The sequence below is a fragment of the Calliopsis andreniformis genome, chromosome 9, assembly GCF_051401765.1.
Source record: "Calliopsis andreniformis isolate RMS-2024a chromosome 9, iyCalAndr_principal, whole genome shotgun sequence".
Classification (NCBI taxonomy): Eukaryota; Metazoa; Arthropoda; class Insecta; order Hymenoptera; family Andrenidae; genus Calliopsis; species Calliopsis andreniformis.
In genome coordinates this window covers 15,699,430-15,760,377 of record NC_135070.1, presented here as the reverse complement: position 1 = coordinate 15,760,377, position 60,948 = coordinate 15,699,430, and the positions used below count along the sequence as shown (strand labels likewise).

Below are 60,948 nucleotides of genomic sequence, written 5' to 3'. Positions count from 1 at the left end.
TTCGAGTACACGTTGGATGGGATTCTGGGCAAAAGTTGTAACGTGGAAACCTGCTGACAGAATGATGAAGAAATTGTTGGTAAATTGTGTTTTTTGAGAGTCGTGCATAATTAAATGTGAGGACGTGTGTAAACTGAAAATTAACACGGAAGGTGTGATGTTTCTCGGAACGCGTTTCTTTGAGGGAGTAATCAAGAAGGTAATCAAGGAGCGATAAATCATAATTTCTTTGAAAAAGAACGAATTGCATCTCAGAAACTATATCCACGAGGCGAATGAAGTGAAATTTATATGCTTATAAATTCAATGCTATCTGTGCGCGCAATCAACTACAATAAAATTACGTGCTACTAAACACAATCTAGCGTGAGGAATTAACAGCCTCTTCGGCGCGATTGTGAATCGGCGGTGGTACGTGTAATAAATTAAATTAAAAACAGACACTAAGGATTCACGCCCATGCCACGCCTCCGTGACACGAGACGGTAATGCAAATAAATCACGGGGAAAACGATGATTTATGCTTGGGGAACGATCGTTAAAAAAGCCTTGGAAATCTGGCTTCTCCTTCTTCTGGCTCAAACAGATCAATAAATCTCGTGTGCCCTACATGTAGAAATGTAGCCACGAAGGACAACATTTTTCGCATGTCTTTTTTTTTTGTCGCACAAAAATTCAAATCTTTTATATAACAATAGATTAAATCATATATTTGTTTACGTGAATTTATTTTCAGATATGATAATTTCTTAAGATGAAAAAAGCTCTCAGATTCATAAATTGTCAAAGTAGTTAGTCATATGAAAATTAGGAACGATGAAAATTAATAGTAAACACGTATTTCAAACTAATTGCACGATTTTCGGAGGGAAAATCGTGAGTTGTCGGAATACTTTATAAAAACATGTGCAACAGGACGCGTGTCTACATCAAAGACGCAAATATTAGCTTTGCTTAGCGTGCATGTAACTCTGAAGAAGAAACTTGAAAAGTTACTGGCTTTTTACACTCGACGTCACGCCTTTGATAGCATTACTGAACTTTTTTACGATTTTTAAACTACATTCATACATACTTGTTCCAGATTATAGTTCACAAATATCTCTACATTCTTACACTATAGAAGGTACATGTTTCGTGTCATAAAACATTTGCACTTCATACAAAATTTGATTTAGTAACTGAATTTTTCACTCTTCTATATGAGCACTTACTCTACTCTAACTTGATCCCTTTTTCACATGATATCAAAGCTTTCGACAGAACTGATATACAATACCATTAACGTAAAACAAAAGTCATATCTCAAGTCACACTTCACAAGGTTCGAATATTTTTAAAAAAATCCAGTCCATCAAACGTTGTCATTTTTTCACAGACTTATCCATACATATTTCCAAACGTTATCTTTCATGTACTCCACAAATTAACAAGACACCTTCCCATAGAATTCCTCATCAAAAATTAGATTACGCGAGGCCTTAAAACTGCAGGAGGATTTCGATACCAGCGCCCCATTAGTCCTCAGAAATCGCTCCTGTTGTCACTGGCTTCCCAGTACTTCCATTTGGGCTCCGATTTCGGCCGAGGAATGTGCGAGATAAAAAACGGAGCCGTTCGACCAATTAACTCGAATATAATCGCTTGCATAAGACAGTGGTACGCGCGAGCCATTTAAAAGATTGGAAATCCCTGGGAAGGCCAAGCAAAGGGGCGTCCTCGGAGAAGCAGGAAAATTAAATGCAGATGGAATTTAAAGGTACAAGAAACACGGGTCGCTCGTGTACACGGGGGGAATCACGCAGAAGGCGCACGTGACTTCTATTGGCAGGCTGTGCCCGCTAAGGCAACCAACAGGAACAAGTTTTAATTCCTGGCGTCCGCGGCTCATGACCCCGGGGAGAACCGCCGAGAGACTTTTTTCTTTTCTTGCCGTGATTGAAGTAGGTCAAGCCTACTTCCGCCTACTATGCGGCAACGCGCTTGGCCTGCCACCATCCTCGGCGTCGCTATCGTGATACACGTTGCCTCGTCAACGGAACCAACTGTCTTTGTGACGGGAAAATCGGTGTCGGCGAAGTTTTATGGTTATGGCTATCGTAGTCACTGCGGAGGTTTAATGTATTTTAGAAAAGGCATTGATCAGGACTTCCTGCATATTTGGATAGGAAGATGAAAGATCAATTGCAATGTGTGTGAGTTGAATTGAAACGTTCAGAGTTTAAGAGCCTACTGAAGTAAATAGGTACTGTATATACCTAGGGTCATTACTGTGGTATTTTCGCGGTGATTTATATTGTTAACAGTCTTTCCCCATGGCAGAAAAATGATGATTGTGATTCTTGAATGCTTGCTCAGGTTTCTCTCCGTAAATATCTTTAGACCATGAAGCAATAAGGCCATTAAGTGTTAATTAGAAATATCTCTTTATTTCGTTTCTAACAGGCCACAGTTTCGCAAATAATTCTGCTGATTTATTTCACTCTCTTGCGAAGTCGTCGATATTTCATTCCTATCACTTTTTGGTTTTAAAGACTGAGACACACCCACGTGTACCAGTTGTAAAATTGTAATTAGAGCGGCATTTAATAACATGCATATCACAGTTGCAAATCAGGTAATGGTTTAATCGTATATCTGTGTTAGTGATATTAATTACTGCTGATGAAACGTATAGTTAGGATATCGAAATCTCTGGTTTGTCGATACAAGCAGAGTGCCATATATCAGTTCCAAGATCAAAACCCTGCATTATATTACCTCTTCGACGCCATTATGGTACGCAAATGTGAACCTCAGCGGATGCTGTTTGATCAGTGTTATTGGCCTGATGATATCATAACGTGGCGATTTTGAATTTAATTGAGCATTTGATTTGATTAACATTCAAGATATTTTCCAATTAGATTCAGTAACTCTGATATCAATTGCATCGTGCTCAATTATTTGAGTAGGTAAAGTTGTATCATTGATCGCCTCTGTAAGCTTTCGCTTCACATCTAGTACTTTTTACCACCTACTAATATAATTTTAAACAAAATTCCACGTTTCTAAAAATAGTTAGACTAGAATGATGTTTCCTAGATTTTTCGATGAACCTATTTGTTAGTTCCGAAGTGAAATAAATACAAGAGATATACCTGCTTTATCTGCTTTTTATGGTATCTCTATGGACATCGACCTCCTTTTTTCCCCCAAGAGATCCATTAAGCTATAGATGCAGGAAGTAGTTGGCCAGAGTGCTAAAACAAATAAAACAAAGTGTTTTCTTTAAAAACTTCTCTTTTACGGCAATCAATTACATGAATAAATATTTTATTGGATCTTTCATTGAAGATCAATATCGCAGTCGATCACATATTTGTAATTTGTAATTTTGAATGCTGCAACCACGAGACCATTAAAAAATGAACTCCTCAATTATAGCATCGTCTGGAACACCGAAATATTTCGTTTTGGCCAGCGCTACCCTCATAAATCACCACAGTAACATGGAGTTGAGCGCTTGCCACGCGGTAGACACAATGCACGCCGAAGAAATGGTTCTCGATTTTTTTTCAAACGAGCCTCGTATTCTTACCCAGCGAACTCATTTGTTATTTCCGATGCCGCACGAAATCGTGGACGTAACACGCGTTACGCTTCTACACAGTGCAATAATGCGTCCATTATTTTCCGTTCAGATGCGCAGCCGAGGATAGATAAGAAGACAGCAGGACAAAACGAGAACGGAGGGCGACGTGTAAATTTTAAGTACTTCCCACCCACCAAAGTGGATTCAAACTTATCTCTCACCATTCACCCTCCTCTATCTTTCTCTCGACTTCACCTCTCATCTCCCTTCCCACCTACATTTGCATTTTCGATTCTTCACCTGCCACAGAACTTCAGAAATATTTAAATAGGTCTCGAAACAGTCAAATGAATCAATGCATAAATATACTAAACATTTATTAAAAATAGTCGAAGTCATTTCCTTTCGCAATAGAACTTTAATTATTTGAATCTCACACAAAAAATTTCCCTATATACCACAACGTAGTAGAAGACTTCTCGGTTCCCTTCAATCCCCAAATTCACGAACATTCAACCTGTCCAGCATTTCAGAACACTCTCCATATTTCACACCGAAGGGAGCCATTTCACCCACTTTTACTTCATGAAAAATTCGCCCGCTAAGAAGTCTGAGCCGATGGAACGGAATCGTCATCTTTAAAACGCGAACTGGGCAGACACGCTCGCTCCGTCTTCCGAAACAACATTTTATTACCCTCGCGCGTTCGCAGCTCCCGCGGGGCATTATTCCCGAATGTTCCCGCTTTCCCTAGGCGCTGGGAAATTTTTACAATGACAAACGGGGCGTTAAAGAAGCATACGGATTTAAATTGCGTCGGCACTTCGTCACTGTTGCGCGATGGAAATTTCTTCCGGTCCGCCGCGAATATCTTCCGACCTGGAAGAGGGGGGGTGGAGCACCCCGAGAGAAAAGGGGGCGAGTCGGGAGAAGTTTTTCGCGCAGCTTAATTCTAATTTAAACGAGAAACGGCTTAAGAGAAAATAATTCAACGGATATTTTCGAATAAAGTTCCCCGCCCGCGACGCAGCCCCGTGGCAAAGGGCCTGGGAGGAGGGAGGGGGTAGAAAAAAAGGAACAGTGTTAAGCAGCGCGCCAGTTTTTCGCACGGGGTGTAAATTATACTCTTCTTACAGACAACTCCACGCCGGTTTTCACTCTATCCGAACCCGACCGCCCTGGGTATTTATGTTGCGAGTTATTAAGAGAAAGTTTCAGGTTTTATGCCGGCTAACGTCCCACACGATGTGTTCCTGACTCGCGAGAGGCACAGTCGACGACGTCCTAAATGATATTAAAATCTGCCGCGGAACAGGGACGCGGGAACTTTTGTTCGAACAGCGCAACGTGAACGGAGGGTAAAAATGGGTGCTCGCTTTTTCACTCGAACGAAACTTTAGATTAGGCGGATGGTCGAGCAACTTTTTATTTATACCGGGTAGACTGAAATGTATGTTACGAGGTTCAGGTACTGTGCTTCGGGGAAGATGGGCGATAGATTAAATTATTTTAGCTGGAGAGTTGCGGGTTCGCTGGAGTAGGGAATTAAAATGTTTCAATTTGAGTCGGGTAGGTCTAAAGGTATATTTTTGAAAATTTTTTAAACCATGATCTTTCACTGATATTTGAAAAAGTCTCATGTTTCTAATATTTTTTGAATCAACAGTCTCGCAAGTAAATGAATTCCGTAGTCCTTTTCTGAACTCATAACTCAGCGAGTTCGAGAGCAGCGTGCTAGATTAAATTCAGCAAATATATTTACAAGGCTGGTACGTGGCGTTTAGCGCGTTCAGAATTCGTTTGCTTTACGGAAATCGTATTTCCTCGATCGCGTCGGCCTACAGATTGCTTTTGAAAATCGATAGGACGCGGTTATCCCGCGTGAAATGGATTTCACGTGTTTCACAGTTACACAGAGCTGATTGTACGTGTAACGAGCTACGGCGGGGAGGAATTTCGCGGTATTAAAGTATTAAAGTATTAACCTTTATGCCTGTAGAAATTTCAATTGTTCTTTGACATTTACTCGCGCTTGAGCCTACTACAAGTGTTCCGACGAAGCCAACTACTGTCCACTAAATTACGTCTATTAACCCCTTGATTCTCAGATTGGTCCCTCGTAGAGTTTCGCAAAGAGTGTCGTATGAACTTTATTTCAAGCATAATCGCTATTTAAAAATCAATTTATTTTCGTTATTTACAGGAAAAATTGAAGATACTATTCGTCTAGAATCAAAATTAATTGAGTTTTGAAAGCAATTCACATATTTTTCCCAAATTATGCATGGACTCGATTTTCCATTTAACGCGAGATGTATGTGCAAGGTCGCGGAAGGTCGTTTAGCACAGAGATTAGAATTCCTCGAAGAACCTCAGGGGTCAGCACACTACGAAAAAGTTGCCGAATCGTTTTAAATCGCGAACAAATTGCAGCCATAGCAAAGAGGCAGGGAAGATAAGAACGATCCGAGCTACGGTGGTAGTTCATCAGGAGCCACTCCAAAAACGAGACTTCAGAGCCACCCCGTCGTCACTTCCCTTCCCTCACCACTGTCCCGAAACCGATATCGAATGTCTTCGAGTGACTCAGCTCTTTCGATCCCCCTCGCTTTTGGCAAAATCGATCGATCTCCCGACAGATAGGATTAAAGGGTGGAACGATCGTAAAGGAATACCGCAAACGCCTCGGTGCTCCACCTCCGGATTCTTTTACGCCTCTGCTGCTGCCGATAACAATGATCGAGCGATACGTAAGAAGCCCTACGTGTAAAAGGAATACACAGGAAGAAGGGGGAAAGGGGAGAGGGGCAGGAAAAGGGTGGCGCAGTGTAAACTTAGTGTGCATTGAAAAGCGACTGACTGGGAGTATTTCCTAAGTGTCTGGAATCGATTTTTCCTATCTTTGAAATTCCTCGGGCATTGGAAAGCGTCTCTTTTTATTTATATTTCATTTTTCAAGTGGCAAAATTTTGCAATATCAAAGGAGAAAATTACTTAGTTTCAATAGGATAAATTAACTCATTTAACCCAACTGAATTGGTTTTACTCTGCATGGATAGAGATGTTTCGAATCGAAAAATTTTTTTAGAAAAGTGAAATATGTAATCCTTGATTGACACTCAAAGTCTTTGGGTACTGAAATCCCACTAAATCTCTCTCACTACTAAGAACTCAAGCGACAAAGTGAAGAACCAATGGAGTAACTTCGAGTAAAGGCGAACGCATCGCCGAGGAAGCGGAGTCAACATCCTGTTTCAATATATTTCCGGAAGGTTACGGCTATCAAATCGCACGAGCCTGCGGTTTCGACGCTCCGCTGCCTTCGTGCTCCTTACCGCCATCGTTGTCATCCACTTTTTCTTTTCTCCTTTATTTCCCTCCTTTTTTAACGGCATTTTACTTGGGAAACGAGCCACCATTTTTTCCCATCCTTTTCGCTTTTCTTCCTTTTGACTCTCCCACCTGGCTGAAGATAAGTGTTTCCATTTCACTAGCGAATCGTGTCCCCGAGACTCGACTAGGACGTTTGTTTTTGCCACTGCAGCCCGCCGTGGCAAAGTACCGTGGCCTTACAGCGTTTGCTGGAACTAATGCGGTGTCGTCTGGGACGAGTGCAACAGTTTTCTTTGCCCCATTCCCTGGAAATTATTCCTGGATCGTGGATTACGGAGGCAAGCACTCTTTCTGTGGCCTTTTTCGGCCCACCTTGCACGATACGCGATTGCGAGGCCAATTTACTGAGGGTCGAGTATGCAAACGTTGAGAGTCTGAAATATTAATGGAAAATACACAGAACTATTGTGCAACATATGTGTTTGAGTAAGGGAACTTCTAAGCGATACTACTTGGTATAAAATCGGGTCAAAAGTTTGTAGACCTACTGTCCTCATGAGTTGAGTAAAAAGTGTTAAAGTGCCTTAACTATCTTTCTTCGTTAATTGCGTAGTAAGCTAGTTCATCTATGATCATTTAACGAGGGAACTATTTTTATTACTTTCAGGCTTGTTAAAATATTGAAACTACCACTTTTTTCGTGTTAATTACTGTTTCTCGTGCAAAGTAAGAAAATCTCCAATTACTCAACAACTGATTCTCACAGGAATAACATCGAGGAGGCTAATAAACAAACTTAAAAGATTAATTACAATTAGCCAAAGATTCTTGAACCGAGATCTCTGCCGGTAGCATCTGCGAGAGTAAAAGTTTAAAGTTCATGGTTTATGGAACAATTTCCTCGAGTAGAAAAGGCTAAAGTATTTGCGTATGACTTGGAAAGGACGCGACTTGTTCACGAAACGCCGTAGAACTTTCTTTCTGGCTGCGTCAACTTGTAAACTTTATCCTCCCTCCTATTTTAGTTCGCCTTAAACCTCGGCTGACCGAAACTCTCTGGAGATGGTATCAGCTCTTAATTAAAATGCAACCGTCGTACAAATATCGTTGGGCAACCTTTCCTTATAGAAGAAAAAAAAAAGATGGCCAGATAGACCACGGTTCGCTCGAAACGTAGGGCTTGAAAAACAAGGAAACGATCGTACGTCTGATTTCGGGTACATGAAGGGAAAACGGAGGTTATCATGACCAGCATGACAAATGACGATCACAAAATTCTTTCTCTTTTGTGCGGTGAACGGGCTGCCTTTCATCTTTTCGGCGATCTTGGCCTCTTTACTTTTGGGATGCTAATGAAACCAGAGCTGAGGACTCCATCAACATGGCATATGTACACACTTTTCTGAGGAATAGTTGAAAATCTGGGGAAAATTTTACGCGAGTGCCTTTTCAACTTTATCAGATGTGACAAAAGGGGATACTATTCTTTTGGTACTAATGTTTCATATTTTTACAGGTTGTACTACTCGGTGGACGCGAAGAAAGGAAATCATTCAACTTGGTCTTTAGTTTGTCATCAGTGGTCAGGACAGATAGGTAAGTCCTATTAAAAAAATCTTAAAAACTTAGTATAGATTAAGCTTCCGTCTCTTAAAAATCGCAACTATAATATCAGAGTTAAAAAACATGGATACAACTTAAAGAAATAACCAAAACAGTGTATACGTCTTCCTCTCCAAAATCTGCATTGCAGACCAATAAATCAATATGCATGTAACATCTGCAAAAAACGAACATTCCATCTTCAGACTAATTCGAATAATCTCTGCTGCATCAAGCAACCACGACCTCGTCCCCAGTACTAAAACAGAATAATCCCATCGTGCTCTCAAGTAACCGAGTAGGAATACATTACCAAAAGCTGAACAATTTCCAAGCAGGTGCAGCGGCAGCGGAACGAAGAAAAAATTAACGCGGAGGATCATGCATGCGATTGAAAAGCGTACTCTACGCGGAGTGGAGGGGGAGGCAGAATCGTGAAACAGCGTTGAATCGAATGGGGACGAACGAAACCTCGTTACCGGGTCGCAATTAAAAGAATCGCTTCTATCCCTTCTTTAAAAGTCAATAGCAGAGCAAATCCTGAGCCGGCCTAAAGAAACCTTTCGATTGGAGAAGCCTCTTTACGACAGACAGACGGTTGGCCTTTCACGTTATTCTTGTGCCAGCGCTACCTTCATAAATGACAAATTTCTTTGAGCTATGCGGGCACGAGTTTACCACTGTCTGTATGCGTCGTTACGCGGTTGTACGGAAGAAAACGTTTCGAGTAAACTCGAGGGCAAGAGGGGAAAGAGAGAGAGAGAGAGAGAGAGAGAGAAAGAGAGAAAGAAAGAGAAGCTATGAAGAACAGAAGAGAGAAAGTGGGTGGAAGAAAAGTAAACGAACGTGCAAGAAAGAAAATTCTCAAGTTGAACATTTTTCCGTTCCGCATTCGACTCGAGGACCGAGTGGCACTCGACGTTCAATTTCACGTGAACACGGGCAGCGTAGTTTTTCAACGTTAAACAGATTCCCGTGGTATCGTAATCGTACTTCAGAAAGTGCGGTAGCGAGCGAGGCAGAGGAGTAGCCGGATGAAACCGAGCCGAGCGGAGCCGAGACGAGTCACGTCTGTTCAGATTTTTCCTGCGGAGGAGTTAGTCAGTTTCGAACTGAAACTAATACCGATGACGGTAGTTGCGGCGAGAAGGAAGCGGCCGCGCCTCCCTCGAAAGAGGGAAAAGGAGAGGGACAGAGAGCCAGCGGATTTAAAGTGGCGGTCGTGAAGGAGAAAGAGGAAGCCCACGACTCGACGCGTATATGGGGTGTCGCGAACGGAGTAGATCGCCTCAAATGCTGGGGACATTTAAACGATCAGACGTAGGGAGACCATGATGCTTGTGACCTTTAATATGCACTTACAGAGGAGTCTTATTTATTGCATTTTGTTGGTAAATGACACAGGTAGTAGTAATGAGAGTAAGTGACTCGATGGGTAGCAGAAGAGGAACTAGATGCAGTAAATTGGTTACCTTGATACTTGCTCGCATTTTGAGCTCCATGTTGCGTAACAATCAAGGACACATTTTATTCCGAACATGTATTACAGGCTCCTTTGAGTCAAAGTGGTTAATGAAATTGAATAATTCTGAAATCACGACGAGACTACGATACCATCGCATCGTAAACAAAAAGCTCGAAAATCCCCGCCCACAACTCGGCAAACCAAAGGGGAACAAAAGACAAGCACACAAGTTGAAAAAGCTGAAAACCAAGAGGGGACATCACGGGGTGAAGCCATCGAGATAAACGAACAGAGGAAGAATGGAGATAGCTGGCGGAACGAGTAGAATTTGAAAAACGAATTTTTGGAAAACGCGAGAATTGGATAAGGGTCGTTAGACGAGACACCCTGTATACCCGCGGTAATACCGCAGAAGGTCTATATCGTGTATAAAGCCAGGCAGGGAGAAAGAGGAAGAGGAGAGATGAAAAGGGAGCCAGGAGGAAGGGGCGAAGAGGGTAAGAGAGAAAGAGGTGAGAAAAAGGGGGAGAACGGGCAGAGAGGGAGGGAGGGAGGGAGGTAGAGATGGGTAGGTGGGGAAGGGTAGGGGGAAAAGGAGGAAAGGGGAAAGAGAGAGCAGACTATGCCCGATAAAAAGCCCTGATTCCCACGAGCGTGGATAGCCTACGATGAAAACCTCTCAGCTCGCCGACCACGGCACGGCATTAGAACGTCCACGAGCACCATGTCGGATTTTTCGTCCGCAGACACTATACCTAGCGCACGGACGAGCCAGCAGGCATTCACGTAACGATTCGTTCTCATTCTACGTGTTTACTAGGCTATGATTATGCAATCACCAGCAGCTTCTATGATTCGAGCATTGTACCACCGACCATTGTCTTGGCCGTCGGAGATTTTTCGCTCGAACGTTCGCTCTACCCTTTTTCCTTTACGGCGCCTTCTATTCCTACGGCTGCTCCGCTTTGACAGCTTTTTGCTGCCTGTCGTTCTGGAGATGTTTAGAGACCAGGAAGGAAATCGTGTGTTAAGTATCGGCACCCTCGTTGCTGGCAAAAGAGTCTGTATTTATTTCCTCGAGGATACTATGTACGTATGCTGGATCAACGAAACTGTGTATAATTGAAAAACACATAACTATGAGTAACAAGAGTAGGTGGAAGTCGCTAAGGCTAAATTCCACTTAATTTGCTATTTAAATAGCAAACAACTGAACTAGATTTTCCTCAAACTTATCCACCCTTTCGCTGTATCGTTTAAATCTTCCGCTTATCGCGTCGATTCCCTCCGAATATTTTTCCCACGACAGTTTTCGCGTTAACGCGCTCCTAGCCGCGTTCCCCGTCCGCTGGGCCTTCGAACTCTGGGTGGCCTTTTATTTTATCCCATCGGAGTCGAAACCGAGAAACAGTCGTGTATCGATTTCACGGATCATTCCGTACAGGTATATTGTTGTTCGAGTATCGGCTTAAAGGGACTACAACTCGACGAGACAAAGCGATTGATTGTAACGCGATAGTAAAGGGAGATACGGTAGGAGGAGGAATGGTATCTTCCTCTCGGAGTGTAGCTCAACAGAAAGAAATCCACAAAAGAAATCCGGCGCAGTGATTACCGGGCAGACGCACTCGAGGAATTGGAATAACGCTCGAGAACGATATTTTCTTTCCCTTTTCTTTTTTATCCCTCCCTCCCCGTCTCGTTCCTTTTCCTTAATTCCCGACGAGGCTGGGACCGATCGGAACGAGCGTATTTTCTTCGACAGGGAACGGAGCTCTCTCGTTCTGATCATTTTTCGATGCTTGCAGAAAAAGCGGAGTGAACGCGCACGTTTGATGTGGTAATGATCGGCTCTCTGCACGATTGATTCGCGAGCATAAAATTACACAGTATCACGCATCGTGAGTGACTAGGTGGCGGGGACTCTGGTCTGGAAACGGGTGGAGTTTCAATCGCGCGTCAAGATTGTTAATTTTATTGTGGGAGTGGCGAATGAAACGGATATTTTGTAGTTTTAATCATTGTAAGTTTGGGGTATAGGATTGTTAGTGAATTGAAATTTACTTATTTTTAGATACTGGCAAAGAGTGTAGATTTGAAAATTTGAAGATTCGAAATTTGAAAAATTTCAAAATTTAAAGATTTGAAAATTTGAAATTTGAAAATTTGAAAATTTGAATCTTTGAAATCGCTCGCAGTCTCTTCAAACTCGATACATGCACTAGGTGTAAAAAAGTATCGTGAAAAGGGTTAAATAGAGCAAACGCCTGCAGATTTCTCCCTTCTACCTTCGGCCCTTTCGGCTTTCTCATCTCGTCGGTGCACTTGGTGTCTGATATATAGCGCGTTTATCGACCGGTTCTTGTCTCGTCGCGGATTAGAAAGAACGGCCCTACCGTGTTTAAGCGTGATTCCAATTCCTCGATCGTGTCTGCTATAGTAATCACGATACCAGATTTCTTTCCGTGGCGAAACTCGCTCGCGCCGCGCTGTCTGTTCTTCCTTTTGTGGTTCCTCGAGTATCGCGTCACGATTGATTGCTTTCTCTAGGACCTCTAATCCTTAACATCGCTTAGCCTTCTACGAAACTTGGTTCAAGTCACAGTCTCGATCTTGTCGCGTACTTTTGGCCCACGAAAAAGAATAATTCTCATTACTCACCGCCTGATTTAAAATTTTCAAATTATACCTAAGCGCCACGGTAAAAACTTAGACCAAGTGTAACATCTCTCAGAACATTAACCTTTCTTCCCGAATCGCCCTGTCTATTTATCCGCAAAAGGTCTGCAAGAATTTCGCAATCGTAGCCTCTGCTTTCGTATCTCCAGCGATCCATGGAAGGAATGCCCGGCTTCTAATTTAAATATCAATTGCTGGCAAAGAGAAGATCGAATGAGCGGAACGGATTAAACGAGCCGAGAAATCGGGTGAAAGGTTAAAATACAAATGGTTGCGTCTGGGAAACAGTCGGATGAGTTGAAAGAGCGATTGCTCGTACACTGGGGAAAGAATGCGAAACAGTTTATTCTCGGGTTGCGCGTGTTTTCTTTCAGATCGAGGAGCAACGGCTCCGTTCTCCGGAGAATGCATTATTTCTCATTGCAACGCGGAACGATAATGTTCGTCTCGTTTATAACAGCCCTCTGTGCGCAGACGCTCGTCCCGTTCAACGTAGCGATACAACGCGTTGCGACTGATTGTCCTTCGTTCGACTGAAAAGCCTTTGTCGCCGCAAGCTCCGATGCTGAATGCAAGCTTCCGGTGACGCGAAATCTCCGCCTTGGCAGACCGAAAACGAAAGAGTAATCGACTGTCCCGTGATTTTCCATCACTTTTGTGTTCATTTCATTGCTAGTAGTAGTCAAAGTTGGGGACGTGTTCTTAACGTGGTACATTCGTTGTAAAAGACGTCTCAGTGCGAGATGGAGCACGTTCGAGGAAACTTATCAATGTTTATCTTTTCTTAATACGTGCTTGGTACGTGCTTTCACGATTCTTCGTGTGTGTGAAGACAAGGTAAAGTGGTTTCTGGTCTAGAGATAAATTTTATTTACATTTTATTATAATAGCTACTAATTGTCTCAAGTAAGATTGATGCCGACTGTGCATCTGCTAAGTGGTACATTTCAATATTAGGTATGCTTCTCTCGAATGCATCTACTAGCATATATACGGATATGGTAAAGAATGTAGAATCACTGTGACGTTGAAGTACCAAAGAATGCCAGTCTCATGACTTTCTGATACTACTTGGGATACGGTTGATTCCGTGGCTAGACTGATGCATAATTAAGTGGTACCGACAGTCTGGCTCGGTTGATTTTAATATCAAATTTGATAAAGTAAATCGCAAAAGACCACAGAACCAGCCTCTTCCAGCAAGACTCAAAGTAAACCGACCCTCGTACTGTGGAACTTGGAATGACCCTACCCCCAGAGGCTGACCGAAGTCGATTGTTCGAGTCTCACTTCCGCGGAGGGAAATCCAAGAATTATGTTAACTGTAAGTAGAATTACCTTACAATGAATTTATAGAGGCTGGCTTAATTTCAAGCGTCAGCTTAACTCGCCGCGGCGGGGGAATTAGATAGAAGAAGACAGCTTTTCCATAATTTAATGCGAGGAGCCGCGTTTACCCCGATGCTTTAATTTAAGCCACTCGCGGCGCGGTTCGGGAGAAAGGAAAATTGAGGTTCGTTGATAAATCGAGATTAAGGGATAACTCGTCGGTCGGAATGAGCCAGTGGACGTCGTTAATTATGCATAATATCAAATTTGTGGCCACATTATTGCTTGCAATTGCTGTCGTTTGCAATATCAAAGGATTAGTTCATTTAAATTCTTGGGGATTGGAAAAGAGCTGCGTGCGACAGTGTATTTTACCAGTTAATTGAAATTCGTAGATTATCTGTCTGTAATCAGTTGAATTTTAAGAGAAAAGGTAGATATTCATTAATCCCTATAAATTTAAATAACGTTCTCTTTAATAATATTCTTAGTCCCGCGTTTGATCCCTATTTAGTAGCCAGTAGTAATTACCTACTGTAATCAGTAGAATGATCCTTAACATAACACTTTCCTATTTCCAATTAACACGGTATAAGAAAATCATTACTAATATACACATTCTAACTCTCTTGATATCAAATTAAAAATTCATTATATCTACCTTTTCATGCATATGGTTCTTTGTGGTTCGTAGCAGGGTTAATTAAAAAAAGAAGGAACGAACGTGGAGCAGGATATGGTAATAAGGCAAAGGAGGGTATATTTCGCGCAATTGAAATTCCTCGCTGCGCGACAAGGAATATCTCGTTGTTGACGCGACGAGATAAATACTCGAAGCGACTGTGGTTCGCGAGTGTGTGTCGTAACGACGCTGTACTTTGCTGGGAATTATCCTGGGTCTTTTCCGGTGACGCAACCTGTTTACGTTTCGAAACTAGATAAACCCTACCTTCAGTGGGCATTAAATGATGCGAGAATTTATTTTTAACCGCGAAGGTGGCAGAAAATGAAAGAAGCCAGACGATTCTCGTGATCGCTTTAACTGTGCTCATTACGAAATGAATTTAAAATACAATTCAATTTTAATCCGCTCAGGTGCTCCTTCAATATTCGCCTCCGTTTTCGGCCTACAGAGTAATCTGATTAAAGTGATCTTTTTTCGGCAGGGGTGAGGGATTCGGTTATAATTCATGTATTAATAAATTTGCATTAATTATGCTCGGAAAATTCATCGTTGGAATACGATCATGATGGATGCAAAAACTTTACGTGGCGGATTACGATTTTTATAAAAAAACGTAAATTAAATGGCGCGAATGTGGTGGACATTTATGGGTGGTCGTAACCCCGGCGGAGAAAGACGTTATTTATAAGGCTCGTATATTTTCTTCCTTAAAATATTCACTTTTAAGTATAATACAGTTAGTTTGTCCGCTATTAACGAGAATAATATATCAGCGGTATGAATTTTTCTGTTCCCTTTTATGAATAGTTGTTTGTATTACAGAGAATGCAATTTATGTGAAAATGAGACTTAATTTACTATGATTTCTTGTCTGAATTATATAACGAAAGAATGAAGGTATATGAGGGTTGCTTTATAAATTTTAAACACTCACTAAAATTGTCATCCTGTTTGCGTTAGTAATTCCAAATGATAACTCCGAAACGTGGTACCTGAAACAAATATAGAAACCGTTTTTCAGCTATTGACAACCTTCATTTATGTGGCATTAAGATAATAAAAAATTGTAGTGAATATAATATATACAATAATATAATACACAACTATTAGCAATTCTGAAAGAAAATCAAAGAAGTCAAGTGTTTACAGTTTACACAAACTGAATTCATTATTTCCATTCCCTCAATTCATCTCTGAAATTGTATTAGCATTTTGTGAACAAGCTTGTATAAAATGCACAATTATCCGTGTATATCAAACATAAACATAAGACACAAGTACAATCGACGGATATTAAAATGAACAGGCTTGCAGATGATATTATCCGATATTGTTTATTCACTTCCCGGACCTAATAATAGTTGAACATTAACGACGCTTCATATTTAAATCGCCTCTCTCGTCCATGGAAATTTATAACCACCTCATGAAATGTCAGGAGCTCGTATAAAATCGCGACGGATCGCCATTAAAAAATGCCCTGGAAGTTTCGTCCTCATTGAGTCCCTTCCACGGATTTTATTAAATATCTCGTTCGTCGAGGAGGAGCCATCGAACAGCACGAAATCCAGCATTCAGATGGCAATTGATTCCGAGACGTTAAAGGCATTTCGTCGCATTCAAGAAACTCTGATAGAAAATGTAATACGGCTATGGAATTTATTCTACTCGATTCCGCGAAATAAGTGTAGCTTGCCTCGGATCATGAAAGTCTCTCGTACAGCTCAGAAAATATTCGTTCGGTCGATAATATTGCCCATAGGCGATCGACGCGTATTTTTCATCGTCCAGAGGGGGGTGTGTATTCGCGATGAGACAAATCACGGGATAAGGTTCATGCAAGCAAACGCGACAGCATGAAGAATGAGCCGATCCCTATCTAAGGAAATTCCATCGAACGGAACTGATAGATGTGATTAATAGCGTAAACGTATCTTTGATCTGCAAACAATTCGTGACGTTGCTTCCAGCGTCTTCTTTGTGACTTTGCCGTAATTCATAATGGAAATTGACGGACGACAGTGTTGAAAGATACTCGTCGCAGCCTTAGACTGCGATTGGTTGTTACCGGATGAATTATATTCTGTGAACTCGCTGTTATGTAGGAGATAAAAAATTGTATTCCTTTTATGGGAAGTGTTAGATAGGAACAAATATTATTAGTGCGATAGTGAAGTTTATTCTGTGGTGGATTATGAAGCAACGAGGAGGGGTCTCCAAGTCTCTATATCAATATTCGCTTTTGGACAGTAACGGTCAATAATTTAAATATTTATACTAATATTATAAAATTAGAACGTTTGAAAATTCAATTTTAAAAGGTTTTGAAAATTTAGTAGTTCCTAAATCTTCATATTTTTCAAGAAAGTAAGGATTAACTTCAGCTGTTAACATTTCAACAATCTCGTACAAAAGTTATCTCGACCAAATACGGGTGCCTTTTAAAAGCTTGTACGCTACTGAAGTGAAATTGCAATAGGAAGCTATCTGGATGATATTTTGAGATCCAGCAACCTAATATTTCCTTTTCCACCGCGATTTCCAAAGCAAACAAAAATGCCTGCGACACGCAAGCAAATCCAGATAACACTTTAGTACATATTTCATGTTTCGCGTTCCACCTGAGTGCAGCGTGGAACTTCTTCCCTACAAATTCGATGCAGTTTGAAACAGCCGGTAGACAACATGGAGGTATCCGCAAGGGCAAACCCGAGGAAAAGAAATCACGAGAGGAATCCACCTTTTCAATTTCCCGAGTATATACAAGAGGAGGGGAATGTATGTTTTATGCACATTCTCTACGGGCATTCTCTCTACGATTCTTCCAAAGTACCGAACACACGATCTCTTTCGCTTAATTCGGTTCCTCTCTTTGCCTTTCTCGATGCGAACGCGCTTCTGGATGTTGAACGGCATTGCGGCGAGTTCAGGAAAGCAATACAAAAGCATAACTTTGGGTTCATTCATATTGCTGATGGGATTAACCTTGGCATAATACATTGAGATTTTTCCAAGACTCCAGTAAAACTCATATAAAATAGTAGAAGCAATATTTAAAAAGAACACGTTCCACATTTGTCTTCACGCTTTAATTGTTACATTATTTCAAACTGAGAAGTCTGAAAAAGTGACACTAGAATTTTCCAACTTCCGTGAAAAAATGTCTAGAATGCCATTACAGCTCATCCTCCACCAAAATTTAATTTCCACGAAGGAATTCAGCAAGCAAGCACAAATTCCCTGATTCCATCCACGTGGATACGGTTTCACATGCAAACAGCCTGAAAGTGAAACGAACGCCTCTTGCCTTATTGGTATTTTATGTTAAACAAAATCATATATAATGGCACGCAAGGTTTGGAGACGAAGTCGTTGGACGCACGTGTCCTTCCTGGAGTTTCATACGTTTCGTTCCTATTATTTACGGCGCAGGGCAGGGTGACGTGGAAAAGAAAGGGACAACAGTCAGAGAGCATCAGTGGACCAGAGAGAATGGGGAGAGGGTGGGTACCGAAGCTTATGATAAAATTGGATTTCCACAGTCGGATGGGAAAGCAACTAAAGGGAACTGAGAGGATATCTTCGGAAGATAGGAATAATTTTATATCGACTAAAGTTTGCCAACACAGTAGTTTCTCGATGGTTTTGAATAATTCACTGGTAGGGGGGAACTGAGTTCAGAACGATTTTTGGAGGAGATTGTGAGTCAAATTTAAGAGAAGCATCAGTATGAACAAATTGCAAGATATCAGCTGGTAATGTTCAGCCAGCTTGAAAACGGCTTCAGGTATTCAAATGCCAACTCCGTTTTTGTTAACTACAAATCCTGGTGAAAGGAATACAAAAGGCTGTTACTTGACCGAACATAAGCTTGTGTATTCTCGGTTCAGTACTTCAATCAAGAATCACGTAATATAATGACGAAAATGGCCGATCCCACCTGGCCAATTTAAAGACGCCCTAAGATATCTGTACACACATGTGCATTATGTATTGTAGTCGGGCCCCAATCAGCTCTGGAGAAGACGATTTACATAATATGTAATGAGATTGTTGGAACAAGCGTCTATCGAGTCAAGCATCCGGTTGTCTGTTAAGATCGTTCTTGCAAATGAGGGAGTCAGGCGCAATTGAAGGAAACCTAAAGATCACTGCCAAAGTGTTGCTATTGAAATCGTTCTATCAGAGATATCGACGCTATAGATATCGCTGCTAGATATACCTGTTGTATAATATGTTAACGAGGTACCGTGGGAAATATTGCAACGAATAAACAAATTAGTTACTCAAAATTATGCAATTATAGTCATGCGTTGGTCACACTTGGATCACGGTTTTTCAGGCTCGCTAATCTACCTTATCTTCCATCGCTGGTGGAATTATACGGAATGAAAGTGGGACAGGATTAAAACATTGTCCACGGTGGGACGCGAACATGAATTTTTCCCGTATTAAGCATAAAAGATGGGCTATGCAAACGTGTCCGTTCCAGTCGTAATTCATTTTATATTTCCTCTGTTTCCTGTTAACCATTGCATACAGGTTATCTTTACGTTGCAGAGTCTCCTCTTCGTGATTCGCAACAGCGTAACCGAATTTTCTAGGGTGGCTTAACTTTCCGCTCTTTTTCTGGACAATTTATTCGAGGCTAGTAGTTGTTGTGTGTTCACATCCACTTTTTTATCGCCTTAAGAACTAGACTTTTTTTCGTTCGGTAATTATACCTAACATATGGCAACTATTGAAACAAGGTACTGGAGACTGGGAATAAGCTAAGGATTAGAAAGAAGAAACTAACAGTGGAACTCTAAGTAGTTAAGGAACTTCATAAACAGACAACAAGAATCAGGTAAAAAGTAGCCGAAGGGAGTAAAAATGTAGACTAAAAAGAAAGTGGGGAATAATAATAAGGAAAAAATTGACAATAAGAAAAGGCTGATGAACAAGCAGAAGAGAATATAGACTATAGAACCTAGAATCCAGAAGAAGGGATTAAGCATTCCGAATTAAGCAGCAGAGACTATTCCAGAGCAGAGGCATAGTCCTTTGGGTCATAGGTCAGCTGCAAAGACAACTGACCCTGAATTCTCCCTGCAATTACTACAAGCTATTTCACGAGCACTGAAATTCTAGGTTAATCAGGGCAATAGGTTACACTACGAAATCCACTCAACTAACATGAAATAAAATTGTACTATCTACGCATCCAAGTCCCCCGCTCGAATCTCATCGATCCCATTCTACGTCGGAAGCTAGCGCTGCTTCGCGTGAGAGGGATCGATTCTAGCGCGCTAGAGCAGGCTGCGTGGGCGCGTAGATTTTCCAGGATTTCGTAACAGAACAGCGCAAACAGCGGCATGACGCACTCCTCGAGCGTAGGATGTGCTCTGGCGCGCGAGCGGTGCGTGTTTAACCGCAAGCACGGAGAAGTAAGTACTTACACGCGTGTGTATTCACGTATTTCCGCCCGCATCAGCTCGCGCGCGCGCGCAAACTGAAACGAGGTGCGCCCCGAATAACGGCACCGCTATACGCCTGAAACACGCGTGGATATAAATAAGTTTTATGACGTCATCTCGAGCAGTCGGGCCGTGGGGGGAGCACGAGAGAGAGAAGAAGAGAGAAAGAGAGAGAAGAGAGCGAAGAGAGACAGAAAGAGAGAGAGAGAGAGAGAAGGAGAGCGAGATCCTCGAAATCCGTTCCCCGTTGTGTTGTTTCAGTTCCTTTCTCGCTTCTCCCTCGCTTCCTATTCTTTGTTCCATCACGTTCCGCGTCGCCACTGACTTCCGGTTTCGCTGTGGTATTCCGAAAGCAGCCGCTTTAATTCCACCGCCGTGATCCGAACGGTCCCCAAACCACGCCGCTTGCTCCTTAATATTCCCGCCTCGCGAAAAATTGATTTCAACAGAGCGACTGATTTTCTGGTTGTCCTGAGCTCGAGCCCGACTCAAAAACACTGCCACTCGTCGGGCTCGTTGGGAATCCGAGATGAATTATATGCAAATGTGTTGCGTCTTCCGCGGTGCTCGTGAGGAGAGGCTGTGTTCGACGTCTCTGTTTCTTTTTATTTCCGTAGAATCGCCCTCCTCTCGGCCGCGTCACGACTCAGGGATGCGCGTTCGTGTTCGGATATTTGCGAGAATAATTACGAGCGCAAACAAGGGAAAATTGCGCGCCCACGCGAGACGTGGAACCGTTTTTCCTTGTTTTTCTTCGGTTCGAAGGCGAGGAAGATTGATCTCTCGAACGGAAAGCGTATGACTCGGCTCGTACGGGGGAAAAAATATGGCGCCAGTCCCGCGTATCTTCCGCCTTCTTTCTTCGACTTCTCTTTTCGTATCGTGGCCGCGCTCCTCGACCGCTCGCGACCAATTGAATTTTAACGACGAATCGTTAAGAACGCTGCATAAATCCAGACACGCCGACGTATTCGAGTGACCTTCGATGTAATGAAAAAGATCGCTGCGGAGCTACATTTAGTTCCATCGGTTGGGCTCGCGGAACGGCGAACGTTTGTGAAACAACAGACGCGGGGAAATTGTTCTCTCGTCGACGAATCGTGTGAAAATTCACCAACCTGCGTATTGATATGGTTATTTTCCCATTGTATTGAAATTTTGTTATCGGAAATAGTGTGTCGCGCGGCGGTTGTTGTTTGATGAGAGATGGTTCAGCTCTGCTGTTGTTTAATGAGAATTGAAGTTTCGATAACTTGACGCAAGGGAATCTTTCGCTTTTGGATGCTTGTTTAATGATTCTTTTAGTTTCAGGTAAAACTGTGGAAGAAGTCTAACGAAAGCCAAGTTACTTTTTTCTTCAGTTTCTTCAGGACAAAAAAATGTATTACCAATATATTTTTGTCGAATAAAATCATTATGAAATTAGTTCTTTATCAGGTATGCAGGAACAAATAATTATAAAAAATGTTTGAAATTTAAAATGAAGTATTTACAAAAGGAAGGAAAAGTTTAAAAAGAGTATTATGTTATTAATGAACCGTTCCAACACAAAGGATCGTTGAGGCAGCACGATCGAATACGCGAAACACGCTCACCGGGTGGCTTAAAATTTTTTAATCTTAATTACTGCATTAATTAAGAGGTTTATCTCGCTGGCAACTATAGCCACCGATTGTCCACATTCTATCGGAATTTTTATCGCTTCCGTATCTCTTTCTCTTTCCTCCTGATAATAAGGAACAGTTTTATAAAATGAAACTGGTTCGCCCGCGCGAATAAACCGCATACGCGTTGAGTTTCCTAGGAAATTAGATTCCGCGTAATTACGTCGAATATGTAGCAAAACGAAACTCTAGAAGATGAAACTAACAATTACGATTCCGTGTTTGTTCGTTTGTGGTAACATTTACTGTACGATTAGCCGTGGAACGGTAAATATTTGTAATTTTATCCAGACGCTATTTGATAAATAAGAATATTTATCTTTTATCTGTAATAACATATTTACAGTTAAAATGAATTATTATTATTAGTATTGAATAATGATGAATTCATCGACGTACATTTGCGCGATTGGAAACAAGAGGTGACTCAATTTCAGCGTGATTCAGGGATCATTATCGATTCATACGTAAGGTAATATGAATAAGAGAATGTTCTTTATTGGCGAACTTATCTAAACTCGTTAAATATTACGCACGTGCATAAGTTAATCAACAACACGCAACACGTAACTTTGTGACAGTAATATAAAGCACGTGCTGAAGGTCAAATTATTAATGATCAAACGTGTCGATCGAAAAAGGAAGAGCGATCTAATCCACTCTGTGAAGGTTGTACTTACGCTAAACAGCGTTGAAATCATTATAGATACGTTGAAAAATCAGAAAAATATTTCCCTAGTCTAATATTTTAAGTTCCAGAGCACATTAATGTACTTTAGGGTCCTAGAATAGGTAACTGCAGTCTCTACCTTATTTGAATTCCAATTTTTGAATTCAAATTTTTGAATTCAAATTTTTGAATTGAATAAGCACATAATTTTTATTGATTATTTTAGAACTAAATTATGACCGAGTTTCACGTGTTAGTTTAAAGGTCTTTACGGCTGATTTTCACAAGTATTTTATTCCTACTAAGAAATAATTAATAAATAATAGTTACTAATAATATTCTGTAATAGATATCTTTCAGCCAACTTAATGAATTGCATATTAAGATAGGAATAAGAATAATTATATACCTAGTAGGAAACTGTGTATAATTACATATTTCAACAGCGTTCTTGCGCACATAGCCTCTAGTTAATTGGTGTTCGAATGTATTCTCTTGAATCATTAGCACAGAATCCGATTTCAACTCACCGAATGAAATATAATAACATTTCTCTCCGTATTTTTCACCCCAGCTTTTTCTGTAACAACCGAACCGAACTGAACCGTCCACCAGATGCTGTACATACGAGAGGCCAGCCTCGTAAATTATACTTAAGTGCCAAACAGCCTTGTGTTAAGTAACGTACACAAGCAGCCGGAACATTCCTCTAATAAACAGGCCCGCTTGTGCTCGAATTCCATGGATTCAATGCTCATGAATCAGCGTACTAAGAATACTTAAATTTCAAATTTCCACGCGTTACTCCGGAAAACAGTCTGGCATTTGTCGGGTACCCAACAGCTTCCTGAATATTTAAACTGCGATATTTGTTCATTAACGTCTTCCCATCGCGAAATTATTCATTTCAAGCACTGCTTTAGACGCCGAACTAGGAGCGTTTGCAAACTTTGCTTCTTCAACCGAGACCATTCCTTGCTATTCAAGGAGCAATTTCTAAAAGATTTACAACGCTTTAGGTGTCGAGTGTAGTTCCCTCTAGTGGATTTATTTCTATGATGTGCAGAAAGTTAATTCCTATAAACGATAATGCAGTAAAAAATTCAAATGAGATCGTAAATTAAGCGAATGGTTTCTAGAGTTTTTAAAGGGAGGTCGGGCTATCTTCTCTGTAATAAAAATTATAAATTTGCGTGTTAGTAATAATTAAATAAGTTTAAGTGAAGCTCTCGTAATTGCAAAATATTCTCCTTTTATTTTTCTCTGTATCTGAAGTCGCCCAACCTGTTACAATTACGATCCATTAATCCAATCTCCATGAATGAAGTTTGAGCCCAAGAGAAATATGCTTGACTACACATTCACATTTCACCGATCAAAATGAGAATCACCAGGTGAAAGATATCTGTTGAAATTTACACTGGCAAGCGTCGTAAATTCGATACTTAAATTCCACACCGAGTGCGGAATTTTTATTACAAACAAACGGAAGATTGAATTCGACGATCCACGCAACTCAGGTTTTATGGAATTGTTAATCCACCTGCAGCGTAAATATTTTATTTACGTGACAGTCGCGTATTTTTTTTCGCTGTATGTCGATGTGAAGGAACACCCATAAAAATTCGTACCGCGGATCAGTTTCCATTTCATCTACGTCCGACAGGGATTATGCTCTGGTTAACGATCGACGGTTTACACGCTTCCCGACGAGATTACCGCCGTTTATGGCAACGTAATCGGTTGCGATTCATGCTCACGATCAATTACAATGTACACTATAAGAAATTATTACTTAAGGAATTGCCCCTCCCCCACTGCTGACCCTCGTTAAAGCTCGACTACCCAGATTTATCGAGTAATTCAATTAACCACGTTCAGTAGAAGTAACTAAATTTGGAAAATTGAAATTTAGTGTACGATACTAGTCACTCGCTTAGTAACTCAAAATCGAGGTCACTAACTACCTACATATCTCGAGTTGTAGGTGGTTAACAAATTTCTTTACACTGAACTGGATCTCCCACTCAGTTTCTCCACATTCTCGTATCAAACACACGATATCTATCTCAAAACCTTCAGCAAGAAGATCTACTAAAAATGAGAGACACCTAGAGTTCATCCACTCTCCCCTTCAACTGCTCAAAATCGTATTCCCCAAAGTAACTTAAGAGGCAAAACATTCCCTGCAGTCTCGGCGAAATAAACATGTCATCCCTGCTCCTAGGGGCCTGTAAATCGCTGTAAATCTCGTGTGAATCTACATAAATCTCGATTCGAGGGTCGAGGCACCCGTTACGAAACGGAGATCGAGAATGGAAATCCAGCGACGTTGGATCGATCTCTTCTTTCGATCCTCCTGACGGAAGTTCCCGCGGAGTCGTTGCATAAGGAAGCGAAAGGGGCACCAGAGTGCAAGTTCGGCTCGCGTTTCGTGGCCCCCGACGATGATAGCCGCGTGATACGTGGGCGGCCCGTCAGTGTTTCCTCGACAAAGGGGGACCTTGGTGTTGGCGGTTGACGGGTGATCGATCTGGCAGATCGCTGCTCGATCCTGATTTACGTCCTCATAAATAATGGCCCCTTTTGCGCCTCCGCGCAATTCTGTCACGGGAATCTATGCACGCCGGGGTGATCAGGTCGATCGACGTTACGCCAGGTCATCGATCCGTCAAACTGTCGATTCCTCGCCCGAGGCGCGTAACACGCAGAATGGAGAGGTGAAACGTGTCATAACTAACCGTGCCATGTAAAACAGCGAAACGCATGACGTTACTTTTGTTTGCCATTAGTTCCGGCCAGGAAACGTCCAACAGTTGCAACGTTTTCCATCGAGGGACCTTCGGCGATATCCATATCCGGTTCGATGATTTAATCAATGCTTCCTGACTCTTGTTTTCAACGCCCGTTCCATCGAAGTCCCACGCGCGATTAATGGAAAGCTGAATTCGTGGAATCTCAGGAATCACTTTCAGAAATTTCAAAGTTGTCGATCTTAGGTAAATTTCTGTGGGAGTGTAAGCATATTGTATTTTCTGAGGTGGTAAATTAATTGGCAAAATCGAATTGCTGAGTATGGTTAAAGACAGTCCATTACTGTACCAATTTGCATGGAATTTGAGAATTCGAAGGAAGTTAATCTTTAAGCACAATTCCCATTTGATTGGGCTTAATTGCCTCGCTCGAAGGAAACGGCAATAATGAAGGGAAAAGGCGGACAGAATGCTTGAAATTCTAACGAGGTTTTGAACGCGCGATGCACGAGGTACCGTGAAAAAATACGCATCGGAGTAAATTAATATTTATTGTGGTCACTCGAGGAAACGTTTAATTGAGTTACCTCCGAGGCCGGTTAATTGCGATTTAACGGCGGATAATGTAATAATTTTGCACAGTGCCCGCTGCGATCGATCGTCAGTGACCATTACGACCGGTTACGGTGTAATGATGGTAATTTCTATGTAAGGTGTGTAACCCGGAGATCGTTAACTCGTCTTTGAGTGAAACTAAATTGGAACCAATTTTTCGCGATGCAAACACTTTATGGGCGTTACATAACTCTAGCTAGAACGTCGTTTCAATGTTTGGTAGGCATTTACTCGTAAAACTACGGTTTTATGGACCTACTACGAAAATCTATTTGAAATATAATTAGTAATCAATATCACTGCTTTTTGAAGCCACTGTTAAGTGAACATTTTGATTTACTTAGGTACTGTCTTTATAGTTTCAGAAAATACAATGGATCCTTACATAGATAATTTCTCTCAGTTTATTTCCTGAAAATAATTCAACCAGAAATTCATGAGCTGTAATTACTGAACGGTAGATTTGGAGCGATAAAGTTCTCATGGAAAATCGTGACCGACATAAACGAAAATTGTCATAGCGATTGCACAGCGCTTCTATTGTAGCAGAGACGTATAAAAATAACTCCGTCAGCAAGAGCAAGATAAAAATTTTTATTGTCGTCCATTTGCTACCATCGATACCCAATAAAACGTCTCCGTTAAAAGTACCATTGTAGTTCTAGCCGCCCCTTTAACTTTATGTACTACATAAAACTATGATCGCGGAGGCCCTTACATAGTCATCGTCGCCAGACGCTGAGGCAGCGAACTTCAAACTTATCCGACCATCTTAACCACCTTCGAAAACATTCATTAGCTTCCATTCCACCAGGCGAAATTTTATTCCCTCGTTTAAACACCATTTTCCTCGGTGCTGAGTGCTGAGTGCAGTCGCATGAGCGAGTGGAACGGTATTTCTTGTCTCTACTTCCTGATTAAGCGACAAGAACGAACAGCTGTTTGGATTTCGGCCTGCTCGTCCTCCACGTCGCTGTTTCCTCAATAAAACACACCTCGGCTCCTTCCGGTCCCCGGTCGGTGTACAAGCGTCATTTCGTCCGGCTCGCACCTGTCCCCAACAGGTGACGAGTCTGATTCTGCTGTTGCCACGTGTACCAATGGGACTGTTCTAGACAAGGGCATTTCTTTTTTCATCGTCAAACGAAAATCGCCGATCGAGCAGGAGGTAAGAAAACAGGCCAAGCGTTTAACAATGTCTTATGGAAATTTTTGTCCTCTGTCGTGACGCCCCTTGTTGCGACAACGTGCTTTGTTATTAAGAATAGACGGCTATTGAAATGTTAATGCTCGGAGGTATGGGGAAGGTTGATCCGGTTTGTTGATAGGATGTACAATGGTAAAATGAAATTTCCTTTTGAGATACGCACAATGTCCTTGTCACTTATTTCCTTACCGCGAAAACCGTTTTACATGTTTGAACTTTCAAATTTTTCAATTTTCCACCGGCCATTTGAAAATTCAAATTTTCAAATTTTCCAGTAGGTGTTTGAAAATTCAAATTTTCAAATTTTCCAGTAGGTGTTTGAAAATTCAAATTTTCAAATTTTTCAGTAGGTGTTTGAAAATTCAAATTTTTAAATTTTCCAGTAGGTGTTTGAAAATTCAAATTTTTAAATTTTCCAGTAGGTTTTTGAAAATTCAAGTTTTTAAATATCCTAGGCGTTCAAAAATTCCAATTTTTAAATACCCTATTCGAAAATCAAAATTTTTGAATTTTGAATTTTCGGTATATTGTAATGATCCAAACGAATCAAGGCGCCCCAGTATTTTAAAAAGGCATTACGATGCGAGAAATCGATTATCACTGGCGTAACGATGAACCGTGGCGTAATTAGTCTGCAGCTCAGGCTGACTGGCTGCAGTAGGTAAATGTTGCAGGTAAAAGGTAAACTGCGCGTTAAAGCGAGCGTCGCGCAGGGAGAAGATAATAAAAAGATAGAAGGCAGCGGCGGAGGAGTGCAAGTGTTCGTAACGCGACGTGGGTGTTGTCTGCAAGGACACCGCAGACGCGCCTCGTGTAATTCCACTCGGGCCACGAAGAGAGGAGGAAGGAAGAAAAAAAATAGTATCTCGTATCGCGATATCTTGGGCGGAGGCGGACTGCGAGAGGAGCAAGAACTTCTGGATCTCGATTTACGGATACTTAAAGCACACCCACGAGTATAGTGTTCTACGAGCGTCAAGAAAAAAAAACTCGCTGTACCGATAATGGGGGCGACCTTGTGCTTCGTTAGATCATACTGTCGTAACGCTGACGGCAACTCACAATCGATTGACTGAATTATTATTCTCCATTTGCTGCTTCCATACTTGTACATGATTCCCAGGCATCTTCTACTGATTGATGATTTGTAAGAAATTAGTGGAGATGGTAGGCCGAACTAAATTGAAGTGAAATAATTGGATAAATTGCGAAAATCAGCACTGTGAAAAATTATTCCATTTTGGAGTATAATTAATTGTTCAAGACCATCATAAATCAAATTCTTTTTCTATAAGTGACAGCCTTATTTACACAATTGTGCATAACATTAGTCAAGTTCTATTCCTAGCGGAGACTGTTATGACACAAACTTAGCGTTAGTGTGAGAAAATAATAAAAAATAGTTTTACTTGAAATTAAAATTATTGTCGATTTGTTTGAAGAATTTCTAACAAGTATAGAGGGCTAAAATATTGAATTAATATACTTCTATAGGATTTACAATATTTTTCATTCTTCCAGATTCAGTAATAATCAGCAATGGAGGAGGAACAGCTACCATATGGTCTTCCTTGGGCACGAGTTTTTGAGTAAGTGATATTAAGTTGAAGAATATTATTTTTCCAGAAAGTTATCCTCACTTATAGGAAGCGTCATAACCGATGCTAATTCTCTGCCTATACCTTAAGTCTTGTTTCACTTGGTAAAACTCGGGTGAAATCGGCCGCGCCGAAATGATTAAGCAAAGTGGTCACCTAACGAGAATAGTTAAGGCGCTTAACTAGTTAGTTGCCCGCCGTTTCATTAAACACTTGAAAAGGGGTCTATTTAACACCTGTTAAGCTTCATTTCGGATTAACTGTATCGGTGTTTAATCTAATCGGTGGCATGCCTCAACATGCATTTGGAAATTGGCCGAGAAATTTCCTCTGAGTTTCAATTCGTTGAGCAGAAACTCCTCTTGTTCGTTCGTTTGATAAAGGTTAATCATTTTCGCTTCTCCACAGAGGGAATGTCTAAGTGAAATTTCGTAGTAACTACTTTAAAAAAATTTGAGTAGAATTCTAAAATAAATGTAAATGATCAAAAAATAAAATTGAAAGAAAAAACATTAAAAAATGGTTAAGCTCATTGCTATCTAATTAATGTCATAAAAGAGAGAGAAATGTGATTCGTACTCCATGTTGCAGCAAATAATTTTTAGCCATCAAATAAAACTGTTTTCATTTGATATCCTCGTTTTTATCCACCAGCGAGCTGTATACATGTTACTGTCAGTAAGCAGAATTTCCACTGAAATGTTTGTCATTTGCCAAACGATGCGCGACGTTTAAAAACCTAACAATCGCTTAATAAAACTGCCATATACAGGCTTGTGTATTATTGACGATTAAAAAACAGATAATTTTTCGTGCGATGAGGTCTCTATTTTCCCAAAAAAAAGTACCTGAAGTTTGATACCGACTCTTTTTTAATTATTATTTCACAAAAAAAGCGTCTAAATATAAAAAGAATACAAATTTCACTTGAATGTTCCCTCTGAAGCGAAGAAACGGAACACGATTTTGCAATCGCTCAAGCAACACGAATCCGTCGCGCATGTCGACGCTGTACGTTTCAACGCGTTAGCAGCGTTGGTTATTTTAACTAATGACAGTCAAATGCAATTACATCAGGCCCCATGCCCTTGCCGGAAGCGCCCACATAACGAGTGCTCGTGTCTGCTGGGTGCTAAGGCCTCGGCGCATACCTGACATATGACGCCAGGGTTTAAGACTCAACTATCGAACGATTTCCAAGCCACGCGAGATAATTGTACAATGTAATAACAATTAGCCGACATGTTTAAATTTCACGCCTCGCCGACTGCCAATAGCATTGTGCGCTATTAACTTCAGCCGCTGGGAGCTGTTGCCGTCGGCCATAAATATGTTTATTCTTCGAAATGGTTTTTTCTAGAGGACTCGACGTTGACTATAATTGACCAGTCAGATTTTAAAATAGCTACAGTGTCTAGGGCTTGGTTTGAGAAACGGTTGCACGAAGTGGGAGGAGCGTTTCCAGTGTAGGATTTTATTTGAAACTATTTTTACTCGTTTTCGTAATGAAACACGTAAAAAATGTGTAAGAGAGTTATAGCTTATTCAATTATTTTTTAATATTGCTCAGCCATCTTTGAAAGCATTGTAACTCGCTTTAACATTCACTGAAATTACATTCCACAATGTTTCTCTTTGTAATCACACAATATTTATTCCATGGGAATTTTTAGGCCATTATATGAGCTTATTCACGCAACCATGCGGTTCGTCTCATCACGCCACCAATTGTGTTTTTAATTTACAAAGTTCGCCTTATTGTACCGCGATTCCATGAAAGCAATTTTAGCCTATTCACTTCTTTTCACATACCTTTCGTCATGTTCCTAGCACGATTCTGGTTCGTTTCGGAACGTTACCAAGTATTTTCTTCCGATCCTCATTTTGAAGTCATCGGTAGCACTACTTTGAATTTTGAATACGGCGAGACGAATCAATGATATTTCACGGCTGTTTTAGATATGCGTAAAAAACACTGCGAGTGAATACGGAGCAGTAGTGAATCATATAAATGCAAATTCGCCTTTAAAAATATATCAGGATACGGTGCTTGAGTTATTCGCGACTTGGTGTTCAGCTGCGCTTCTGTTGACCTCAGTTTTGCGCGGCAGCAAACACTCGTGAATCACTAGCGTATTACGCAAGGAGACCAACAGAACCGTGAAAATGGCGTTGCGTGTATAGGGTGTTTCATCAACTCTGTTACTGCCAGGAACATGTTTATGACGAAATAGTCTTCTATTCACAGTGTTAGTCCGTAGAAGATTCTTTTGTTTCCTGTATTAGAGAAACTTAGCTGACTCGAAAAATGTGAAATTCAGTCTAGAAATTCTTCAACCTGAAGTATAGGTTCCACCCAATGTTCTTTCACTGTCAAAGAATAAAAGATCACAGTAATCAGCCTGGTATCATTTGTTTCAATTTCTCGTCGAGAAGAATGTTCTCAATCCAATGACCTCTGTCCCAATCATTACCGATCGTGATTCGTTCCTCTCTGATATTTCGCATAATTGTGCAATCGACACTGAACGCCTGGAACCTTGAGCGAATTCTCGCTAGCAGTCGAACAACGAATCGTTGTGATCGTTGAAACGAGAACGACTGAGCGGAGTCACATAATAGCCAGCCTGTATCGTGATGACGACCAGTTCCTCGTTATTCAGTTACTGTCCCGTGAATCACTCGACGTGCGAGAAATGACGAATTAACAGTGTCGATAGACAGAACGTTAGTCACGAAGATCACACCTTCACTCGAAAGACTATAACCTTTCGTCGAACCACTCAACGATGGATCACTGTTATTGCTGAGTTATGGTTCTGCAGTCGTCACGTGAAAGGCTGTTAACAGTTTAGAGCACTTTTACTCTGAAATTGTCTGAGAATAACGTCTATTTCCACTGAAATTTCCTCAGAATGAGTACAATGATTTCAATTTCAAATGTAAGTGGTTTTCGTTCATTCCTTTGTATGTTTTATAAAACACTCTTTTTCTAGAAACTTGCGCGTTAGAAATTCTTGGTAATATGAGTCATGATCGTATGAATTAACCTTTAGTTGACTTGGTATACAGATTCTAATGGAAGTAGTAGATACCTATAGTAGGGTCATCCTGATACCATTATAAAGAATAATTTAGTGCACAGAAGTATTACAATGTTTTAGTTTTCCAGCTTTTAGAGTTATTATTTATAGATTTTTCAAAGGTACGTGAAGTGTGATTTTGTGAATAGATTATTGTAAAAAAATTCTGTATTTCTCACATTCCAGAATTGTTATCAATATTTTATATTCATTTCATGTGTCTGTCGATGTGTACATATATGATCATAGTCAACATACGCCGAGTATGGCGTCCGTTCATCTGCATTTAAAATTCTTGATACCATATTCGTAAAGAAGTTTTCCTCGACCATAAATATCTAAACACGATACTGGTGCTTATCGAACGAATATCGTATCAGGCCGCTCCAATTAAAATGAAATTGTTTGAATATGATCAATTATCTACTATTTCCTATAATTATTCAATTTAATGTTTATCAAATTATGCATAATTCCTCGGTAAATCTATACCAGCTTCCACCCTCTTGTAAAATCTAAATACTCATTCAATTTTCATTGCTTTTATCCAGCCGCACACGTGCACCAATCCCGCCTATTTATTACACCAGCTGAATCGATATTCCTTTTATTTACTCTTCCACCGACCGGGAAATTTACTACAAAGATTCCCTCTCTGTAAATTTTCGTTCATTTACGCGTTTCTCGGTTTCGATATCCTCTTTCATCGCTTTGCCAGCGTTTCCTCTATTTTTCAACTGCAAAAATCAGCATCGATATCACGCGAACACGTAAAACATCGTTTATCCAATCCCACAAAAACTTTTTACTAAACACCGTCCAAAAATGTATTTCAAAAATCCGTGAAATAACTTCAACTGAATTTTTCACTTTTTTTCGATGAAGGTTTTAACTCAGTTTAAACAGTGTGGCTAGTTCAATGTTTATTCTTCTCGCTCCCTCTTTTTGTGTCTGCTGCTCTTTTTAGTCACGTTCTTGACACTAGACTTCAAACCAGGTCTGAGTTAGGTCTGGATTAAGTGTAATCACCATTTGAAGTGATGGATTGCTTGACAAGGATCTTTTTTAACTATGGGATAAGTAAGGATAATTTGTTCTTAATGATGACACGCTAGAACTGTGCTCTGTTGCAGCTCAGGTCTAAAAAAGAGGAGATTACTTGCGAAACGAGGTACCTACGTATTCTGTGTTATGATTTCTCATTGTCAGTAACAAATATTGGGCACCCTTTGTAGAAACTACGAATGTGATATCCGTTACTCCATTTTCTCTCTAATAGAAGTATCCACCCTAAAAAAAAATTCTGTTATGTAGATGAAATTTTTTTCAAATTTTTTTTCAATTTTTCATTTTAAAATAACCATCAACCTAAAATAACCACATTTCATAGAATTATATTTTGAGAACGCAAAAGAGAACGCCGCTCAGATTTTCGCAGGCAGTCTGTTTTTTCTTGCACGATGAAAGGATTACCTCGGTTTGGATAGCCTGGACAGTTCAAAGTTGCGTTTCATTCGTCTCTTTCGCTGTCTCCTTTTGTGCCTGACGGCTCTTCCTAACCAGCTGCCAGACACTAGACTCGGGACCAACGGTTTTTCGCAACAGAGGGAACCAGAGGAAAGCGAAGGAGAGAGCAAAGGTAAAGTTTGTCACGGACCCGTAAGTGTCCCTTAAAAGTGACACGTCGCGGAGGAGATTGCTTTATCCGACAGTACGACGCCAGTCGGTGTTTCAGACTTATGCGGGCAAATACTCGGAAGGGAACGAGGCAAATTGAATTCCATGAAAACAGGGAAAAGAGGAGGATAATCGATGCACAAATATTTGCATTGAACAAGGTTGATCGCAGGAATTGGAGCAACCTCTTTTGCGTTGCTATTGCGTTTTTTACATCGAATTCAGTATTGCGTCGGTGGTGGCTATTCATAGGTACTGAGAATGTTGTTGGATAGAAATCTCGATGGTTCGATGCTCGAGATTTATGTAAGAAGCTTAAATTTAACGTGAATGGGCCAGAGGTGTTCCAATGATAGATGAATCTTTATCTGGACGTCTGCATCTTAACACTAAAGAGCTATATGCAGGGAGACCTATGTTGAGAGACTAATATTCAGAAGAAAACTGAAAACTAGCTTGCTTACTTCAAATATTGCTGTTTCTTCAGAATCTCTTCAAAATTCGAAGCAAGCTTGCATCCAGTGTGTTCAAATTGCAATTACTTGCAATAATATTTCCTCCATAATTCTATGCCCGTCCCCATAATTCTCCGTCAGCGTTGCACTTTGACACAAAACAGGTGGTGCAACAGTCCCCCAGCTAATGACCACCACGGCTAAACGTCTGTTAACACGGAGCAACGGCGTCCACTGCGTGAATATCGATAACGTTATCGTTAGCATCGTCGTTATTTAAAAGCCCACGGGCACGGTAGCAGTATTTAACGCGGGGGGAACGACAGGCGAGGCAGGAAGAGTAATTCAACTGTCGCCATTACTCGCCGAAGCCAAGATTAAACGGAATATCGATGGCCGTGTTCGCAGTTTCAGCACGGAAACAACGAATCGTCAGGATGGCCACGTGCTCACCCCAGGGTATCCGGTCTCATTTTCTATGCGGCCACGTCTATCGGTTGTGTACACGTCGTTAGCAGCCACTTGTCACCAATCCACTTCAATTTCACGCGGCTCAACCTACCCTTTACATTTTTTTTTCTTCCCCTTTTTCCATAGAGCCGCCGCGTCCCGTGTTCCTTTCCCTCCTTTCCTCGTCTCTTGTCGAGGGCTCCTCTCCTTTGTGTCATTTTTACTGCTTCTTAAGCGAACGGACCCCCCGTCCACCTCCTTTCGCGCGGTAAACACGGATCCAGGAACAGCCATTCCTCTTTCTGTCTATCGGCGCTAACAAGACGGACGATTCAAATTGCCCACAGAGCCTTGTTTCCTCCCTCCGTTCGCGAAAAAGAACACAGAAGCGTTTCCCGCCGTTTCTATCGTGCTTGTTCCCGAGCGGCAATTACCGTGAAAGCGGCTGTGCGAAGGCGGATTCGAGCGACACGATCGAAATCACGCGTAACGACTCTCTGGCCGAGTTAGACGAGCTTGAGGGTCCGTTAGGCCTTCTTCAAGCTTAGTCTGCGATACTGTCTTCTGGAGTGTTGGCGGTTTCGAGAAATGCGTAGTTAGTGCGAGTTTATATCTTTAGGTCTTTGACCCTATATTTGTTACTTAGGAATTCAGACATCAAAGTTTTTGTTGAAATCCAAGTAGCAGGTTAAATTCAATTTCTTGAGTTAATTAGGAACTTCTTTAGATTTGCAAAATTTGGTTGCTTTGTCAACTCCTGGAAATTTTTGTTCTGGTCAGTCATAGTTGCAGAAGTCAATGAGATATTACAGTGATCCCACGTTAGAGGTTCGGTAGGATCACAAAACGGACAGGTTTTAGAGAACAATTTATGCAGTGTTAGTCCTCTTCGCTTTCATCAAAGAAGAGTAAAACCAATTTCTTCTAAATAATTTCAAGGTATAGTCAATATATCAACAACTATATATCGAGGGAATACAGTATCTGCTTGAAACTATGAACTATGATTAAACGAGGAGCAGAATACACGCAATTTGCAAATTTCATGTCTCAAAGCGCTAAGTCCCAACAGAGTTTCCTATGTTCACAGTGTACATCGCGTACAAAGTAACTAGTGTCTTCATTGAACCATACACTCTATGCACACGACGTATTGAAGTGCTTGAGCAAGTGCCATAGAAGCCGCTAAACGAGATTAACAATAAATAAAATAAAGCCTGAACGCGTTTGAGCGAGACAGCCGCGAAGAAGTTCGCGAATCGTTCCCTCCGAGCTACCCCCGAGCTCCTCTCGTACGTGCAAACTTATCAAACTTTGAAATTGCCCAGGAACTTCATAAACGTTTCGCACGCCTTCGAAATTTCTGACGTCGAAGACAAACGCCGACGATTCGAACGTGCGATTGGAGTACGGGAAACTCGGTGACGATTTTTCCACGTCGAGGCTCGCCGAAATCTTGCTCGAATCGGTGTGTCGAGAGTATCTTGACACCCTATAGAGCAGCACGGTCGGAAAGTGGCGAGCTGCGACTCTTGAAGAAGGTAATAAAAGGGGAAGCCTCGTTCACGAGAGCTTTAATCCTGCGCTCAGGATGGCTTCTTTCGTTTCGCCTCTGGCTTTCTTGCTGGAGAGTGATCAGCTTCTGCCTGTCTGCAATCGCGGCCATTTTTATACAAATTATTAGAACCACTTTTTATGGTGCTGCATTAATTATCAAATTTTTCTGAGACCTTTAATGCAAAGGTAATTGGCACTGTAAGCTTTGTACAGTTTTAAGTGAAGAATTCAGTACTTTTAAGCTCTTGGTATTTTTTAATAAATTCTGGTCTTGACAAAAGTTGATAATTCTCTGTTGTTTGATATTTGAAAAATTGAATATGTTCCACTCATATTTTTCTTAAATATATTTTTTCTGAACGTAAATATTTTTCTTGTATTATATTTTGGTGCCTTCATATTATTTTAAATGATCTAATAAATGTTAAAACCATTGAAATAGGTTATTCTCTAATTATTCCAAGCATTATAGTTCATACTCTTCTATCTATGACCTCTTCTGCTCCCTCTTTGAACGCAGCTCGTCTAGAGTGCTTTATTCAAAGCGAAAATGTGTTAACGACCATAATTTCAACGGTCATTCCTACCGTCACTCCTTCCCAACGGAAGTTCTGTACTTTCGAGGATTACGATGTGAATGAGGATCTTACGAGCAAGAGGAAAAGTGTGTGAGAAAAGAGGAGTCGAGTGCCATTAAGTTTTCGCGCACTCGGCAAGAATTTTCCTACTTGAGGAGAAGATATTTCTTCATGCTAAAGAAAGCAGAATAATGCTCTTAGAGCCGGTTTTAAATATAAATTATTTTCGAAATTTTATGATCGTATCCAAGAGATATTTCTTCCACCTTGTTTGATTTATTCCATTTTCATTGCATTCAAATCCTCAAGCTCAAATATTCAAGGGATTTCACTCATTTCTCACAATTAAGTTCCCTTCCATAATTTAATAAATTCTCAAGCGTCTAGACTCTGAAACTAGTATGCGTCATTATTGATCGAAAACTTATGTAACACCATAAAAGGTGGTAGCTCATCCAAATGTAACCCTAGATAAGTGTCTACTCTAGGTCTCGAAATCTTTTCGTCACGAAAATTTTCCCAACACCCCGTTTCTCATGAATGGACCAGGCTCCCCACACGAGCAGAGATATTAAGTCGCAGTTATCATCGGTCGATGCTCAGCCATTCTCATTCATCCAGGGACCGACGCGTCTAATATCCCAGGCCGTGAAAAACGCTCGCTCGCGATGAGGCGATATTGCCGCGAAGAGAAGATTAAGAAGAGAGGAAGGTTACAGTGTACATTCTGCGCCATGATAGAGTATCCTTCAGCCAGTCTCCTTTATTCCTCCGTTCCGTTTCTTTCCGCGGAACCTTACGCTGGAAACCGACGTTACAACGTTTTTATGGGACATGCCCCGTGGAGAGAATCCGAGTGGGAGGGTGCAGATTCATCCGACCTCGTTTAGATACGACTCTTCCACCAATTCAGATACACCGAAATTGCGCAAACTGGCGGGCATAACCGCGGCAGTAAAACCTTCATCGTGCTTCTCCTCCACCTTCATTCCCGACCCCTTGCCCTCCAACCGTCCCCCCACCCACCCCCCGCTGGCTGATACCCTTCTTTTCCATCTTCCTTCTGTTGCCCTTCCCTCCTCCCGCGACCTCTGACCCCGTCTTCCGCGCTCGTATTCCACGTCTGCCGGCTCCTTTCAGAGTTTTACGTTCCTTCCTCCTTGGAGACCCAGAGACCAGGAAGACGTTGGCCATTTCTCGCGCGCATCAAACGGTTTGCGTTTGTCTGTTTGCGTCTGTCAGCATTGTCCTTTTCTCAGTGGTTGTCGATGTCTCTGTCGCGCGCTGTTCCAATGGAGGTTCACTGATCTCATGTGTGTCTACTGAAGGTGTGGGAATTTTGAGGGCAATTTAATGGGCGATTGGACGATTCTTGAGGCTTTTATTAAGGAAGTGGATGGAGGATTTTGTGAAATTTTTCAGGTGGTGAAATAAGTAGGAAATTGTGGGTGGGTTGAGTGTGAAGCATAAAAAAATTGTGATTAGTTATTAATGTGTTCTTGAAGTTTGAATATTTTATTTTATATTAGTATGTTTCTTTATACCTGTTTTAATTTCGCCATTAATATTGAGAATATTCGGCAGAAATAATTCGTAGGAGGCAGCAGGTTGTGTATAATGAAACGTTTGAAATTCACACTGTAATACGATAGTAATTCATTTAAGGAACGTCTAAAGTTAAATAACACGAGGCTGCTCATTAAAACTGTATTTCATGGTGAGTAATTCGCCCCTGTACATGTATTTTACATCTTTCGGCGTCCGAGATTTTCGCAAATTCATGCGGCATATTAATGCGCAGATGTTTAGTTTCAACGGAAGTATTTACGCAAGAAGGTGTTGAAACATAACATACGGCGATGCTCCGCGAGTTGAGGTTTCATCCTCGCCTTGTTTCCGGTGAAACTGCATCTCGCGTAAACGTCATCTTTACGCTGTAAGTGCAGAAATGTGTTTACACGGTGCCGGAAATGGACGTAAATCTTCGTAAAATGGCTGCTAGATATTTCAGCGCTGAGTTCACTCTGCGGAAATCTCTGGTCGGTTCGCGAATAACGTTCTGCCTCTAATGAATTAGCGATGCCTCTGGTTTCGAATTTAATAAGGGAAAGAATATATACGAAAATTTGTGATATTATATGTAGAATTTTAATACTAAACGGTTTTATATTTTACTGAAAGTAACAATAATCGAATTATAAGTATTCCAGTATGTAATATTTTATAAATCCGTGATGAGCCTTCAGGTTTTAGTACAGTATTTTATTTCGTCAATTATTTTTTTTAAGCATCCGCGCTATAAAAGGTTATGTAGGTGTATCACCGTTTTTTTTTTACCATATGGTGATTTACAAGGAAGCTCGAATTCGCGGTAAAATTAACACCTCGTTGATGGCCGCGTGCAAACACGAAACGACGACGTGTTCACGCGAACCGTATCAGCCTGGCATTCACAGCCTATAAAGATGAGCTGATATATTTCCATTGATATTTGTTTCGCTTCCCTATTTACTCACGTAATTTATGCTTCGATTTCATATTCCATCCAGTCAACTCTATCTATCAAGTCAATTTGTATATATGGACGCATCGTATCGAGGACATATAACGCATATTTATGCGTGGCGTGAAAATTCGAAAACAGCACCAGTTCGAACCTTTTATATTTTATAATCTCCTGTCATGAAATACCGGGAATTTTCATCTTTTCCGGAAGGTGGTTTATGGCCGCACTTTTTTCCCAATTTTTTCTGGGTTTAAAAAACTAAAATTCTGTTGTCGTGTCGTTGATGCTGAATGTTGCAATATTCGGTGATGGAAATGAACTATAGCATACTTTTTCACCATATTTAGAACGAATAACAGTAGGAAAATAAATTCAATAATTTTTCCTTTCACTAACACTAACATATTAAAAAAACGTAATTAATCTAGCTCCAACATTCTTCCGAAGTCATACCAAATTAAACTGCACAGTTACTAGATCCCCACTGATTTCCACTCCAGTCACCCTGTTAATACCTCGAATTTCTGACAAAACATTCATTCATTTCCCATTCGAAACGCTCAATAAAGCAGCCGCAGTTTATGGGAACATTTATCCAAAACGGATTCAGAAAAATACAGAGAAGTCGTCCCTAGCATCGAGGCTTGAAAAACGCGCGAATTACACATTCACCCAGTCGTCATTCACGCCGAATCGCTATTAATTCAATTCAGCCTGGGCGTGAATTAAACAGTTTAGACGAATTATCCACGGATTCTGGCCGATGATTTTATAAAGTCATCGACGTCGCGGTGAAACGCCCGCGGCCTGCAACAGTCTCCTCCCCAACAGTTGATCCACTTCAGCATCCTTCGCCCCCTTCCCTCTCATCCCAACGTTCTCTGTGCCAGGGATGGGAGCACCCTTGCTCTTCCCCAGCCACCCCCGTCACCTGGCAGCTTCGCGTTGGAGCCGCAAACTTCGTGCCTATGCTAATTGACTTCGCACACCCCGTCCTTCCTGACGCCCGGGGTTTCCATCCGGCCGCTTTGCCAGCGCGCCCCGACACTGTAAACCACCGTGGTTTAAAGTCAATTAACGCCTTCTCCCCCCGAGAGACAGCTCGTTTTGACCTTTTCGATCAACGAACGGCACCCGCGCGTCGAATTCCATTGTTCCTTCGCGCCGATGCGGGCAGACTGCGAGAGAAAGACTCCTCTTTTTGCCCCGACCCCGCCACCCAAGCACCGCGTTTGATGAATTTATTTTCAGGTCGGGGATTCAGTTTGTCCGATTGGGGTTATTGATTTTTCCCGTCGTTCCTCGGACGGGCAACCCGACGTACACCTTGTCCTGGCCCAATCGATTCGCGTCGAGTGGAAATTGTCTGCTCGCCGCGGCTGCTTTCGCGAGTTTTTAGGCTGCCGATGGAATAGGAACTATGCTGACACCTTTACAGCTGTGAATGAATTTCAGCGTCGCGGTGAAGGTGTGAGGTATTTAGAAAATGATCGGAATCTGGTTGAACTTTTTTATCATTTTAATATTCTATTCTTTTTTTCTATTTGATGAAAGCTTCAAGGGAGATAGAATATCGAGTAAACATTTTCTTTTAGTGAATGTTCATTTGAGCTCTCCAGAAAATACTGTTCTGAGATATTCTGGAAGTTGGGATAACGACTGTGTTTTCAAAGACTTACGAAACATTCAGGGGTTCCAAACTTTTCAAGTCTATTTTAGTCTTCAAGTGGCTTAGAACTTAATATTCTTAGCTTGAACGTTTGCAAGGTGCTGATGCCTTATAGCTATGTATATGAATGTTACGACGCTTTTTTACGTAATTAATGGTCTTAATTTGGAGCGAGAAACTTCTGTAATACATTCCTCGCAGTCCCTTAACTCTTTACGAAGCACCATGTTTAAGAGTACAGTTCTTCCAAGTCTCCTAGGTTTGAGGGAAAAAAATAGCTAAAAATAAATCTCCTTTAAAACAAGGGTCCCATAAAAGCAGGGCAAAATTGCTTGTAATACCCTCTACTCAAAGAAATAAAAAATTCAATATCTCTACTACATGAAATTGGTTCATCAAAGCCACCACAAATATCCCTCGAAAGTACTTCTTGCTGCGTAGAGCACAAGCAAAGAATTTGATCCTCCTCCACTTGGCAATAAGATAGAACATCCATGCGCGTACTCCAGAAATTCTTTGCATCCATAAAACAGCAGCTTTATCAACGTTCCTTTTGACGATCTCTGCCAGCCACTTAATCCCGGTGCCAGTCAATTCGAGGCATCCTCCAGAGCCATTAAATCCGACCCGGATCTGACGAAACAAACGGTGCTGGTCGTTTAAATTGAGATCTATGAGCGCGGCATAGGGGCGACGTGAATTTCTGCAAAATATCATCGACATGGCCGAGATTCATCGGCAAGTGTTCTTGCGAGGTCTCTCGAGCCAACGAACGGTACGTAAAGTCATCGATGTGTGAGCGACGCGAGAGTCGCATTTCTCGCCAATTCAGCGAATTACAACGCTGACGTCACCGGCTCGGCATAATTCGATTCAATTCGCTTAATTTTGCGAAAATTGCCAATCTTCTCCGGGCGCGTTACGCCTAACGTGGCTCCTTCGTGTCACGGCCCATCTCCCACGATCCTTTTCGTCCTCTCCTCATTCTTCCACCCTTTTCTCCGGGCAAAACCGTTTATCGATCACCGCTCCCTCTTCTTTTTCTGCTCTTCTAGCCGACGTCGTCCACCATGCGATCGCCACGGTACACGTTCAATTATTTTGTTTCCCATTACGAGCAAAAGGTGTAGGTATCGGTTCGCCTCTCGCCGCGAGTAATAAGAGTAAATGAATTAGAGGAAGAGCGAGTTTGTAAGACGGCGAAAGGGGGCGGCGGAGTGATTCAATTTAGATGGGTGGTTCTTTTCCCGCGTTTCCAAAGATCCTTTTGTCGGCGCCAGTTACAATGAAGAGGCCGCGGACGCCGTTTGCGCCGCCATTCAACGCACCTTTTCGAGACCCATTCACGACTCGTCCTGTTCTCCTTCTTCTTTTTCAATTTTTCGGACCAATTGGCAGGCCACGGTGGAAAAATGACGAGAGGCTTGTGCCAGCTTCCACGCGGTCCCCTGGTTTCTTTTGGACCCCGCCTGCGCATGTCTGCCCGGGCTCCATGGCGTGCTACCGTTAAGGTCATGGGGTCAAAGTGTCTCGAATCTGACATTCCTTCCCAGCGACGATTTCGTGCACCGTCGAATTTGCGAGCACTCCCGTTCTTTTTTCGAGGGGTTCGAATTGGAGTGGAGATTGAATGAGGTGGAAGTTGGCTGAGATATATGGATTTTTTGGTGTAATAGTGTATGTTTTCTGTGATTTCTATGTAACTCATTATTCACAGTGTAGGTGTACGCAAGTGGAATCAATAAAATTGTAAGATATACTTTGGAGTTTGCACTGAAATACTGTACAGTTTCTGTACATTAAATGATTGGAGATGGTGGGGTCATAGTGACCCTATTACGCTACTTCCTTTATAATATTAACCCCATCAATGATTCAGATAGTCTCTTTAAATAAAGTAACCTCTCTCTTCAGAAGATATGAGTCACAGTATAAAAGTGAAGTATCCTTGACCTACATGTAATTATAGCGATTGAGCATATCGAGGGATTAAATTCTAATTCATTTATCTGCACAGGGACACCTATATCCCAATGAATGGATACCTATTTCGTTGATACCATCTGATTCACTCTGATTCCCGTATCTATGTCGGTTTATCACAAATCTCATCGTTCCTAATGAATATATTTAATCAGACGTTTAATTACTAATTGACCTATTTATTATGAAATTGGGCTCGATCGATTATACATTCGATTAATTTTCTCCTATTATTGATTAGTTTAGGTTCAAGTCTATCCTTCCAACGTGAAATAGAGAATCCAATTTCAACACATTCAGAAATTATTCTCAATTATTCCCAAGCTTCAAATGAAAATTAAGTAAAAATAGTAATTCTTCGTCTCGACGAGCAGCGAGATTTTTCAGTTAGAGCAGAAGGATAAAATCCTGCCACGTAGACGAATTTCTATCCTTCTGCACAAGAGATGAGGAAAGGAAACGACTTCTTCTGAAATATTATCACGAAAATGCTAAAACAGTCCGCAGTTTTCGTTAGAAATAACTTTTTTATATTTTGACTACCAAGCTGCGACGAATTTATCTTAGGATTATTTAAATCTCCGTGAGAACTGGAGCAGTGGTCTCTGAATCCTCCAGCTGGCTACTTGAAACTTTAGGCCGAACTAACTTCCGTGTCTCAGCTTTAAAAAATGGACACCGTGAAATAGCATTCCCCTGCAGAGAGAAGGAACCGCTATTTTTCATATTTTAAGAACAAAAGTTAATTATTATCAACCATGCTATATTCCTAGATTAAAAGCCGCGCCCAGGTTTTGTGAGGAAGTAAACGCGTATATCTGCCACACCTGGTTCTTAGGGATAGTACATTAAATGTTTACTCGCCACACCTGTTTCGAAGGGCTGAACTTCAGCTACTATAAAAAAATTCGATTCAAAATGCTGTTTCCATAAAAGCCCCATCATATCGAAGAGCTTAAAACCAACAGACCAGCGGATACGTATTAGCGGAACACTAGTGCTCCCAAACTACTAAAATACACAGAATACTAAATAGCCATAGGTATAGTCAGATTCGCCATTTGCTCCAGCAGAGCAATATTAATTAATCCCGCAGCTTTGAAACTATGGGTCTCCCCCTCATACGAAAGCGAATTAATTTAGAATCGATATGGAAGAACCTGAACTATCCATTAGGACCTCAAAGAGCCGAACGCCTTCCAAAAAGAGAAGAACAGACGAACAGACCTCTCTCCGCAATTTGTCACCTCCTAGTCACTCCGATCCCCATCGAGTCCCATCAGGAAGTATCGCCATTACAATCGGTCGGCGATTCTTCGATAACTCAATCGAAGTCGTCACGAGATAAAAATCACCACGGAAGGTGGGGCCGAGGTATCCGATAATCGAGTCTTCCAGCTCTAATCTCTGCTACTTTCCCGAGATTATGCTGACCCTGTTGTTTGCATCGCGTGCAAGCGTCGAGATATTTAGCAATCCGAACAAATTGGATTTTCTTCGTCTCATCCGCTTTTTGTTCGCCCTTACTCACTTCTAGCCCTTCCCTCTCGCCCACCCTTCGCCCTCGCGTCGTTCCAACCCCCGAAAAGCGTAAGAAAGAGGGCGGTAGGGGGGAGAAATGGAAGTAAACGCGCGAAGAAAAAACAAAACCAGAAGCGGGAGGCAAGAAGGGAGAGAAAGATGAGATCTATCTAGCAGTGGGCCGCGCGTCGATTCAATTTCCTGGGAGGTGCTTTTCGTTTCGCGTTTCGAAGCCGTACAACGACGCCGTTATAACTCCCGCGACGAGGGGGCGGCGGAGGGGGTGGCGGAGGGGGCCCCTTGGATTCTTAGCCCACGCGCGGGCGGCAGATTGCGACGAGAGACGCTCCTCTCGCCGCTCGTTCAAAATAATTTCGAGTCCTAAAAGTGTCGGGGAGCAATGGAACGCGGACGATGGCTCCTGGCAAATGTGATGTAATTTCGTTGTAACGACCGACGCGATTCGCGCTCGTTCGACGGAGCAGATTAAGGAAATCATTCCTCGGTATCGATCTCCGTCTGCTGACGCTCCAGACGCTGATTCTGGGATGCCTCGACGATCGTTTCTGGGAAATTCGGTGGAAAACGTGGCCTCCGCTGCTCAGATTCAATATTTGCTTCTCTTCGGCTGGAATAGACGTTTAGGGCCCTGAGTTATTAGGTCTGAGATGTTAATGAAGCTGGAGGTTTTCTTTGAAGAGAATCTTTTGTGGATCATGGTTTATTGTTAGTTTTTTATGTTTCTATGTGTACTAGTTTAATTCTGGTTTTTTTGGTTTTAGTTGATGAAGGGTGTTACTTGATTTAGTATTCTTTTGATCACACTTTGGATGTAATTTCGTTTTTGAGTCTTTTCTTCAATAGTTGCCCATATGTTTGAAATAATTTCTGTTTGTACTACTTGCAAACTATAGAAATTGCCACATAGTAACTTTCGTACTGATATATTTCCGTGATTTTTCACTGTCTTTGAACATCACTGTGCCTTTTCAAGGAACTGTCTTGTTTCGAAGTTCTACGTTCAATCCAAGTATTTCCGATGAAGTATTAATAGATATAAGGTTCTAGTATCACACATGGTGTACACATGCTCTTTTGACTAGGACGGATTATCACTTGGCCGTTCATAGTTTCTTGGAAAAGCGCATTAAATATACAATTTTCCGGAGTATATAGTCTAATTCAGGATTCAAGGCTTTCACCTTTACACTTCTCATCACATAACTTTCAAAGCATTATTAATTTAGAATTATGTCTAATATGATACTAAAGATTGAATACGTAATTCTGTGGCAATTATATGAACAAACAGAGCCATCATTTCCCATAGAATTAAGACACAACTCCACCTGAAATACTGTTGCTTAATATTGTCGAAAATGTTTCAAACGGTTTCTCTAATAAACGCGGTACTGTAGAATTAATCCGAGTTACCCATATAACTCGAGTTGTGTGTACCCTACAGATTGTACGCTTTCAGTTTTCGCATATAAATTATTCAACAAAGCAACGTATCAGTCTTCCCTGTGTGTCTCTATACCCCCTATATTAGTTCCTACCTTCGTGCACACGATTTATAGTCTATCAGTTTCAAAGCAGAGACTCTCCTCGCGTATACGTACGGTATCGTACGTGTCACCCTGTTGCGTCTGAACCCTTTCACGTACGAGGAACACTCACATCCCCGATAAAAATGATTTTCTTTTTACTCACCGATTACGTTCAACTAGAAACCGCGCTGGATGCTCCTCTTCGCTCTTCAACGACTCCCATCAACTGTTCCCGATCACTCGCGAGAATCGAACTCCTCCCCCTCGTCGGCAAACTTCACCGATACATCCTTGCACAATTGATGGACTTCGATTTTCAAGCTGCACTTGGTATCGAGTGATAACTTCGCACTGGTAGAATTAAGGTGGAATTAAGAACCGTCGAAAGTTCATTTTTGTTCGATTTTAACTTGTCGATGTGAAAGCTTTGCATTAGGCGAATTGATTCATTGTGAGGACATTTTATTGATATTTAATATTCTAGTGTTGCATCGTTTGTGTACCTTTTAGTGTGATCAATATGCGATAAGTTAATTCATAATTGATTTTAAATATACTGTGTGCTGATAGTTCTGAGCGAGCAGTAAATTAGGTAATGAGTTAATTAGAATCTGATGGAATATTGAAGAGCAATTAACTTGCTAATTGGTTCATTTCTGCAGCGGAAATTTTTCCAAAATAGTCCTCTTTATTTTATTGTAGTTGTATAGTTACACATACGTAATTGTTGAATATATACAGGATTTGTTTAACTAATGATGCAATTCTAATTGCAACTGCAGTTAACTGCAAAAATTCAAAATATCTCCCATCTATTAACAAAACACCTAGTATATTTTCTAGACTCACTATATAAATCCAATTGACCCAATCTCAAAAGCTGCTCACAAAACAAGTTAACTCATCCCCCTCAACACGCGAAGAATCAAAGGAGAAACCAGAAGCCACCTCTGCAAGACCCGAAAATGGCTCAAACTCCCTCCCTCCATAATTTCCTCAAACATTCCCCCTTTCCCTGCAGCAGGTAACCAAAAGCTCGATAGCTCTCGCCACGAGCCGTCTGGTCAGCCAGCACCGCTCGAACGATCGCTCGAATCCACGTATCACCATTTTTGAGGGCAAAGTGGCAAAGTTCGTCCGGGAGCGTGCGGTCGTCGGCGGGCAAGCAGTCGATCGATCGATACGGTACGCGGAACGAATCGCGTCGCGATAACTCGCGTGCAACAGTTGACGGTGAAGCCAATCGGCGGTACGAGCCGCGGGTAATTGCAGTAATAGTTGCACAAAAGTGGCGGCCGGTGTGTGTATACAAGGGGGTCAGGAGCGTGTTATTACACGGAGTAAGAAATTACCTTTTGGCCGGGCGTAACGAGCCCGCGACACGGAACCAAGTATCAGCGGTAATTACAGAAGCTGCGAATTGAGATTGCAATTTGTCGGCGGCGTCGTTCATCGCATCCGGTTCAGCCAGCGACGAGTCAGCCTGCTCCTTGCTCGTGGATTTTTGCACGGAGAGCACTCGCCTCGCGTCATCTGCCCATTGTCTGCGGCTTATCCCACCGTTCGCCGCGATGATAGTCACTCGAAGTCACCGTTAAACAACGAGCCAGCCTCGGGCCGATCTGCGACCGACTCAGGAATCGAGAGACACTTTGCAGAGGAGGGGAACACCGCGAGCCGCGGAAAATGGGTCGGAAGGGCTTAAAAATGGACATCCAGAGGAGCGCGACGAGGGGCCAGAGAGAGTCCCGCAGCCGATAATCCGCGTTTGCGCGGTAGCTCGAGCGGAATGGAATGGATCGGCCTGAAACGGTCCTCAAACAATGCAACTGGAACGAGAAGTTAAATATTGAACGCGGTGTTATCACCCCCCCTTGCCCGGGCTGGCTATCGATAAACGAGACTATTACATTAACTCGAGCGATTTACCGAGGAGCCCAGCATTTTCCGACGCGCCACTGTCCAATTAGTCCAATCTTTTCCGCGAGAGCGCCGTTTCGCAGAAGGCCAATGCTGTGGAATTTCAGCGTCAGAGACGAGACTCTGGACAGCTAAAAGAGGAGTTTGCAAGAATGTCCGAGGATTCGAGGAATCCAGGGTCTCGCTAAGGCGAGGAGGATTTTGCTCTCGAGTATTTTAGCATTTTGCTCGGTTATGGCAGCGTTTCGTTCCGCAATATCGGCTTTAAAGGTGACCCCATCGCGGGCACGTAGCAACAGCGTTTGGATGCCTTTCCGTGGACCGATCGTTGGACTGAACGAGAAAAATGCATCGCGGAGCGTGCCTGCGTTGGGAATACCTGAACGATCGCGATGAGCTGGCGAGCGTGGAAAAAGTAATTCGAAAACGTCACGGCCAGGGGAGGTGATGGAAATTTGACGCGTTCAGGGAGAAATTGCGAAATCAAAGATAATGGAATTTACAGGAACTCGTTTCCCTCTGTCCGATCGAGTGAAAAGCACTCGCTCCATATAACGAAGCTAATTAACTCGAGTAATTAACTCGAGCGGCACGTAACGGAGTTCTTGGTGTCTGGACGTCGACGAAAAGCGAAAGAAACAATTTCGATGGAATCGATAAAGGGGCTACCTCTAGTCCTGATAAATTCGAGTGTTTGCTTAATAAGAAAGAAATCGAGCAAGAACATTCTAAATGAGCCAGGAAATCACTTTCGGCGACTTTCAGACAGTCGAGTTACTCCTTATTGACCCACGTACCTGTAGCACTCACTGCCGCACGAGTAAATCCAAAAGTTGCCGACAATCGAGCAGCGAAAGTGCCGCGCAGAGTTCACTGGCATTCCGAAGATACGGTAACGCAGCAAAGATCGTCGTAAAAATTCAAATTTAATTTACATAATACCTGGAAACGCCACGTCCGTCCCCAAGAGAAAAGCCAACAAGTTACTCGAGCGGCAATGGGATCGAAAAGCTATCAGGATTCACATGGAAAAATGAGACGCCTGTTTTCTCGGAGCGTCGGTTTAAAATTTCACTGCGACGAGTCAACAATGTACGCTCCCGTGGTAGGAACAGAAAAGAGAGGACTCATAAGTGGACGAGAGTGGTTTCGGAGCAGAGAAGAAAATTCTCGATATCTCTAATAATACAAGTCCTTCGGAACCTCTTGCTCCTCTACTGAATCAGAATCCCCCAAAATCAGCGCGCACAGTTTGAAACGATCCCCAGTACACGGGCCACTGTAACGTAACGAAGCAGCTGACTCCGAGCGCAAGTTTGACAGTCCCGACCAGTCCATTCAGACGAGTCGAATCCGATTTTCCTTGAACACGGGACGCCTTGTGCGAGCGAACTCGAGAAGATTACTCCGGTCACTCTAGGATCGATTGAATTTCCACTCGATTCGACTGCGACCTATAAAACCAGCTAACCGCGTCTACACAGTGTTCAGCGTTATCTCGATACCCGGCAGCGATCAACTTCTTCTCCGTTTTCTTCAGCCTCGTACCATTCCTCGCGACACATATCACAGGAGGCCTAGGACACCTCGGAGTCCCGCGGCGACTCTAGAGTACTCGATCTTTTTTTTTTCTTTTCTTTTTCTTTCACTAGCGACCGAAGCTGACCCAAGAGGCTCCGTTCCTCGTGTCCTGTCCGACAGCACCGTGGCAACCCTACGCGGGTCCTCGTTCCGTCTTCACGCACGTTTCCCTGACAAGGACAAAAGCGTAGACGCGGCCGACGAGGGGGTGGCGAGAGACAAGTGTCACACGTCCGCTGGCGGAGAGTGTGCGGGTGCACACGGTGCTGGGTACGCGAGCACTCGTCGAGTGTGGCTGGCCCAGCTAGCAGACTACTCGGAAGAGAGACCTCAGTGGGATGGCAGTTTAAATGCAACTATGCTTCCTCGGGTTTGGGTTGAGCGCGCAGGGTCCGAGTCGGCCTTGCTCGGTAGTGCTCGGCCGTTCTCGGATCTCGTCGATATGCCCATAGACACAGTGTATATGTCTATGGATATGCCGTGTCGTGCCGTGCTAAGCTATGCTCTCTCGCTACCTTCTCTCTTGTCTTCGACTCTCAGAAGTGTGTGACTGGCCCCTGTCTTCCTTTTCCTCCCACTGCCCTGTATCCTATCCTAGAGTCCTCGGGGTCTCCCTCCTGTCTGCCCGCGACCTGCCACCTCTCCGCCAACGCTTCGTCCTTTCTCCTTGTCTTCTTCCTCCTTGGTCCCTCTGCCTTTCTTCGTGCCTTCCGTCCTACTCCCACAAGACGATGCACCGAGAGACTCGGTCTCGCAATTAGTGTTGGTCAGCGGTTCTTGGAGGTGGTAGTGTACCGGTGGTACAGGTAACCGGGTGTCCGCGCTGGTGGTGGGTGGCTGGCACCGTGTGCGTGCGCGTTCGTGCCAGTGCGGGGGTGTAGGTAGACGAGTGGGCGCGGGACGGGGTGGCTGGCACCGAGGAGAGGGCAAGGAATGACGGTAGTAGGATATTGTCGGCGGTAGGGAGAACATGTCGGAGAGGGGAAGAGCTCGAGACAGAGACGGTCATATGGCGCCCGAGTCGGTACGGGGATGTCTTATGTCATTTTTCTCCGCGAGATTCTACCGGGTGTCCACAATCAAGCGAGAGCCACTCTGCTCTCGAGCTGGCTTTCCCTAGAAATTTTTACTATTTTATTGCTGGCTCGCGATGCCCGCGTCGCCGGGGGAGCTGAATTTAAACGGGTCACCTCGTTCGACCGGAAGATTTTTGCGGAATTTTTATTGTTATTTTATCGCTCCTGCTGGGGACGAACGGGACGCGGTAATTTTCGAGTTTACTAGCGCGGGAGTTATATATTCTTTATAGTTTAGCGGGGAAATGGTAATTGGGTTAGGGTAAAGATTTCGGGAAGATTAGGTCCGTGTTTCGATGACAACTGTGCGGAGTAGTAAATAAAACTTTAGTCTGTTGATATGGCGATTCCGCTCGGAGCGAGTTCGAAACTTTTAGTGTAAATTTCAACTTGATGGTTCTATCTTAACCGAGTTGGTTCTACTAGGAGCAAATAAATTATATAAGACGGAAATAAATTTCTATACCATAGATGTAATCACACCTGTAATTTCAGCCCCTATTGTAACTATAAAAAACATAGGAAGACCCTAATACTCATAATAAGACAAGGCGTTGTCATCCCCCAAAATTAAAAAAATAATAATAACAGAAATTGCCTGACACTTAATCTTAAAGTCTCCTCCAAAAGAACAGAATTACTGGAATACTAAAGTTCTCTTCCGATAAGCCTACCGCTACTTTAAAGAAAATTTTAAAACACATATAAAACACCCTAACAACCCCTTTCCCCATGAAATTAATCTCAACCCAAAATTCCACAAAATGTCGTTCTACTATCAAGCAAGAATGAGCAAGAGGAGCGCTGATCAACTTTTCCTCGTCAACTCCGGATTGTTATTAAAACCTGTAGAGCTCGTGCCAGATTACAAACACGATGCACAATATCCGCGCACTTCATTCGCCGCGGAAACCCCGTCGATTTCGAAACGCGTTTCCACGCGTTACATTATTCATAGCCGGTAATGACACACTTCGAATATTATACGTCCCTCGTACCCGCTAAAACTATCAATTGTGCTTGATTCAATGCGACTCATTTCGGGCCCGTGGACGTTCCACGTCGCGTGTATCCATCACTTTTTTTCCCCCTTCCCACCGCTCGTTTCGTTCATTCCGCGTTCGTTTGCGCGGCGAAAGTTTCGTCGCCACCGCGGCAGAGTTATCGCGCTCGGACGGATTTTCAAACTTCGTCCCCTGGAGCGCTAATCGAGCCAGTAGTCTCCGAGCGAAAGAGGAAGTGGAGCCTTCAGCCCGTAGCTCTCCAGATGCGTCGTTCCCGAGATCTGACGCGGACTCGATTATCACAATAAAATGTAATTGGTAACTGGGAAGAGGAGAGTCTGTGGTTGGGGGTTTAATCGACTCGATTTTCTTTGAATATCTCTGGCGGAGATCAGTTTTCTTTGGACGTTCGTGTTGTTCGTTTCGATGATTTATTATGTGAAATGAGATTGAAGAAAAGTTGGAGAATTGTGAGATTCGATGGAATGGAGTGTGAGTTCTGATGGAGCGCGGTAGGAATTTATCGTTGGTTGTGCAAATAGGATGGTGTCGAGGAATCTCATCCTTTTCGACATTCGAATAATCGAAGTATTGTAACTTGCGACATCTCCCACTCTCTGTCAAGGAAGCTGCAGTGGAAACTACTAAAATCTGCTGACGCGAAACGCGACTGCCTTTAGGAAATTCACGAACTAGAACTCGATAACCCAGATTTCGATGTAGCCGCATAACATTCGGGGTAAGCAATACAACTATGCATCACGTAGCCAGTTTAACGAGTTCGTGACTGTAAAATTAATCTATGGTCCTTAATATCGTTTCCCAAAATCATAAACGTCCGGTCAAGTTGCAAACAGTACCTGTCGATACCAGTTATCGTATCTCGTTACGTGGCAATAAATGTTGTTAATGTCTTTGCGATCCCAAATGAATACGCGATTAGGAAGTAAGAAAAGAATAATCTCAGTGGCTAAAAATATCCCAAAAACTTATTTCATTACAAAATTCGGAAATTGAAACACATAAAAAATTGTCAAAATTCAAGAAAATAGCTATTCGAAAATTGGAACATTTCTATATTTTACAATGTTTTATTTCAGAGCCTGAATATTTGAGCATTTTTCAATTTAAAATTGTCAACGTTGAGAAATCGATAAAAAAGACACTCTCTGAAATAATTGAAGTTGCCATTTATTAAAAAATATTGTTTTTATTTAATATGTATAGACACTAGTATATCGAAGCTTTTACAGAATCTATCGATCGAGTCCCCCAGAAATTCCCGACTGGATACGAAAAATGGTCGGTCAAGGGAGCTGCTGTGTCGCATAGGGAAAGAAGAGAGGAAGAGATCGCGAGCACGGGGCAAAAACCATGAAATTTCGCGGATGCAAGTGTGGGTCGAAGTGCGTGTGCGAGGGGAACTCGATAACCTAGATTTCGGTGGTCCCTGTGAGGGAGTCAGCGCACGCGAAGACTCATTACATAACTTCTGCGATCGATCGATGCACAGGGCTCGAGCGTTCTTCCGGTATGCATGTACACAGGGAACAAGCAGTCTGCCGCATACGTGTACGCTTATTTACGTGCACTGACGACGAATTGGTTGCCGTTATCTTTCTATCGGCTGCCATTCGGGGATTGATAAGAGACCGCGCAAAAAGAACCTCTTTATTTAGCAACCGATGCCAATGCTGCGCGCTTTTCAAGAACGTTGCGAGTCAACTCTGCAGGAGTCTATTGTTCGCACAAGAAAATGTAGAAACTCTTTTGTGGGCTTTTTACGCGGCACCAGTGACGTGGAAGTTTTAAAGTTGCCAATAACTTTCGTTATCTATGACAAGTGGATTTAGAATTCATGTTCTGATTGGCGGGTGATGGTAACTTTCAGATCCATTTTATCTTTTCATGGGGGCATGAAATCATGAGAATGTTCAACGAAGAGGGATGTTTCCTATATCTGTAAGAGTTATATCTTCTTTTTAAAGTTCAATATAAAACACTTGGTAACTATATTTTTCGGCTTTTTTCTTCGAATAAAATGTAATAAATATTGAAGAAGTGATATATGCAGAGTCTTATACCTCTTTACTGGTTACTGATGTATTGGTTGATAGAATTCTTGAAGAATCTTCCATGGTAGTGAAATACCTATTCAGGCTTTGGTGATGGTGATATCTAAGTGGAAGGAAATATCTCTCTCGTTTTGAATGTCGGTATACTGTGAATTCGAAAGAGTGTCAGTGAAATGTTAGTAGTATTGTAGAAAGCCAAGTAGAATCCCGTTGATGGAAACAGAGATCATGTTTCTTGACAATCCGCTCTAGGGATTGCATAAGGATTCCACGAGCGCAACGATCTCGTTGAAGATGCATCTTAAGCAAGATGAATCTTTTGTGAAGTGATAAGTGTTCTTACTCTGTTAGACATTTATTTAAATTGTACTCTCTTTACGAAATTCTTCAGCAGAAAGATGATAAAGAAAAATTTACAAAAGCTATTATAGGGAAGAATATTATTTTAAAAAATCAGAAAACTTCAAATATCTAAAGCGATTAATTATAACTAGCAATTTTCCGAACGCCTTTTGTACCATCAGGAAATGATTAACGACGATCTGAAAAATCTCATTCAGTGTTTTGTGGCATTGTAATTTAACGATGACTAACAGAACCGAGAACAATGATGTGAATGAGATATAACAATACTGCATGAATAACAAACGTTCGAACGGCTGTCACTCGAAAACATGACTGGCGCGATAATGGTTCGAGGCTTGTTCCTGCGCTGTTAATGCAATTTCTGCGTGGAATCGCGCCTTCTCTTGTACGCATACGCCTGCTCTTTCAGCCGAAAAAGATGACAGAACTTTCGCATTAGCCGAAAATTATACGCTTTCAGGCCATAATGTAATTCGATGCAGCTCTCGACTAAAAATTTCACGGCTCCCGACGATTCACGTTTCTTTGTAAGAAACCTCCACCGTGACAACATTTTTATACGGATCTTACAAAAATTTCCTAAATATTTTTTTAACGAATTCCATAAAACATCCATAAAATACAATAATACTTTCGAATAGCTAATGAAAGAACTTCGAAAAAAGGGGAATCTTTAATCCGATTATTTTTTATTAATAGAACAAAAGTAATAGTACCGTTATATGTATTTCAGCGCGGCAAAAATGAAAAATTGTGTTTCAGTTTTAATCTCTCGGAAAGGCCCTTCATTTTTCATTCGATTAATTAAACGCCGAAGCCAACAGAAAAACAGTTCTCTAACCGGTGCATAACATCTTTCCAACATTCACGTTCCAGCAGAATTGCATCGAAAATTTCATCATCGTGAATTATATTTCGTTCGCGAGAAAAATTAGCCCGCAATTAGTCTGCCGTTTTTCGCGTCAGCGCAGAACGACGTCGTTATTTATGGAGGTGGTTTTAGGTGGGGGATGAAAAAATGATCGGTGGACTAATAGCGCGGTGAATTTATGGACAATGACCTAAATCATAATCTGGTATGCCGAGTGGTAACACCATTAAGACCATTTCACCGAGCGCGACAGCTCGCGGCACGTTGACGTACGGGCACGCATACGAAGTTGCATACGTTTGAATGGAATGCATTCTGCATTATGCGTCACGTCAGAGCTCCACCGTCTGGAGTGCGTTACGGCAAACGAATAAAACGAACAAGCAGCCCGCCGCGCTCCGTCTTGCGATCTTCATGAGAGAGGCGAAATATCGCTTTGCTCTTCCCTAGAAAAGTGGTCGAGATATTGTACACGCAGTAATACTCTAGAAGCTGTATTACCCCTCCCCTTGATCGCGCTCCCTTGCAATCACGGTCGAATTTTAAATATCATTGGGGAAGGTGGGGTGCAGCAGTGCATAATGCGCGCATTGTATATCCGATAGAAATTTATGGCGAAAAAAGTAATCCTTTTTTCGCGGATTAAAAGCTTTTGTAAAGGATTTAATGGTTGGAGTCGGCAGGCTATATTTCCAAGCTCTTAACTGTTAAACGAGACTATTTTTATCTGTTCTATGGTGCTTTATATAGTTTTTAATTCATCGATACGAAGAAGGGAATACTCATTTTGAAAGTGAAAATAATTGAGGAATTAAGGAAATACTAGGGTACATTGTTGGAATAGTTGGCTTGTTTCTGTCCTTCCTTCTCTTTCGAAGGCAAGTTTCCTAGCTGCCTGAACGTTCGAAAACCGGCTCCATTATCAGACTGTTTAGAGTAGCTAATTGAACCAGTTCTTATGTTGACTTTTAAAACACGTCGATGTATATACTGGCGTATAATTCATTCATACCACTTTCTCTGTACAGCTATCTCCGACTTTTATGAGTGTAGAAGTTCACACGTAGTGATAACAACACGAGTTCCTAAAAAAGATTAAACACTATGTAGAATATACTCTTTTTCTACTAGAACTTTTCTCTAATCTCTGACCTTTTCAGTTTTCTCAAATTTAAGTTCCCTTTTTTCCCTCAAAATTCCCTCAAACTGTAGTCTTAATTCTATAAATTTTAATACTGCCTCGATCCTTAAATAAAATGGTTTCCCTGCGCACGAAGATGCATATGCACGAGGAGTCTATTCAAGGCACGAGATCAAGGTAGATTCCTCTCGATGAATGCAAAGGGAAAATACAAATACCGCGAGGAGAAAACTATTTGTACAACTCGACGCAGCAAAATGTTTGCAATTTATCCTACGAGTTAAACGAAATTCCGATTCCACCATCTTATATGCCACTATTATATCACAATGGACCGTTAAATATATGCGCACTTTCCTTCTGTACTTGAGACGAGTGGGATCAGACTACAAAAAGAAAGGGACAAACAACGGGGCGAGGTAACTTTGTGAAGAAAGGATGGAAATTTCGTGACTGGGACAGGGTTTCCTCGGCAAACGATTCAAGCAGGAGAAGTGCTCTTTCTCTTACGCACTTCTCCTTCGTTTTTCGTCAGTCCTCGGCGGAAATACGCGACGAACTGTAACCTTTGGTCCCGTTCGCCAGATATTCAAGCCCTCCCGCGAATTTCGCGAATTCGTTCCGCCGAGCAACCGGGACATATAATTTTATAAAATTTTAACGAACGTTGGATGATTGAATTCGTTACCGATTCGAGAGGTCTGGCACAGAAAAATGTTTCAACGAAGGGTAAGCGAGAATTTAATTGACTGGCGGGAATTTTTAGCGTGCATTACTGCCCGCGAGTTTTGGGGAACTGAAAATCACATTGAGGATTGAGTGAAACCGAACGCAACAATCGAGTCATGCAGATGAATCTATTATTCGTGATCGGTTCAAAATGAGAATTTTTCCATGGATATATAAAAATATTTGTAGAATTCATTTTTGAGAATATTAGATCTATTAACTGTTTCAAGTGTAATTAATGTTCCTGAATGTAATTAAAAAAGAGTATTTCTATTCGATTTTTGGATAAATGCATTTCATAAATGTTTGCATTCCAGAAATTCTGTTTTTTGCTTCACTTTTAATTGCTCAAAATCCCATTATTTTGAGGATAAATGGTTTTGATAAATTAATAAGTGGAAGATGCTGTCATCTATAAAATGCGATAAACTCGATGCAGAGGCAGTCACGCTTGATACGCAAACACGGAACTAATTGACGATCCTCTGCAATGTCAGAAAACTACTATGTTTTCCTCTGAATGTGTTCTTTCAATGGTGAAAGAAGAAAGGGTGGAATAATAAGGATCTGGAAAGAAAGGAAGAAGGGATAAAGAGGGCGCAAGAGCAGCGAGATAGAAGATGACATAGATACAAAGAGTTATTCTTCGTGAAAGAACTTGAGAAATTGAAGGGGAGGAACGATATATTTCTCGTGTACACGATTTCTTTGAAAATTCCCAGAAAGATATCTGGAAATGTGTCTCTTCAATTTTATTCCGAATGTAGATTCCAATAATGATTGTAAAACGAGAATCAGACAAATCCTATGAAAAGTAATTCGATTCTTCGAACAAAGTGAATAGAGAATGGAACAGCGTCTATCTTTTACGTAGAATTTTACTCCATACAACATTATCTTCAAATGTTCTCTTTTGGAGCGAGTACAATATTATATTTTAACTGGATTTTTGGACTTCACATTAGCTTATTGAGAATTATAGCTTAATAGTACCATTGCAAACGTATCCAAACTTATACAACAATCTCATAACATTCACAAAGACGCATTTATGAAGTAACTCTCAAAATGTTAACAAACACTCATATTTTACTAGCCCGAAAACTTGCAAGCAAGTATTGTACATCGAAACCCTACCAGCATTCGCAGGCTTAATCGCTACGAACGCAGTTGGCCACTGTAATCGGCGTTATCATAATAAATTCAGTCGGATCGAGCTGTTCCCTGCGGGGGCAGCACTGATAGTCTTCGATTCGTGGGACTGGCTGCTTTACAGCCGATGAATAAGGGAGCCGTCATTTACATTGTAAATGGCCGTGATATCTGCGTGAAAGCAAACCTTCAATTAGGCTCGGTTACCAAGGTACACGCGAAACACGCGGAACGAGTAAGTCGTACTCTCTGCTTCCTAATAACTCGGAAGGCAATTACGCTGGTTGGTTCTTGCTTTCCTTCAGTGAGCTGACGAATTATTAATTTACCTAAATATTTTATCATCTGGAATCGCTCGCTTGCGAGCAAACACGTGAGTGTTTAACCTTTGAGCAACTGCGATACGGATGAACGCGTAAAATACTGTGCTTACAGCATGCTTGTACTTTGTGTCATACAATCACTTAAATAAAAGCTAATTGGCACCTTGTCTCTTAGAGAGAAAAAATAAATAAGCTCGGTTTAAACCCTGGGGCAACCCTAGATCAACCGTGGGAGTAAAACTTGCTTTCAACCCTGGAGTAACCCTAGAGAAACCCTGAGGCAACCCTAGGCCAACTCTGAGGTAACCGTGGGGCAACCTCAGGGCAACACCGAAGCAACCTTGGATCTAAAACTTGGTTTCATCATCTATATACCCTTTTATTTTGTGATTTTCCGTAAAATACAAACATTTAAGTATTTCTAAAAAATCTCTCTGTTTACTCTACTTCGGTGCACAGAAGTAAGTACTGTACCTGTCCCATGTGAAGTCCCCTGAAAAGCATTAGCCACAATACTTTCCACGAGACATCTCACGAGATACGAATAGTAAATCGCTGATACTAGAACGCAGTTCCCCAAAACGCGACAACCACCCAATCGTGTTCACAGTGCTTGAATCACCCAAAGGGTTAGCGCGGGAGCAATAAAATATTCCTGAGGCACGAATTTGGAAAGCCTGTCGGTGACAGAGAGCGTCGCGGCGCCAGGTACACGAAATCCACACGAGAACTATCATGGCACGTGGCCATTATTGTCGCGCACGTGTTCGCCGATGGAGAACGAAACAGATATTCGTGGCTTTCTAACGCGTGGGATCGATAAACTCGATTCTATCGGGGCCATTAGTCTAGAATAAAAAAGGGGTTTACAAAGAAACCGCGAAGAATGGGGAAAAGTCGGGTTAATTATCCGGTACTTAGGAACTCTCGATGACTCCGAGTGCGCTTTGCTCGCGAATTGCCTTTGCAAATGTTCGGAGGCGAGCTATTAAGCCCCGACGAAACGCAATTACCCGGTCGCAATAATTTCTGTGTTTCTTTGTTGCTCCGTGAAGAGATCGTTCCAAATTGGCTTGCAATGGATACAAGCTTGTCGACACTCCTGATTCTTTCATCACGAGAGGCAAGCTGCCTGACTTCTGAATTGCCTGCGATATATTCACTCGTGTATGTTGAAAAGTTTCTTTCTTTTGGTGGTGTTCGGGGAATTTTAATGTTAAGTAAAAGTGTAATGGAGTATGTATACTAGTTACTAAAGAGACTGAAGTTTCGTTCTACCTCTAAATTCTCAACAGACTCTTTCCCCCCGCGTTCTTCATCCCGTTTTCGCAAACAAACCAATTAATTGAAGTAACACTTCAATTTCTTTACTTTCTCACAGAAACATTCATCTACTTCAAAACTCCTACCCTATTTACCAAGTGAAAGATTCGAAACTTCAAAGTTCGCCTCAGACGATCGCCGCGGGGGTGAAAATTTGTCACTCCTTACTCGAAGAATTCAAAAGCACCCCCTCCTCTGTTCTTTATTAAATCGCCAGAGGAAGAAGTACTCTGGTAGATCGTAAAAATTCCTGGGTGTACATCCACGGGTATCCTTAGCACGGTCGAAATTACAATTTAAATAGCGACTCGCTTATTCATCGACCGTCAGATGTGAGCCCTTGCGACTTAAGGGTGGCTATCTTTTTCGCCTTGTCTCTCGAATGGAGCCGCGAACGAGGAGACGGGAGGGCGAGCAGGAGGAATGGAAGGGTGCGAACGAGACGGAGGAGCTGGCCGACGACGTGGTGTGTCTGAAGAAACGATAGCGAGAGGAAGAGAGGGACAGGGGTTGAACGTGCGAAAAGGGCGGCGGAGGGCGACGGATGGCGAGGGTAGGGGCGCAATCGAAGAGGGAGAGAGACGGGGCAGAACGAAACGAAGGCGGAGGTATTCTTTGTGATGGGATTTGAGAGGCGAGCAAGGAGACGTTCTTGACTCAATGCTGTCCTTCAACCACGAAAAAGCTCGAGAAGTCCGAAAGCCAAGGGCTGAGTTCGCGGAAATGAAGATCCAGCGTGGTAGCCTTGTCGCTCTTGTTCCTCGCCTGCTTCTCGTCTCGCTGCCTTCAATGCATCGCGCTTCAGTTTTATCCCCACGCTCTGTCCTTTGGCGAACGAACGAATCGGGAACTTCAGACGACTTTGCGGAAGGACTGTTCGAGTGACGTATTGATTCTCAATGAGGGATCGCGATGTGGAGTAGTAGGAAATTTGTATGTACTTTGCGTGTATCTCAGGCCAAGTTAAAGCGAGTGAATAATTCGGAGGGGGTTCGAAGTTCAAAGTGAAAAACTTTTCCACGAGTTACATAAGTAGATCAAATATATGAAAAGAATTAATATTGAAACAGTAAGCGTCAAACCACCAAAGGCAAGTATTTAACAAAATTCGAACACATTGAAGCCGAAAATGAAGAATACTCTGTAACTCGTCGATGACACGTTAATTCATCAAAAAGTTAATAATTTTTCGATCGAAAGCAATACATTGATTCGATTAAAAAGTAATTACAAATAAATCGCCATCGGTCGTATAACAGTTCCATTCGTTTCGAGGGCGATATCGGAGCACCAGTACTCCTGAAGCGCGTTTCGTGCCTCGATCGTTAAACTTCCCCACCCACGGGCATGGAACTCCAAGCAAATTTCAATTTGTAGCCACGAAGCAAAACGCGACGAGATTCCTCGCGACGATTTCCTCTTCATCCTCGCGAAAGCCGCGCAGACACCCCGCGAGGGAAATCCTGCGCTCCCTGGCTCGGTGGCGGTCGCACGCGAGTCCCGACCTCGAAAATTGGATTTACTTGGGGATCGATAAGCCGTCTCATAAATCTGTCCATTATCGTCCCGTAAAGTTCTCCGTACGGAGTCGCGAGATCGCCGGAGTTGTGCGTCTCTGCGTGCGACGCTGTCGTACAGGGTGCTCAGGAAGTTGGGGTCTGCTTGAGAGACATACATAGTCTTATTATATTTCAATTTTTACCAAAAGAGAATCACTACATTTTT

At 42.1% G+C, this 60,948-nt stretch overlaps 1 protein-coding gene and 2 long non-coding RNA genes across 3 annotated transcripts; all 3 read right to left on the bottom strand.

The window, feature by feature from the left end:
- Window positions 1–717: 717 nt before the first annotated feature.
- LOC143184111 (uncharacterized) lies at window positions 718–2,813 on the bottom strand. Its single transcript, XR_013002722.1, has 2 exons — window positions 2,259–2,813; window positions 718–2,106 (listed from the first exon to the last, which is right to left on the bottom strand). It is a non-coding gene; the product is annotated as an uncharacterized LOC143184111 (long non-coding RNA).
- A 20,230-nt stretch (window positions 2,814–23,043) lies between these two features.
- On the bottom strand, window positions 23,044–24,565 carry LOC143183677 (uncharacterized). The gene is made up of 2 exons (XR_013002639.1): window positions 24,092–24,565; window positions 23,044–24,003 (listed from the first exon to the last, which is right to left on the bottom strand). It is a non-coding gene; the product is annotated as an uncharacterized LOC143183677 (long non-coding RNA).
- Window positions 24,566–47,047: 22,482 nt separating this feature from the next.
- Window positions 47,048–47,862, bottom strand: LOC143183442 (uncharacterized). Its single transcript, XM_076384967.1, has 3 exons — window positions 47,846–47,862; window positions 47,592–47,766; window positions 47,048–47,491 (listed from the first exon to the last, which is right to left on the bottom strand). Exons 1-3 carry the CDS (start codon window positions 47,860–47,862, stop codon window positions 47,192–47,194), a joined length of 492 nt encoding a protein of 163 aa, XP_076241082.1. The 3' UTR covers window positions 47,048–47,191.
- Window positions 47,863–60,948: the final 13,086 nt, after the last annotated feature.

Coding starts and splice junctions, on each gene's coding strand:
- LOC143183442 (XM_076384967.1), bottom strand. Junction 47,492..47,591: donor GGAAAATGCTGGGCTCCTCG/GTAAATCGCTCG, acceptor TTCTCGTTCCAG/TTGCATTGTTTGAGGACCGT.